Source organism: Cydia splendana, chromosome 5 (assembly GCF_910591565.1).
Source record: "Cydia splendana chromosome 5, ilCydSple1.2, whole genome shotgun sequence".
NCBI classification, from domain to species: Eukaryota; Metazoa; Arthropoda; class Insecta; order Lepidoptera; family Tortricidae; genus Cydia; species Cydia splendana.
Window position 1 is genome coordinate 17,842,289 of NC_085964.1, and position 72,089 is coordinate 17,914,377.

Genomic DNA, 72,089 nt, shown 5'->3' on the forward strand with positions numbered 1-72,089 from the left:
ACATGCTCTCTTTCCTACTAATTTTAATGTGTAGGAGTGAGTTTAATAAGTCGAGACATGTTTGCTTTGCATCTTGAAGGTTTGCACCCAAGGATAGTGACATCAATGCCTAATGTGAATTTATATTAACGACTTTTTTAACATAATTTTTATTCATAACACTACTTCTGCCCGCAAGTTCCTCTACGTGGACGATGATGATGATTGTTAAAAACTGTCCTATGTTCTTCCCCGGATCTCAAATCTCAAATCTCCATAGCCCTCAAAATTGGTTCAGCGGTTTAAGCTTGAAGAGGTAACAGACTGACAGACACAGTTACCTTCGCATTTATTTTACTAGTAATAATATTAGTAGTGATTAAGGTCATGTATTGTTTAGATATATGTTATATTTTCTGCACTTTATTCGTATCGTTAGCTAACTGTTCAACCAGAAATAGATCCAATATCCATTTTTAGCCTGTCGAAAATAACAAGGAATTATTAAGCATACAAATTTACCCAAAACCTTTGTACGTACAAACTATCTAACCCGCGCCGAAATGAAAAAGATTTTTTCACAATAGTCTCCGGAGTCGGACAATAGATGGCGTTTGATCTTGATAGCGATATGGCAACACTGTCACAATGGCGCCGACTGGAGCCGGTAATGGCGCGATTGTACTGTTGGCACAATGCTTTCAGATGTCACCTCGACAATGCGAGCTCGATATCAGCCACTGTGCTCAGCCAAACTGCCGAATCTAATGAAAACATCGATATGTCTCGATAGTAGGGGAGCCAAAATTGCGTTGTGTAAGAGTTTAATTCTTGGTAAAACTTGTTTTCCTTCGTTCCATGCCCTGTTTGATCCTGCCTATAAAACTAACGACCCTGAGATCGAATCCCGTCAAAGGTATTATATTTAATGGAAAGGCGCTCTTATTTAAACTGAAAACTCGAGGCAAGCTTATTATGCCCGTTGTTATGTTATAGGTATAGCCCGCTGATATAGAGAAAACTCCGAAATAATATGTAATATCTTGTATGCCCACCACAATGTCATTTTGTGTTTTTTTTTTAATAAATATTTGCCCATACAGCTATGAAAATACTCACACTATCTGTGAAAATTTCAACAGCCTTTCTTTTTACGGTTCATGAGTTACAGCATGACAGATAAAAGGACAATGGAGGCTTAGCTCCTGTAGCAATCTGGGAATGTAACGGAACATAAGTATTATGCTCTGCGCTCCGCCACTGGTGAAATAAAAAACCGGGCAAGTGCGAGTCGGACTCGCGCACGAAGGGTTCCGTACCATAATGCAAAAAAAAAACGAAAAAAAAAAAGCAAAAAAAAAAAACGGTCACCCATCCAAGTACTGACCACTCCCGACGTTGCTTAACTTTGGTCAAAAATCACGTTTGTTGTATGGGAGCCCCATTTAAATCTTTATTTTATTCTGATTTTAGTATTTGTTGTTATAGCGGCAACAGAAATATATCAACTGTGAAAATTTCAACTGTCTAGCTATCACGGTTCGTGAGATACAGCCTGGTGACAGACAGACGGACGGACGGACGGACGTTTTACCCTTTGGGTACGGAACCCTAAAAAGTCATATTCAACAACGTAAACGTCAAATCATTTTATCAATACCTACATAGCGACTTAAGTTTATTATCAATACAGTAAATGAGTCTAACAGGCCTATTCGGATTTCGAGATAATCACAAGATCTTGAGACGATTTAGAGATCAACTAGATCTACATTAGATATCGACTAGATGTGACTTGGATATCTAAGTCATAACTTGTCGAAATCGTTCAAGAGGACCTCCAGAATCGCGGAAACGTCCAATTTTACATATCTATCTTACAAATAGGTGTCTTTAAATTATCCGTATCGTAACTTGTTGAAGTCTAGTAGAAATCTAATTCATTTTCCGAATTGAGCATTAAAGATTATGTAAACTAAAGTCAAACAAAACAAGGCGCAAATTCCCCAGCTCTGTAGAAAACTATAAATGCAAATGACTCATCATTCATTTGTTAGAAGCTGAATAATAAGCGATTGATGAAATCGTCCGACTGCCTGTGACAATTCGCACTCAAATACGGCGCAACAACAATAGTCTACACCACCACTATACTTAGACCCCCTCCCCCCTTTTATTTTCAAAGAGCGCGGGCGTTAAAGGAGTTTTCAGAAGAGTTCTAAAAGCTCTTTCAAGGTTGGTCGCGTATAACCAACTATTCAGTGCTGTGCTATTCAGCTCGTGATGGATCACAATTTCAGTCAACGTTGTATGAAAACAAATGATGTAGTCATATAATGGTGCATGAGAGGACACAGTTGCTATATTATTTGTCTTTGACACAATAGAGTAGTCTGGGTGCTGCTCATTTCACCTTTGTAAGAACATAAGTTCAGGTATTGTGTGAGTAACAAAAAGCATATAATTATAATACATAGAAAAATGGTTTAACAACCAAGAAAAGTCTGCAGCGATTTTGATAGCCCACGCAGTGCAAGTGTTATTTTAAACGCCAAACTTCTATGAAATGATGACGTATAAATAACACTTTCACTGCGTGGGCTATCAAAATCGCTGCAGACTTTTCTTGGTCTAACTCTACCTATATCTATTATCTACTATAGTTATAGCCCACGTAAGACCAAGGGCAATTTTTGCGTTTTTTAATTTGGATCTTTGTGTTATTTCTATAAAGTTTAAAACTCGAAATAATACTTTTCGACCGGCCAACCCCATTGATCAACTCGTGCTACTCGTAGTGGATACTTCTGTTATTATGAAAACTTCAATTAAGTAGGTATCTTCAATAGACACTGACTCATCTCCAGACATAGAAGTATTTGTGGCAAATTAAAGTGATTGACAAAATAAAATATCGACATGTCTGTTATCGATGTTACCTTAATGTTATACTCAGATACATACATGCCTTCACATAAATACTTTCACTTCACAGTCATTTAATAAAAATTATTTGATTTAATTTTAATGTACTTACTACACTCAGCGTCAAAAAAATCGCACATCTTAACTTTTTTCTTTCAAGCGATTTTAAACCTTATTTTATATAAGGCAAGATAAGACTATGGGGCCTTATTTGAAAGGTTATGAAACCGTCTATTGGAAAATGTCCTAAAATGGACGATCTATCTCACACAAAAAAGAAAATTTTCAGGAAAAACGAATCAACGTGTGTTTAGGTTAAAATTGCAAGGAATAAAAACACTATAAAATCAACAGATACAGAAAAAATAAACTTAAAATTAAACTTAAAACCTAGTGCTGCCTCCTCTTGCCCTCCGAGTAGCTTCCATGCGATCAGTCATGACTGTCATGAGTGCCAAGATGCGTTTTTGAGTAAAGTTGTTCCACTCCTCAATAGTGGCGTCTTGAAGCCTGTCGAGAGTGGCAGGAGCAGGATCATGCGACCGCACCCGCCGTTTTAGCTGATCCTAGTGATGTTCGATTGGTTTCAGGTCAGGGCTCCTTGCTGCCCACTCCATTACGGTGATCCCAACCTCCCACAGTTAGTCTCACTCGAACAACGCAGTGTGACAGCGGGCGTTGTCATGCATAAACTGGAAGTTGGGTCCAACAAAACCATCATATGGGATCACATGCTCCTCCAAGTACTCCGTTATGTAACGCCGACCAGTCAGGGATCCCTGGCTGTGACCACCTTCAGTGCGGGAAATGCACAGGAGATCAGTTTACTCGTCGATCGAAATGCCGCCCCAGAACATGCGAGTTCCGTCCCCTTAGCAGACGGTTTCTTCAGTGCAGACTTACGTGAATTGCTCTCCCTACCTCCTATACACCCCCCTGCACCTGTCGTTGGTGTAAAGGGACGTACCCTCGTCTCGTTGGAAAAGATGACATTCCTCTATTGTTTAAACGTCCAAACTTCGTGCAGTCGGCAAAATTGCCTCCTGGCTATTCGATGCTCTGGCTTTAATTGGGGGCCTGTAGCAGCTCTACGGGGCAACATCCTCTTCTCTTTCAGCTTTCTTCCAATCGTAGAGATGCTTACTGCTATTCTTTGAGCTGCTTGAAGCTGCTGCTTCAGCTCAACAGCCTCGGAGAAACGGTTCTGCAAAGAGTTCGATACAATGTACCGGTTGTCTCTAGCGGAAGAGCAGTGTTGTCTTCCAGGTCCACGCCTCCTGATGTAACCACCAGTCGCCTGGAACCCCAGCAAGACTCGATGCACTAGGAAACCGCTTATGTTAAATCTTTCAGCAACTTCATACTGCCATAGTCTTGTTTGCAGCAGTGCCACCTCTTGAGCTGCTCCTTCTGGCCTGGTATCCATGTCCAAGGGTTTTTCTTGCTGTAACGGTTCATTAGTTAGTGACCTCAGTGACCTCTGGAGAGCGAATGACCCATAACTAACCTTTATTACCCTCCATTTTATACCCGTCCAGGATTGCACAACAACGGACAGATTAAAATTGGATCTCGCCCCTTTTTTAAACAAAACGCCGATCTTCGCCGACTGTTGTTTTTATGGACAATGACGGTTTATCTTTTTAAAGTTCATTAATTGCGCTTTCAAATGATACCAATATTGACAGGGTACAATGCATTAGATAAGAGCTATATTTGCTTGAAACGAATTTTTGGCGAGGTGCGATTTTTTTGACGCCGAGTGTAGATTTAATAATAAATCGTATTTGGCTTAGATCCCCACGTCACAGGCTAAGCCTAGTGTGGGGATCACTGTACTTCACCTATGTAACATCCAAACTATGAAATAAATATGTTTTGAATTTTTTTGAATTAGATATTTATTACATTTTATAAGAAGATAGCTACCGCGAAATACACAACACGTTCGATATCTTCTTCTCTTTTGATATAGGTATTGGTAGTTTTCTATTATTTTGGTACTGTATACTACAGTTTACGTTTTAATTTTTAAGTAAGTACTAAATATATGTAATAAAGAAATAATGTACAGTCAGCAGCAGAAGTTGCTAAGCGGGTCAGGTGTTCAAAATGATCTTGACGCGACTTTATTGTTAAGAGAATAAGAGCGTGTCAAGGTAATTTTGAACACCTCACCCGCTTAGCAACTATTGCTGCTGACTGTTCCGATTTGTAATTGATTTGCATTATTGAAATTTCTTTGTAACTTACCTACAGCAAGTAGAAGTTACATACCTGTTTTAAATATTAATCAACCTAAGACTTATCGATAACAGATTTATCGAAGTTTCATTTTCTCAAAAACTCGTGTTTCCGACAAAAACTTCTATGTCTGCTCATCTCCAAAACGCCCTCAAGTTACCGCCAAGTTCATGCAACAGTAATGTAGTCTAATGAGACCGCGACACAATGACTACTAATTCCCGATCCATGTTACGCCATTGTTCCCTTGTTGACAGATTTTCCTATTCTCCACCGAACAATGCTTATGTAATAATTTAATATTATATGTATTTACATAGATTCGCTTAGGCTATTATTAGTACTCAATTAGAAACGGCGGTAGACGAGTGGTTAGGGCGTGGGAGTCCAAACCTGTGGTCGGTTACAATCCTGGAGAGAGTGAATCTTCCTTCCTTCCTATAGTTTTTTTTTTGTGATATACGCCTACGTGCTTATGTGCTAATTGTTATGTTATGAGTCCGTGACATAATCTCAGATAGGTACCCGACACCACATACCACACACACACAATATCACATAGGTACATATATATGTATTCCTGGTACCCCGCGATACAGGCGAAGCCTAGTGCGGAGACCTCTGCCTCACTCTGTAATTTGTATTTTTGGAAATAAAGATTTATTTATTATTTATTATTATTATATCTTTCGAACTCTGTTATCTCCCAGTATTGGGCCATCAAGTCGTCGCCGTCACTATCATATTTGTTACCCCAGCACTTTATTAGGAAATCAACAAAACTGGGAATCCGAGCTAAGTTACAACCATAAAAACGCCCAAATACAATTTAAAATGCTTCTTGCTTGGATGTCTCATCTGTATCAGAATCCGTTGTCGTGACCGCTCGTAATTTTGGTATTACCTACCTATCTTGCAAATAATGATTACATTGATTTGATTACCTACCAACATAAAGGATGACACACGCTATAACGGCCCGGGCCCGGGCCGGGGCGTCCGACACCTCAGTTTTCTATTGAAAGCGTCACGTAATCACCGTCACCATGACAGAAACAGAAGTGTTGGGCACCCCGGCCCGGGCCCGGAGCGTCCTAACGTGAGCCTTCCTTAAGGCTTACCAATCAATTATTGTTTTACACTACCCATGTGCTAATTGTCACAACACATCTGACATAGTCGAGCCTACCCGTATCAGTAGCATTATTATGCCACATATCTATCGAACCCTTATCTCGCCATTGGGTCATCCAATCGTCCTGTCGACACGGTCATTATTGTTTCCCCAACACATTAATCATCCACGCCACATAGCTCAAGCGCTGTTACCTTTTAGATTTGTCTGATTTATTGATACGTAAATGATACGTAATGTTTTAATTGGATTGAAATGAACGCCAAGTTTAAACTTATTGACTTTTTGTATACCTACCTACTGGACTAACATATTTTTTTTACAAAAAACTAGAAACTGAAACTTTTTGGTAAGATTTAACTTTCATTAATCAACATACCTAGACTCAGGCCACGCAAACTTGGCAGTAACAATGCATGTTACTTATCCAATAGGCTCCATCCATACTTGCCGTAGCACTTGCATGACAATTTAGCGTGGTACGACTCTATTTTAAGAATAATTGTACGTTAATTGGTTGGTATTTACTTTGTAGTGTAAAGAAAAATTAATAATGTAACCTGCAATATTATAAAAGATTCCGACGAATTGAGAAACTCTTAGATATGCGAAATCAAAAGAATCATAAATTCTAGCCTACAAACTATTGTCGTTTTTGAATCCAGTTCGAATCAGTACTTAGGTATAGTATAATCTGTCGGTTTCTTACCTCATTCTTTAAGTGACACCACCCAAAATCATAATGAGGCAAAACCATATCTTAGAAAAGAAAAAGCTACATTAAGCTCAAGTACCTAGTAACACAATACCCACATCGTAACAGAGTTATGATTTCATCCCCGCATTGTATTAGAAACTCTACCTTTTCTATTGTCAAGAAGGAAAATGTAACAAAAATGTGTAACAGGATACGTCCCTTGTTTGTCCCCTAAAATGTGTCCAACGCAAATTGAGTGTTTGCTGTGCACTTCATTTTGAAAGCTTCACCCTCGGTAGTGCAGTCAGTGGCCTCTCTTACATGGTACTGACTACTGGTATTGTCTTGGAATAAAAGACAAATGAAGCTGATGTTGGGCTATACATATACCGAGGCACATGTGACGTTTCTTCAAACGAAAACGTCACGTTTGACACTGACACATCTAATCCATATCTTTTCTAGATCTATTAATTGACGTATCTTAAAGTTCTAATCGGGTAGTGTAACTAGTAGCGTGTTCTAACAGCATCGTCAGCATCGCACTAAACTGACTATGGTTTATATTAATTTGTCGCATTAAGGTTTACAAATGACCCGATAACTGTGTGTAACTGTATATATGGTAATTTTGAATTAAAATCTATTTATACTGATATAAACTTTTACAATTCTTATACATCGGAGAAGACAGTCTTCTCCGACACCAAGGGGACAATGCCGTCCTCGAAACGTCGGAGGTAAATCTTAAAACATAATTATACGCGATTAAGTTCCGTTTTATAATTTAATAAAATCAATTTAGGTATGTTTCTAAATTGTCTGCGTTTATACCTTAGTTCTTTTTTTTGTTTTTACAGTTTCAGTACCTGCATATCTAAGCAAATTCACTACTGCCTTAGATAGCTGATTTACTTAAAATATGCACACACATCACACAAGTGATCTGCGGATTTAAATGTGCATGTATCGGCTAAAAACTGCATACTTACAACTCCAAACATTTTGACAACCAACCGCAGTTAGTTTTAAGCATTCAATTCAAAATAATCCTCTCCTAATAGTAACGTAGAACTTTATTCTTATTCAAAGGCGGTCTAGCCGTAGTTTCCTAATGTGTAATGGTTTCGGCATGACAATGGAGGACTGCAATCCTGCCGCTCGAGCGCGCGCATTCACTGGTCACCTCGGCTCGTGCGGGCCCTTTATGTCGGGCAACTTTGTGCCCTCTTTGTGCCCTCTTTGTGCCCTCTTTGTGCCCTCTTTGTGCGCTGATACGGAGTTAAAAATAGCGTGTGGGTGATGGAAATTTCGACGTCTTTGACGCGGAAGTTGAAGATACGTTTATAAGATTCAGAATAAAAGTTAGAGATTTTCTTAATACAGTTTGTTTATTGGTACCTACATTTAATATTGTTATCGGAAATACGAAAAGCAAATTAAATGGGACGGTAAAAAATGCAAAACTGTTGTGAATATCAAAATTTAAAGATTTTACATTGAATACACAGTCAGGTACCTAAGTGTCGCCGTCTACATCGATTTGCGATCTCAAAAAAAACAAGTGTCTTGACCCTGGTTTAGATCTGTTGGTTCATAGGTATTTGGTCTAAGATAGATTTTTCAATTGTTAACTGTGATTTGAAATTAAAAATGATCAAACCCTCAAGCTTACCCTCTATAGCTCAAACTTTTGAATACCTTTTTAATATACATTATGATTTTATGAAAAGCATTCAGCATCCGCAGCACTACGAGTATGTTTATCCTTTAATCCTTTGTGATCGAATAAACAGCGTCAAGCGATAACTTTTCCATCCGTGGTGTTATGAATAGAGACCGCATGCGTCGCTCCATAGAATACCGTACACGAGTCCGCGGCAAAGTTCTTTTGTCACGATTATCGGGGAAAATCCGATCCAGGGAAGTGTGGCGGGCTTTCAACAGAGGCAAACTGCATTATGAGGTATCTGTACTATTCACTATTGTAGCCGTGCCGTAATCTAGCCTGCGTGGAACGGAACGACCAACTTCAATGCGCGTCTAGCAAGACGCGCTCGTTATGAATTGATTGAATCTGAGTTTGTAGCGTATTGAAAACAAAAGCGCTGTAACAATATTCAGCGGAGCTATGTAACGAAGAAACGATATAAATAGTCACGCGGGATGAATGGATGAAAAGCGAACAATGGGAAACATATTCGCGGACGCTTCGTTAAGTACGCGGCGATAATAGACAAGTTCGCAACTTCATTCTCCAGATTATAGCGATCCATTGAAAATATCCATAAAAGTCGAACATTACCCGAAACAATGGAGGGAGGGCTAGGGTATTAGGTGCTTGCGCTGCTATTGAGCAACTTTTGTTCCATTGTATTGTCCACCAGGCCTCCCTCCCAGGGCTAGTACAAAGACATAGACCGAAATTCATCAGCAACCCGATTGTTTGCTACATAAAGGATGGCATTGTCGACAAATAAGACATCGCAACACAATGTAGATGTCATTATTAGAACAGTAGCTCTATCATATCAGTGCATGATAATGGCCGACTTGATAATGGCCGGATTAATTACATTATATTGATGTTCGCGGTAATTAGATGGATGTGGGTGTTGACGCGATAATTCGGTTGTTTACACCAACTATATAGCTGCTTTGTTCAGTTCAGGATGGCATGTTACTAGTCAAGCACATAATGTATACAATATGTTTAATTACGGTGAAGGCGTATAGTTAGGTATAGAGATAGTATGTACATAGTACGATTTGATATTACATGATTGAAATAATTTAAGAGTTACATTTTAAGTGAGAGTCAGGATGGCGGGTGTACCTAGATAAAAATAAACAAAAAGCATACCATATTTTAGTACCTAATTTGTACTATTTGGTACCTCCTTTAAAAAAATTAGTACCTCACGGTATTAAAAGTTATCACCAAAAAACATTACACCCGCCATTCTGACAGTCAGAATTGCGGGTGTATTTTATTACGCAATGATCCCGCGATTATTGATAAATTCTATAAAAGCCAAATTTTAGTACCTTTTTAGTACTTTCATATTCATTTATAAATTGAGCCACATTATTTGTGGTTTCCGAGTTTTACTCATTTTACACTTTACATTGCTATTACAATTTTACAGGCGCTTCGATATTTCACCGTATCGATTTCGTTTTTAAGAAAAAACGCTACGCTACAACTATTGTTATTACGCCAGGATTTAGTACCTTTTACGATTAATTTGTTACCTTTTCACGTTTAATCTGTTAAGTTCAATTAACTATGAAAATTACTTCTTACAAATGGCCAGGCGCGATGTCAAAGAATTCTTCCTATGAAAAAATTCCGCGTACCGTGTACCTATACCTACTCTTAAGTAAGTATATCGTGATTACTGATTAATCAAATAAAACCCGCAAATGATGTCTGTTTGTCGGTATATTAGTGTGATGAATATTGTACTTCTTTGTGGGATCCCGTTGATTTTGCTAAGAAGACATACGATTGAAATACATACCTTTTAGAAATACAAGCAATTATTTCATTTAACTATTACATGATGTTTTTCTATCGTCTTGGTACAGTTTTTCTTCTGACAAGGTCGCTGTGTCTGAGTATGAATATGGCACGGAAAGCGACCCCACAATATTACGCAAAACTCTGCGTAGAGGGCGTCACTAGCACCAACACAGGGCCTACCGCGAAACACGAAAATCAAAAGTTCGGTTTCTGCCTCTCTATCACTCTTGCATATTCGATCGATAGAGAGGCAGATAACGAAGTTTCGATTTTTGCGTTTCGCGGTTAAGCCACTTGTACACAAACCGCCTTGAGTATCAATGTCTAGCCTAGTTCGGACTACATAGTCGAGTGGCGAGTTGCGAGTATTACGTGTCTGAACACCAACAATTTAGTCGAGTAGATTAGTCAGTAAATTAGTCGAATGGATCCATTTTGTTCTAATTTTTCTGGCGAGTGAGCCTCCCCGTGGCCTCACTCCACCACTCTTACTAGTCTTCTCGACTAAATTTTTGGTGTTCAGACACGTTTAGTAACTAAAATACTCACTGTATGTATGTTGGTTTTTCGGGGATACTTAGGGGGGGGGGGATTTAAGGTCAATGAGGGCATTTCCGTCATAGTTTAAGTTCACTTTGGCCGGTCATAACTATAATGATATTAACTTTTTAATAAACCTTATCACTGTAATAGATTAAGCATTTATTTAACCTATGAGATATAGACGACCAGTCTGGCCTAGTGGGTAGTGACCCTGCCTGCGAAGCCGATGGTCCTGGGTTCGAATCCCAGTAAGGGCATTTATTTGTGTGATGAACACTAATATTTGTTCCTGAGTCATGGGTGTTTTCTATGTATATAAGTATGTATTTATCTATATAAGTATGTATATCGTCGCCTAGCACCCATAGTACAAGCTTTGCTTAGTTTGGGGCTAGGTTGATCTGTGTAAGATGTCCCCAATATTAATTATTTATATATTTTATTTATTTATATAAAGGTACTCATATTAAACTCCTAGTACTGCTGGTTATTTAAATATGTTTTTTTTTAAAGACATGTCAGTTGACGGATTTTCCCTAGGGTTTGGGGCATTTCTGTCAACCAACGATTTTTCTTGTATCGTGACGTATTACAAACATGTAGGTACTTACGTCAAGTGAACATAAATACCACTATACCCTTAATCGAAACTAAACCTTAGTGAACACAATTTAAGGTTAAATTTAGATTTTATTCCCAAATATATTCTTGGGGCAAATCCGTCCTATTTTTAAATTAAACCTTTAAAAAAAGTTTAAAAATAAAATGTACTTTGTCCGCTCGATAGTTTTGTAAACACAAATTTTAACCACCCATGGTTTCTCACCAAGAGATTATAATGTAAAATGGATAAAAAGACCGATAAACATGCATATCGAACAATAATAAACATACTCAGGGCTGATTTAGACTGCGCGCGAACTCGCATGCATTTTAGTTACATTGCGGACTGTTGGTTACGTCCAATTCAACCGACCGATCAAAAACCGCAGTGTAATGAAACTCGCATGCGAGTTCTCGCATCGTCTAAAATTCTAAATAAGCCATTATTAAGGCCTAACTTACATCGTCTCATCCCAACTTCACAAAACAGAGCAGCACACTTAGCTCGATATCAAGTTCGGAGCGCACCTGAACTTTAATAGCGTTATTTTTTTTCATTTACTGGCGACTGAGCGCTGTTTCTGACTACTGTTGTGATCTGTTTTTGACTACTGGTATTAAATATGCTCTCTGCTTTAGCGATCGAGTCAGCAAGTGTATACTGTTGTTAGAATAGTCGCAAATGTTGTTGGACGGATTTACTCCTCTGACGGATTTGGCCACATTGACCTTAATAGTTTTGGTTTCACATTTTTCCTTCAAACATAAATTTATTTTTCAGTTTGAAAAAGAAATGTTTTGTAATGTTCAATTCGAGCTTTCAAATGATATCCTACTCGACCTAGTAACTATAGACTTGTAAATTTTGCCCCCTCTTTATATTGGGCATTTTCCATAATTATTAAAAATTCATAAACAAATAATCATTCCAAATTTTAAATCGATAGCTTCCGTAGTTCTCGATATATTTAGCGATGTGACATACGGACGGACAGACGGACAGAGTCGCACCATGAGGGTTCCTTTTGTACTTTTTTGGTACGGAACCCTAAAAAGGACATCAACGGGACGAGAAGTCATATACCGACAAACAGACATAATTTGCGGGTTTTATTTCATTAATCACCATATACTTAAAAGTAGGTATTAGGTACACAATTACAAGCACAATGAAGAGCAGAATTTTTTCATATGAAGAATTCTATGACATGGCGCCTGGCCATTTGTAAGACGTAATTTTCATAGTTAATTGAACTTAACAGATTAATCGTGAAAAGGTAACAAATTAAACGTAAAAGGTACTAAATCCTGGCGTAATAACAATAGTTGTAGCGTAGCGTTTTTTCTTAAAAACGAAATCGATACGGTGGAAAATTACAGCGCCTGCAAAATTGTAATAGCAATGTAAAGTGTAAAATGAGTAAAACTCGGAAACCACAAATAATGTGGCTCAATTTATAAATGAATATGAAAGTACTAAAAAGGTACTAAAATTTGGCTTTTATAGAATTTATCAATAATCGCGGGATCATTGCGTAATAAAATACACCCGCCATTCTGACTGTCAGAATGGCGGGTGTAATGTTTTTTGGTAATAACTTTTAATACCGTGAGGTACTAATTTTTTTAAAGGAGGTACCAAATAGTACAAATTAGGTACTAAAATATGGTATGCTTTTTGTTTATTTTTATTTAGGTACACCCGCGATCCTGACTCTCACCATTTTAACAGGTTATAAAACGTAAGATTGATAAATATTGTTGGGATAAAAAAATGTGCTATCATGAGTAATGACATTACTTTAAAGAATTGACATTAGTAGTGATAGTGTAATTATTGAAATGAAGGAATGACGGCAAGTAATGAAGTTAGTTTAAATATCTTGCTGCAGTATTTAATATTGATGAAATTACGAATGACACATCCCTGACACATTAAAACATCCCTGGTTCATCAGTCGGGTCCAAAGACCTGAAATGGCGGCATAACGATGTGGTAAAGTAATTCCCTATTACAATGGGGTACTTTTCTTATTTTGACACTTAGCTGAATTGCCGCTGCCACTCACTTGCGGTTACAAGACTTACAAGTGGATGTAAACAATGCACTTGTTTGTAAATGTTTTGTTGCAGGCTTGTTAAAGTCTTAGGGAATTTACATTACATTATTGTGATGTGGTTGTAGGTACAACTATTCCTCTGTTATTGCATCCTGCCAACCAGGAGACAACCATAGCGTATACATATTAGTAAAATTATCAATGCTTTTCTATAATAAGCACAACTTCCCCGCAACCAATTCTGATCTCTCGAATTAAATCCTGTAAATTTAAACCGTTTAGGTAATAATAACTCGGCACTTGGAATATCTCAACATGATTTGAAAAGGTACAGGTACTAAACCCATCACTCAGGATACGAAAACCGTCTGATCAACTCATTACGCTCCTAAAGGATGACTCACGTTAGACCGGGCCGTGTCCGGGCCGGGCTTCCGGCGCATCGTTTTCTATAGGGGCCCACTGATCAACAGTCCGCCGGACGGTATCGGCCTGTCAGTTGTTCGGAACTGTCAAAATTTTGTTCTAACTGACAGGCCGATACCGTCCGGCGGACTGTTAATCAGTGGGCCCCTATATGGAAAGCATCTCGTAATCGCCTGTCATGTCATAGAAAAGTAAGCGCCGGAAGCTCCGGCCCGGACACGGCCCGGTCTAACGTGAGTCATCCTAATTTAGGCGGACCTGCTGGATGGGGTGTTATTTTTATGATTATGTATTTTTTATAGGTAAGTTTACTTTTATTTTCATGTAGTTTACATTTGTCTAGCTTAACTATGATACTATCATAAAAAATAATTTACACATTGTAAAATAATCACTATCCCCGCACAAAGATCAAAAAGCAAAAGTAAAGCGATGTTAATCTAGTGAGTCGATAACAGTGAACCCCGCGGGCATGCCTAATCTACATCGCGTGCCATTCAGAACTATTGTGCCCGAGCTATTGTCTAACCCGATCGATGGAAAAGACACTGGCCCATTTCCAGAAAGAAACACTGTGTCGATCTTGGACCTTGGAAGTTTGCTGTTTGACTTTCTAAGTCTTGAATATTTTAAAACTTTTGCTTAAGTACCATTATGTATTATTTATTACGAAAATGCGTATGCCCCTCCCGAGATCCTGCGTACAATTTATTATACACATTCCACAATTTATTCTGATCTTTTATTGAGTACCAAAGGGTTCCTTTACAAAAGAAATTAACTGCTTCTAGGTCTTAGAAGGGTATTATTATTTCTATAGTTTCTTTTTCAATTATTAATGTTTCAATAATAAAACATAAGAAGTGGCACATGGCTATTCGTTTTCTTTACGGTATGTAGGTACCTAAAATATTTTACTTTGAATTTTAAGATTTTATGGTTTTGTATTTTGTTGTATAATCGCTAATAAATTGTAAACATGTGTTGTGTACAGTCACCTGCAATAATATGTTACACAACGAAGGCCGCAAAAATATATGACACGATTTTATTTGTAGAGCCATAAGAGCGTGTCACATATTTTTGCGACCTTCAAAGAGTAACATATTTTTGCAGGTGACTGTACAATACCTAAAGTGATTACTACTAGTGGGTACTAAATTTACGTGTGTACCTACAAAAAATCCTAAAACTATTTTACGCAAATTGCTATAAGTACGAAAGTAAAACAATGTGGAAACCCTATATTTTAGACGGAGGAATATAATTAAATATGTACTTAATCTAATTACATATTTTTTAAGCACTTCAACAACAAATATGTCAATACTGTGCTACAGATATCACTTATGTTGTTAATACTACTAAAATGACAATGGCTAATCCTTATTATGTAGGCCTTTGATTAATTCAAATCAGTAGTGGTTCCCGCTGGCACTTTTAATTCAGCTATTATTCATAGCAATATTAAGTTAATGTGATTTCTCATACAGCGGGGCACCCGGTAGGGATTGTGTTGACACTGCATTGTGGCATTGTGTGCAGATGTTTTATTAGTTTTATAACTGAACTATGCTCTTTTTTACTATTATGTAGTTAAGCATAATTCAGCAAACCACCAATTACAAGTTTGACATGTATCAATGTTTAATTGAGTAGCAGAAATTAATAGATTGCCATTAAAATTTCTACATTTGACGGAAACTTTGGTAAGTTGCACGAAAGTAACACGACATGGTTGTCGTGTGCCATCCATCCCCTCATGGTTATTTGGTTATACTTAACATTATCATTACTTTAATGGCGTAAGAATTACAGAACAAACGAATGTTGACTTACTTAGTATAGCTTAGACTTAGGTCCAAGGCATACTACATTTGAAATTATTTATTTCTTTCCGATACATAGAAAAACCGGGCAAGTGCGAGTCGGACTCGCGCACGAAGGGTTCCGTACCATAATGCAAAAAAAAAAACAAAAAAAAAGCAAAAAAAAAACGGTCACCCATCCAAATACTGACCACTCCCGACGTTGCTTAACTTTGGTCAAAAATCACGTTTGTTGTATGGGAGCCCCATTTAAATCTTTATTTTATTCTGTTTTTAGTATTTGTTGTTATAGCGGCAACAGAAATACATCATCTGTGAAAATTTCAACTGTCTAGCTATCACGGTTCGTGAGATACAGCCTGGTGACAGACGGACGGACGGACGGACAGCGAAGTCTTAGTAATAGGGTCCCGTTTTACCCTTTGGGTACGGAACCCTAAAAATGGTGTTCCAGAATTTTACGGGCGTGCGCGGAGTGGAAGCCTAAACGCCTTTCGATAATTTTTGAAATGTAAGGATACCGAGCGGATGCTGCCCTTATCCGTGTCATGGGATGCACGTAGTGCAAAGAAATCACCCGCTAGGGTGTAAGGACTAGTGAAAGTTGATGCATCTAAATTATATTATAGGCTAAAATGTATAATATTTGGTGAAAGAGATGAACTAAATACTGGGCTATGGGATAAAAAACCAAACGCCTGCCTAATATGTAAATTATTAAGATAAGGAGATAACAACATTTTTAAGTGCGCAATACTTACACGTGTTTGATTAGAAAGTTTGTTTGTTCAGGTATAGGTAAATACTTGTAAAAACATTCTAGGAACGCAACAAAAAGTTCTTTTCAGTTCAGTTGTTTAAGAGAAGACTGCGAAGTTCTTGTTGTTAAAGTTAATAAAAAGCAGTAATATGTATTCATCGGCCATTGGAAACAAGTAGCGACTACCTAGCGAAGTCCGATAAACTCAAAAATTTCGTTTATCAAAAAACAGACGATCATTCTTTCGAAAGTTCTGTTTTGTTGCCATCCAGAGCAAAAGTTGAAAGGAATCAACGGCTTTGTGGGAATTAATGGGTTGAGAAAAGATTGTCTTTAATCCAAAAAACATAAGAAAATACAAACAAGTTATGTATTTTTATGTTTTCGTCCACGTGAATTCATTTTGATGCAAATTTCTATAGGACAGTGATGATACAAAAACTCGTCGAAAACGCATTCCATTCACTGTAAGTACATATTTTATTACAAACCAGCCCAAACTCGATGAGTTTGTGTTTCGAAGGCCATGTTCCGTCTCCATCATAAGACAGCTCGATGGTATCTTAATGCAATACAGAGTATTTAAATAATTTTAAATACTTACTAAATAAATAAAAAATATTTTTTTTAAATTGTAAACAATGTACTTTCCATATTGCTATCTCTATTGCACGCGCATAAATATCAATATTCGCACAGTGACATTTGACAACCGGTATCATGGGTGAAGGAGAGAAGAAAGACAGCATAAGGAAGTATTTTCTTCGGGATTCAACAACAATTCATCCCAAAAGCTCAAGGTCAGATGGCAGTCGCTTTCGTAAATACTGGTGCCTACGCCAATGTCGCCAATTCTTGAAATCAGTTGCCAAGCGAACCCCAGGCTCCCATGGCATCAATAAGCCGAAACGACGCTAGGAAGAACTAGAAGAAGTTTATGATTATAATGAATTAAAATGTAGGTACCTACCTCAGATTTTTCAGATTTGAAAATGGAGTAATATAAGTAAGTATTACTAAAAAGTATACTGTATTAAAAATTCTTGCGATTTATCGTTGCGTCGTACGTAACCCAGCATCACCATCTCGGCCGTACAAAGCGAATGAGGGCGACACTCAAAGGAGAGAAATGGGTTACACTTGTAATTTAATGCCGATTAGAATAAATGCGTTTCAAGGGGTAGGTATGTATAAAACGCTCTGTTTTGTATTCCTGCTTGAACACATTACCCATGACATTTTGCTGTTTCAAGATGAGAATTAGCTCAATTGGCTGTACCTACAGCCAGTCCCGTCTTTACCATAAGGGCACACGGGGCCCGTGCCTAGGGACAGACAGTAACAGTATATTTAATTACCCATAATAAATAGAAGATCATAGTAGAAAAATGTTAGTTTAATTAGCTTCCAAAAGGCCCCCAAATTCTTATGTGCCCAGGGGCCCCTGCAAGGACAGTAACAGTATATTTAATTACCCATAATAAATAGAAGATCATAGTAGAAAAATGTTAGTGTAATTAGCTTCCAAAAGGCCCCCAAATTCTTATGTGCCCAGGGGCCCCTGCATAGTTTAAGACGGCCCCGTGTAAAGCTAAGGTTTTTGATTTCTACACCATTTCGTACTTTGACACAGTGACAATCAATATGAAAGTCGCAAGTAGATACTGTAACAATTTAAGAAATCACTTGAAATGGTACCTCATCATCATCATCATATCAGCCAGAGGACGTCCACTGCTGGACATAGGCCTCCCCCAAAGAGTGCCACAATGACCGGTCTTGCGCCACCCGCATCCAGCGGAGTCCGCTGGAAATGGTACCTACAGAAATAATATTCCTAGAATATTGTCAACGTTCTGTGCACAGCGATACTATTTTTTTATGAGGAAGTATTTAAGCTCAAGCTTTATATAACTCTTAAGGATGACTACGCTAGACTGGACCGTGCCCGGGCCGAGGCGTCCGACATGTCACTTTCTATGACCGCTGATCACGTGGTGTTTTTCATAGAAAAAGAGGCGCCGGAAGCTCCAGCCCGGCCCCGGCCCGGTCTAGCGTGAGTCATCCTTTATCCTAGGTAAATATTAATTGTATCAAGAAACTGAAGTAGGTACAATATAATTACCTATACATACTTAATCACATTTAGCGAAGTACATTTGATACATCGGTACAGAGAGATAGGTACATGGCTATCATGAACACTGAAGAAGTTAAGTGACTAGGTAGGTACTTAGGTAGTTACATTAATAGACCAAAGTAGGTACCGTAAAACGGGGTGAGTAGGTTTCGCGGGGAGAGGTGGGTTATGAATGGGGAGAGAAGGTTTGAGAGGGGGGTGAGAAGGGATTTTAAGGCTACTGCTACAAAAATAATGTATTCCAATTTAAAATGGAGCTATAGTAATACGCATAATTAAAAAAAACGATCCAACAATCTTCCAAAATCACCTTTCTATGAAAAACCCTCTCAACCCAAATACGAGGCACTACGGGGTGAGGTGGGTTTTCCTCTTTATCGTCAAAGTTATGAAATGGAACTACCCAAAATAAAATAAAAACTAAAATACAAACGTCCGAACCACTTATTATATACACCATTCAGTTTTCAAATGTAAAAATAAAATTTTATCGAGGTTTGAAAGTCAAATTTCACCCAACTCACCCCATTTTACGGTAATCATAATTACAAAGGGATTGTACTTTCACAACTCACTGACTATATTTAATACAAATAAAAGTAATAGAATACGTAACCTAAATTATGTTATTAAACGTACTTTGTTTATGTTATGAAGTGTAGGAAAACAAACGAATTGCCTAACTTTATTTTAGTTATACCTACACCTAATGTCAACGACTCCGCGCGATAACCGTAACCATAGGTCCCTTGGGGGTCATCCATTAATTACGTCACACGAATTTCAAGGTTTTTTTAACCGCTGACGCTAATGACCCCTTGCCTGCCATCAACTAAATATAACAACAAAAGTTTGAATATTAAGAAAACTTGAAACTGTAAATTATTTCTCGGCATCTGTTATAACTGCAAAGCACACACGTCCCATTTCCCCACTGAACAGAAAATGCACCTCGAATCACGTCAGACACTTACAAAGGCTGTACAGAATCAAAAACGAACAATCGGGGCCCTGATGAATTTCGGTTTATGTTCCTCGAGTCTTTGTGGCCGTACTTTCAGCGACACAATAGGGACAAAAGTTATTCAACGACAATGCGAGCACCAAATACCGATCGCCCAACCCCCGGATAGTGATGTAACGTTGCCTATGTTGCCGGTTCAAGAAAAATGTTGTCGGCAATAAAAGTTGACTTAAAGGTAACATTCCATTTCTGATCGCAGCTGCACTACTGCTCCGACACGTCGATGTTATTGTCAATTTCCATAGTAAAATGAATGACAAGACAATGAATGACAGTAACGTCGCAACAGTAGTGCAGCTGTCGTTGGAAATGGACTGTCACCTTTAATCGTATTGCATTTGAACGACTGTGATGCCCGCGTAGAGTTTAGAGTACGCTGTCATGTCATGTTAGTCTTCTCGCTAGCAGCAGACTCTTCTAATTGTGCAAATTCGATGAATTCGCACTTCATTGCTTTACTATTGGAAAATCGTGAAAATTTAAATCAATGTGCGCAAAATTACTGGATTCCCTAAAAAAATCCTTTGATTTTAGCTAAAAACGAACAATCATTGCAAGTTGAGCAATACTTCCAAGCATCGTCGGGAATATTACAAGGTTAGGAAGCCCCTCACTACCCGACCATTGTTTACTTTAATACAGTACTTTTATATTATCGATGGCACATTATCGCAGAATTGAGTCACTGAGCTGAAAATGTTGCTTTATTGTTCAGTTTTTAATGAATTTGTTAGTTAAGTGCTTGCAACACTGAGAACTATTTGTTTATCTGAGTTATATTGCATGAAAGTCTAGGATCTCGTCTTGTTTTGGTATGTCCAAGACAAAATATTCGAGCTCAAATCAAATAGGTATTCAAAATATTTAGATAAAACAAATTTGGTTTATTCGTGGTGTATGCGAAAGCTGTTGTACATTCAAATCTGATTTTATTGCAAAAAAAAGATTTGTTTCAAAATTCAAAGATTTGTTTATTGGCGAAAATATTAAACTTTTCATAAAATACCATAAGTATTATTAACATCATAAATATTCGAGTATGAAAAATTAAGGGGTGATCCATAAATATTCGGCGTAGTGGCCTCTACGCCGTAGCAATCGTAGCAACTTTGCCATATTTCAGAACACGATTTGCATCGTTCAGTGTTACGAAGCTTAACCACGTGGTATAAAATACTGAAGAATTATGCATCAAAATTTCAGATAAAATACACTACATTCGAAAGGTCGTCAAAATATCGTATTACATTTATTAAATAAAACTTCATTTTCCACAGTTGTTTTTCAACTGCAAGAAGTGCATACATTTTTGTACCCTGAATACTCTGTCTTTGGTTACAGAGTGCATACATTATTTTTTTAAATCGTTATTTTTATATCAATTATTCTAAGCCCCACCTTTTTTAGGGACAGCTTTTTTTAGTCAGACAGCTGTATAGTCCGGTCCAACACATATTATAAGTATCGCTAAACTACAGTAAAAAAAACCTATTTAATATTTCAACACAGCGATATCACTACCTAGTGCTCAAAAATGTGACCTCAAACATAGAAAACGCATCAAAAGCCACGAGACAAACGGTTAAATAGAATTTGGTCGTTACTCCGCATGGAAGCATCGGATACAAAAAGAATAAGCCTTTCAGCAAGGCTGTGGAGGAATGAATGGGCGAGTGAGGCGGCTCAATGCGGGAATGCCGTGGCGACGGAACGTACCTAACGTTTTTACTGTTTTGATTTTTTCAAGTTAAAAATCAAATTAAATAACCACAACCACCTCAAATGGCAACAAGGAATGAGTATTCATTTATTATGCTCAAAGGGCTCAAAGTTGTATGATTCTTGTCAGAGTAATATTAGAATCACCCGATTAAACAAGAAAAAATCACAGCCTACAGACCTTTGCTACAAACTGACTTACCATTGCCACCACATTGCCACCAAAAAGGCGTATAATAATTAAAAAGTGTTTTCGATGACGTAAAATTTAAGAATAAAGTATTCTGCGGCTATTTTTTTTTATTTCCGCCAAAATGGTGGGACAGACAGCTCCATAGTTAGACCCGATCTATGTTCTAATCTAAAGTGGACAGTGGGCACAATGCTTAGAGTTTTGGTAAATACTCGTGGAGCTATTTCAAACCAAGATGTTTATAAATTTTATGAATGAAAAAAAAAGTTTTAATGCAGGGTGTATTATTTTCTGTAAACATGAAAGTAAGCGAGGAACGTTTTAAGTTGGAGTTTCTTAAAAATTAGAACAAAAGCCAGTCTCAAGTTCTAAAATTAAAAATGCAACGTTTCCACATAACAACTGCGACAATGCGGCAGCACTATTACATTTCCAAATAAGCATGACTAATGAGTTCTTAACAAGCCAAGAGGTTCATTTTAGTGCCTGACTCGGGGCAAAACAAAAGTGTTTCACTGTCGGTTTCATGAACAGCTCTAGTGTGCCCCCACAAAGCTCGGAACGTCATTTAAATGCACACGTTTCATTGGTTCTGAATGCTTCTTAGCGGGGGAGTAGAAAAGAACGGGCCAATTACGACGCTTTTGTGACGATGCGACCTCTTTAGGTCTCGAGTGTAACTTTATGCATGGATCATGATTTCGTTCGGCTTCCGAATATGAAAAACCTCTTTTATGTTTGTGGTGGATTAGAATATTTTTATAAGAAATCAACTGAGTCGCTTAACTTACAAAAATAAACAGATGCCTTGATCTATAGAAGTCTGTGCGGAAAGAGAAGAGTCTTGGAATGTAGCCCAATACATTCCACGACTCCTCTATACGGCAGGGGGTGTTTTTATACGTACGAGTGTATCGTTGTAAACATGTTAATAGACTGATGATTATAAAAATAAACGAGCATAAGCGATAGTTTTCAATAATAACCTTAAAAACGATCCCAAAATCCAAATAAATACATAACATTGTAAAATATGACTACCTATGATCCACTGCCGGCTTCTCTCTTTATACAAAAGGAAGATTTTTAAGTAGGTAGGTAAGTACCCATATTGAAGAAAAAATATAGTTTTCCAACCATGTCCTATCATACCGCCTTACGCCCTAAATTTATTTAAACACCATACCTATTCACTACATAAACCTTGACTACCCAGTCGAATCTCCTTATCCACAGTACTGTACTGACCACTCACTTAAAATGTATAAGATATTTGAAATCTTAAGAAACGCCCGCTGGAGGCGCCCGGCCGCAAAGCCTTTGCAGCTACCGTTCCACTTTTCCGCTTTTTCGCTTCCTTCTTTTATATTGAAATAACTGGACTGAAAGCAACTCCGATGCCTTCGGTCTCAATGTTGCTCCTTAAAAATGCAAATGTTAAGAAAAGGTAACTTCTCACTACATATCTAGTCCTATTTTGTAATATTAGGGGAAGTGATGTAGAAACAATAAAAAAATAGGGAGGGAATCACATAAAGACTTCATGTGCATGCAGGCTTCATCTTTCAGTAGATAAACTGCAAGAGTATTACCTTCACAGGTAAGGCCACTGTTTGCGAAAGTCGACAACGTGGGTAACAATAAATGCCTGGATATGCCGCCTTTACTTGGACTTTGGGAGGCATGCTCTATATGGCAATCAATCGAATAGGAAAAGTCGGAACCTATTATATAGGCACCGAAACAGCAGCTAAATTCGGAATATACGCTAAGATGGCACAGAGAGAGATGATGTTAGAATAAGACTTAAAGCTACAACAAACGGGCTCCAAAAGAACCGGTCAAATGGTAAACAGTGTAAATACTTGCGACCAGGCCAAGCCCTTCAATTCTGGCTTTCAATAATAAGTTTATTGGATCTTTAATGAGCCCATGTGTATAAGGATGTCAAAAATTCACTTATTTTAGGTTGTCGTTGAAGTAAAACCATCAGTAAAAGAGTTCCCTCGCATCCATGGAAGAAGAAAGTGTAGGCAGTCACAGCTGCAGCTGGGAGACATTATTGTTGTGTCAGACTTATGATGATAATAATATTTGCAGACAACTTACAACGTCGACAAGAAATTTTACAGGATTCCTAATCGCGAACGAGCGCCATCGACGGCCGATCAAAATGCATTTACGTTCGTTAGCGCCGTCAATGGCGGTCCGCGCTATAAATCCCATATTGAGCGGACACAACAAAGCGCGTTTTGTCTTGCAAATGAAAACGCGCACATTTCGCGGTATTGTGCGGCTGTTTCGGCGTCCGCCATTATTAACGGCGAACATGAAAGACAAAAGGTTCGTCTGCAGCACTGAGGCTGGCCTAGATAGCGGATTATTGTGCTAACACAATGGGAGCGTTAATTTTGCGACTACATAATTTTGTTGTTTGCAACTTTATCACGTGTCTATCGATGCGATTGGCTTTTGTTTTCCGTTTTATTGCCAGCGCGCCGGTACGAGCTTTCTGTTCAGCGCTTTTGTGTGTAATACCTGGTACTCAGGTATTAGCATTTAACTTTTGAATTAAGCTTACAATACCAGGCTTCATTTTCTATAGACATAAATAGATTTAACTATTATTTAAAGTAAATTAACTAGTACTCCATTTGCCATAATGGGATACAAACATGCTTATGAAAACGGGGCGCCGCGAGAAACAACACAACTTAATTTAAACATGAAGTCTAATTGGATACTTAGATAAAATCTGGGTATACCCCGAATTTATCCCAATTTATCGAGTTTTACCCAAAAATTATTAGCGACGAAGCTATAATATAATATAAATAAATAAAATAAACTCAAGATCAATACTCGTTTCAATAAGAATAAGTAAAAAAAGGAATTTTTATTCCGGTATATTTTATGCAATTATGGTTTGTCTAAGCTAAACCCGACAAAAGCAACTAAAAACTAAACTATTTTGTGTTTTATGACATTGGTGAGGTAAAATCTAATAAAACATTTACAAAAAAATAAACAACACAAACTTACCAACAACGTGCCATAAACAAATCAGTCCGAGCATTCCAAAATTTCCAATAAGGCACAGAACACAACACACAAAAGTCCACACACAAACCACAGACAATAAATACTGGCACACAACAATCACTGAATCCGAAAAACAATTGGCGGGAAAACGACGCGACGAAAAAGTTCAGTTGGGCCCAGATTGCGCGCAAACAGCCAGTTTCCTAGGGAGGTGAATACCGACTGTGACCGGCCACGGCCGGCTAGAGCGTACTCGCATGCCGCGCAACACCCTCGCGCACCACACTTGTCACCCTTTACCCTCAATGCACTTCCCTTTTGACATTGCAGGATGCCTTTAGTCTATTGACATGGTAATTACCGCTTTATGATTTTGATTACGATATTCGGCGTTGAATAAATTTGCTTAAGCAATAACGCAAAACGGACTCGTGTTGATGATTTTGTTTTGTAACAAACCTATGTAGAGAACCTTCATGTTTCAGAGATACCTACGTAAGTAGAATGACTTCTTTTTAAAACACGTCGCCTACTTAGAAACATTCTTGTAAGAATAACAAAAGCCTTACCTTGTAACATGAATCATAACAGACTCGAATAAGAACCAACGCTACAAATAAGATAGGTGCCTCATCAAAGGAAGAAGCCAGAGACAGGAGGAGTATACAATGCTGAAACGTTGGGTAATATGTCCGATGACAATGGTGCGAACGAGGCACAAAGCCGCGAGGCGTATTGTGTGAACCCACACAATACAGAATACACCTCGCATATGCAACCGACCAATTTAACGCTCTCCCCACGAAAATAAAAGCCAAGCGACTATCACCTTTAACACCACGTCGTTAAACTTACCAACTTAAAAGTAAAACGCAAAACTAACGCAGTTGACAAACACCCTGTGTATTGTGTGTCAAAATAACTGATACGTGCTTAAGTATAAACGAAAATTGTAGTTTTCTGTATGAATCGACCTTTTTATTGTTGCTGTGCCCTCGATGAAAATTTTATGTTTTCCTTTGTTATATTTATAAAAGAACAAATCTTGGAATATCTTTGTAACACTTTGTGTTGGTTTTCTATATATTAACTTGGCTTCAGAGAGACAAATACTTACTTATTTTGCACTCAATACTCTCAATAGGTATTTCATATTATAAATCATATAGGTAAAAAAAATCTCCCACGGCTAGATTGGTTCACGCTACGCCACTGATTTTGGTAGATGCACAAATCAACTAGTTCACACCTCACACCTCGGAGTTTACAGACGCCCATGGATACAGACAACTTACATACATAAGTAAAATAATTAAAGGCTTCTAAAAAGTACCATCTTAGAATTAGATTTATTGGGGATTTTAATTCCCATTTGCCGCCTATTCTCACTGACAGAATCTACCAACTTGGTTGAACCAAGTACGATAAATAAGAAATTTTGCATATGTACGTACCTACCTACTATCTATACGTCATTGACCCAATGGCTGAGTAAGGTGCTCATCTGCACATTTAAGATTAACAAACCTTTCCAATGGTATGTCGGTATTGGTGCCAGGGCCAGTGGCCATACAAATCTGCCCATAATCTGCCCAATTTGTTGTGGTTTTGAACCCGTTTTTATACGACCTGGAAGTTTGCTCACGAGGCTGATTGGTGGATGTGAAATGAAGTGAGATTCGTGCGTGAGATGCGCGTATGCCTCCCCAGATATATCGACGCGCATTCGGCAAAATCAGATAGGAAAACGCTTTATATCCGCGCAATAAGAGCGAATAAGACTTCCCCCACATCTATTATGTCGACGCAGAATCCGCAAAATCCGATATGAAGAAGTTTTATGTTTGCCTGCACATAAGAGCGAAAAAATCGTCGTTCGGCTCGACTCGCATCGGCCGGCGCCTGCCGACGCGTCGACGGCTTTTTCGCTCTTATTGCGCGGACATAAAGCTTTTTCCTATCGGCCTTTGCCGAATGCGCGTCGATATATCTGGGGAGACCCTAAGTCGTCGACGGGTCGACAGGCAGGCAGGCAGGCGCCGGCCGATGTGAGCCGAGCCGAACGACGACTTTTTCGCTGTTATTGCGCAAACATAAAGCTTTTTCCTGACGGATTTTGCCGATTCCGCGTCGACATATGTGGTTGTGGGGGAACACTAATGGTACGACAGGGGCGATGCAGACTCTGTATGGAGGCAGAGGAGACGCCCTTGCACATCCTCACAGAGTGCCCTTGCCTAATAATGCGTACTCGTGACTTAATCCTGGGCGGACACATATTGCTCCCGGAGGAGTTAAAGTCTCTCGAGATCAAAAAGATCCTGCAGCTGTTTGAAGTTGCAGGTTTGGATCGAGAGTTATAGTAGGTGGCGATCACAATAGATCAGCGATGGTCGCAGTGATACATAGGCTTTGGAGCCTTATATAGCCCCTAACACGAGGAAGAAGAAGAAGAAGAATGGTACGAGAAATGGTCTAGGTCGTATCAAAACCAATTTAAAACCATAACAAATTGTTAAATTAGAATCGACATCTTGGTAGGTAGAGTCTGGCTAGCCAAAAATTGTTGACAGATATTTCGTTGTTGTATCACTAATTGTCTATGATTTAAAAGAAAAGCTAAAAGTCAGTTGTCAATTTATGTCATTCATTCAAATTGTTTGCGGTTTATAAGGGGTTTATTTTAAATAAGATTAATAATGTCTATACTGAGTGAGGTTCGCAAACTATTATTTAAGCTCTTAAATTATTACGACAATGTGCGAAGTCGACGTGTAGCGATGTATAACGAAAAACTGCAATGTTTACAACTCCTAAACAAATGTAAACAAATTAGGAGGTTGGTGCTCTATTAATATTTTGATACTTAGCATTTGGCATATTTGGCATAGTACTTATGTATTTTTTTAGTGATGGATTAATATTACGGTATTATCGAGCTAGGTCTTATTTAAACTACATTTCAATTTTCGCCTTGTTACAATGGTATATAGTGTTAACATATGTGTTTATCGTTGACTGTACTTTACATAGTGGTAGAAATTATGTGAGCTGACTTTGAATGCACGTCAACGTATATTTAACTTATATCCTCAGGTACCTTACGTGTGCATAGAAAATCAAAAATATTTTCTAGTATCAAAACTATAATTCCTACTACACAAAGTGTGACCAGCCCAAGATTTTTTGAATTTCCCGCCAAACATTTGTGTAATATTTCAGTAGCCAGACTCTAAATTCGACAGATGGCTTTTGTTTGTTTCCGCCGGTACTAAAAAAAATACTTCACTAGTATCACGACTTGATTCAGTAATTATTGTGTAAAGGCTAATTTGTGCACGAAATACTTTCTTAGGTAAACGGGGCGCGTGACCTACTCTGTTTTGCCTTTCATTTATTTATAGGTAATCAGAAAGCGGATAAAAATCGAATCTATTTTTTTCGGGACCCTATTACTAAGACTCCGCTGTCTGTCTGTCCGTCTATCTGTCACCAGGCTGTATCTCATGAACCGTGATAGCTAGGCAGTTGAAATTTTCACAGATGATGTATGTATTTCTGTTGCCTCTATAACTGCAACAAATACTAAAAACAGAATAAAATAAATATTTAAGTGGGGCTCCCATACAACAGACGTGTTTTTTGCCGTTATTTGCGTAATGGTACGGAACCCTCCGTGCGGGAGTCCGACTCGCACTTGGCCGGTTTTTTTTATGATATCGAGACAAACGAGCAGGCGAATCGCCTGATGGTATGCGATTAGCGTCACCCATGGACACCCCGAGGGGTTGTAAGACTTGTAAGTGCGTTGCCAGCCTTAAAGATGGGAATACTGCAGGCGACAGCTCATTCCAGAGTTTAGCTGGGCGAAGCAGGAGGTTTCTAGAAAAACGCAGTAAACGCACAGTTGATGACTGCCAGTGCCAGTAAGTAGGTAAGTAGTCAAATAGAAGTTTAGGTACCTACTTCATGATTCATGATTACCTTACCTTAAAGTTACAATTTAAGCACATCGCTGTTAATCATAAGTAGGTAGCCTATAGACCGCTAAAATGGAAATAAATAAGTTTCGAAGGAATAAAATAAGGCTGGCGAACCGCATTGTAAAGGAGTCGTCATTCCTAAAGCTTGCCGAACAAAAGCTAAATCCTAACGGTGCGGTATATGGTAGTCCACCGCGTGATGCAGAAAGCCTATCACGAACATCAAAAATCGGTGGAACCGGTGGTGGCCGAGTGTATCTGACGTCCGACTTTCAATCCGGAGGTCGCGGGTTCAAATCCTAGCTCGTACCAATGAGTTTATCGGAACTTATGTACGGAATATCATTTTAAATTTTCCACTAGCTTTTCGTGACCTGCATACATCCGCGAAGTAATTCAAAGGTGTATGTGAAGTCCCCAACCCGCATTGGGCCAGCGTGGGGACTAGCCTCGTATATTCTCGTGCTTGAGAAAACGCCTGTGCCCCTGCCCAGCAGTGGGATGTATATAGGCTAAATTATTATACATATTATTAGCCTCCCTAGTGCTTTTCATATTCGATAGAATCGAGTTTTCCTATGTTGATTAACTTATTGGTACCTAATAACGATATCCCACGATATTGAAAAATCAGAGACGGAATACCATGTCACCGTGGTTGGTCCCAACTTGTAACGGCATCCATTTGGAAGGCTCGTCAGTGGCCTGCTTAAGAGAGACAGATAACGAAATTTCAATTATGGCAGTGTGGGCAGCAGCCCCTTTAAAGTGGTTTACACGCTCGTACTCGCGCAAGCAATGGCAGTAGACGCCGGGTCCGCTTCTAGTCCAAACAGTATTCCCATTGTGTCAGCCATTACCTAGCCCTCTTTTCTTTTGTATTCGCCTCTTCTATTGAAGTGAGACCTTCCCAATGACGCTTTATGGCGGCTTTGAAGTATGCAAGATACCCGTATGAAGTATATCGTACTTTTAGAAATATTACGTTGTGAAGGGCCTAGTTTGATGTCGTAAGTAGGAGTTTTGTAACAAGCTATCAATAAATAAATCTATAGTCAAATCTAAATGTGCTCACTGTAAATGTCAATAGAGTCAGACCAAGAAAAGTCTGCAGCGGATTTGATAGCCCACGTAGTGCAAGTGTTATTTTAAATGTCAAACTTCTATGAAATTATGACGTATAAATAACATTTGCATTGCGTGGGCTATCAAATCCGCTGCAGACTTTTCTTGGTCCGACTCTAGCAACACTATTTAATTTAACAATTTGTTGTCATGAAATAAATTAAAAAAAATAACATTTTGTTTTTTATATGGTTTTGACACGACCTTGACGATCGTCTTGATGCCTTGAGATTAGGGCTTGCAATTCGAATATTCGAATATTCGAATTTGTCGAATATTCGGCCTGTTTTGATATTCGAATATTCGGCCGCTCAGGTTTCGAATATTCGAATATTTTTTATTACTATAAAAAATCTATTTAATCCGCTGCAGTTACAGTTTCTGTGTGTTTTCCGGGTATTTACAGTGAATGAGTAATGGTAGGTACCCAAATACGAAGGAAATAATATTTTTACTGTATTCCTCTCGATAGACTTCGTGAATACAGTGAAACCTAACTCAATTTGAAAGAAAACGAAATCAAAAAGTATGTTATTTTTACGGTGCATAAGTTTTAAGTTAAAGGGTCATTCTGTTTATTAAGACTAAATCTTGCCCGCACTTATCGCAATTCTCAAATTTGATCATACCAAACCTGCCCAAGTGCCCAACTAGGTAATCTAACTATGCACCTTTAGCTGACAAATAATCCAGTAGTCAACTAACTTTTTCCCTTAAATATTCCAATATTATATAATTAAGCCGACCATTAATTAAGGCCTCTGAGTGACTACAAGTTAATTTAAATCAGAAAATAATTACCTACTAAAAAAAAATTCTTACATACCTAGGTTTGGTTTAGATGATTAAAGTTATATTATTTCACTCAACGGCGCATTTATAAAAGTTTTATCTAGAAATATTGAATACGTCTTATTTTGGCGTTTTACTTGTTTTTATAAATGTGGGCATCTCATAGTATGATGATAAAATCTAGTCAATTAAGTGGATTTCTGCAAAATAACATTAGTTTTAGCAATATGTGAAATAAGCTTTTGAATAAAACGATAATAAACCGATTTCTCGTTCTTTTTCTTATTTTTTATAATATTCGAATAATTGTTCGAATATTCGAATATGTCGTCAGAAAAAGTCGAATATTCGAATACCTGAAAGTTTCGAATATTTGCAAGCCCTACTTGAGATGCCGCGCATCTCACGCACGACCTTCATTTCATTTCACATGTATCAATCAGCGAAGTGATCTTCAAGGTTGTATCAAAATAAGATCAAAACCGTTAGAAATCGGGCTATGAAAATTAAATTGATACCAATTACCATACGTATTTTAAGTAGGAACCAGGCCAATTTGAACGTACACTGACATCAGATAAATTTAACGAATTGGCCCGTAAAGCATTTACTGCAAATTCGCTACGAGCGCGGCATCATCGTAGCCCGTAGCATTGATTACCCGGTGTGTAGCGCTGCAAATAAGTATCAATGGTGAAGAATAGTACATTGTGCAACATGGGGCGTAAGTTGAATATTGCAAACGAGAGTAAGTTAAATCGCGACGGCTTGCTGGAGCGATTTATAGACTCGAGTTTGCAATATTATTACGCCCCGAGTTACACACAATGTTTTTCATCACACTTGCGATACAAAAATTAAGTATAAAGACAAAAAACTGTTAATTATGGCACTAGAAACTTCATAACTCCCTAGGGAGAACGCTTTTTCTATAACTCCCGCTAAACCTGCGTGCAATTCCACATTTACTGAGTGTGATGAAAAGTACATTAAACACACTAGGCATCGAAGGCGAAGGCACAGACCCATCCGGCAGTCAGCCACAATTGAACTCTTGTAAAAATATTATAACGGCTATTAAATTAATCGAATTAAATATTTTTAAACATAAACAAAAATATCTAATTATAAAAGTCAGTATTTTAAAAGTAAAAATAGTAAAACTCATTTATACCTACCTACTTGGTTCGTATGATTTAGTCCCTAGGGAGTTATAGCTTTTTTTACAATCCCGCCCCCGCACGATACACCTGCATGAAATATGATTCTTTTCGAGCAAGTGTGATGAAAAGGCAATTTGCAGACTATCTACAAGCGCTTCAATTTTCTAACCCTTTAATTCGCAATGTTAAGTATGCTTAACATTAGAATCAAAAAAATATTGCAACGTAATTTTCACTTAAACTCAGTACTTTTTTTAATAAAATGATAGTTTAAAACCTAACGCATCTTCGACGAGTGAGATTATTGCCCAGGCGCACGTATTTTGACAGTTAATGGCAAAATGGTGCCACGACAGCAATTGACCTCAGGACGCAAGTTAATTAAAAAATATTTATACCTATAATGTCGATTGAAATACTATTACAATGTGTTCTTGAGGGTGTGGGCTTTGTGTTTTTATGTTTTTATAACACAATAGAAGCCTAACTAACACAGGACTGGGTTACCATTATGCGTGTTGAGAATGCTCAACATTGCGAGATTCGTAGAAATATACTTAGTGTAACGCATGTTGAGCATTCTTAACACTGCGACGCTATGAATAAAGTACATTCTTGTTAGGCTGTTAAGTAATTTTAACAGTGCGAAGATAAGGTTAATATAAGGGACGATGCAACATCCACGACTTGATGAATTCAAAGATGGTGGACCGCCAAGATGACCGTTTTGCAGCGAGCTCTTCCCATCCCAACGTGCAGGATCGATATCACACACGTTTAGGTGACGCTTGAGCATGTCCGCCGTGCTTCCGCTTGCCCTCTGCTAATTCTGAGTAGAATATAGCTTTAGGCAGGCGGCGATCGTCCATCCGAAGAACATGCCCACACCACCTGAGCTGACGCTGCATCAATAGTGCCTCCATGCCGTACATCCCGGAACGACGCAGAACCTCAGAGTTTGGAATACGGTCCTGCCATTTAATTCTGAGTACCTAAACATTAGACATCTTAGGTGGTGCGTGTCTAGTCTTTTGATATCTGGCTTGTACAGGTATCGTGTCTCTGCGCCATACAGGACTGGGATTATTACGGCCTTATAGATGCTTATCTTAGTCTCAAACTTGATATCATGGGAGCGGCTTTGGCGATGCGAGATGGTATTTCTGAAGCCAGGGTGTTGTCATGTCGTATAGGGATCCCAAGATATTTAAAATAAGACTTCATCTAGTGGTCCCATCTAGATTCAGTGGTTTTGAATCAGATTCAATTCCACAGGGTGGTTGTTGAGGATTTGTGTCTTAGAAATACTTATTACCAGCCCGAATTGTTGGCAAGAGCGGTTTAATGCATCAACGTAGCTTTGGAGATGCGCCATACTGCCAGACATAAGGCATACGTCGTCAGCGTAGAGTATCTCTAATATGGAGACTCGTCGCACTTTAGACTTCGCCCTGAACCTTTAAGACACCTTTCTCAGGCCCCTCACATTTAGTTGTCTCCACTGAGAAGCATGTATATGGCAAATAGTGTGGGTGCCATGACACATCCCTGCTTCACTCCGCTTGTAACCTGGATCTCCTCAGAGAGTTCGTTTTCATGTTGAACCTGCGCTTTCATACCATCGTGGAATTGGCGAATGAGCTTTACGAACTTCTTTGGATATCCAGATTTTATAGATAAAAGTACCTAAATAATGTCTGGTTGTTGTATCGGCGACAAGCAGGAGCTACTGACAAGACTATGCTACTGAATAAATTAAGACTACAACACAACTAGCAATGGAGCTGCTAAAAAGAAACTAGAAAAGTGCGAGGCGGACTCGCCCACCGAGGGTTCCGTACTTTTTAGTATTTGTTGTTACAGCGGCAACAGAAATACATCATCTGCGAAATTTTCAACTGTGTAGCTGTAGCTACCACGGTTCATGACTTTCATGAGATACAGCCTGGTGACAGACTGTGGTGGAGTCTTAGTAATAGGGTTCCGTTTTTACCCTTTGGGTATGGAAACCTAAAAACAGGGCTGGGCCCTGTTTTTTTTAGAAGCTTCAAGTTCCAAGACCTCCACATCTTGTAGTTCAGTATATAAAATCAGTGTACACCTTGAACGTATTGCAAAATAGGATATACGAACATATTCAAAATTGATATTATGTCTCGCCTAGTAGCAAAAACAAATGGTTTCTACTCTTTTCATGACGCTCAATAGAAACTTTTTATTAAAAACTATAAATTTTTTATTTCTTCATTATCCTTCCTTCATAATCCTTATTATTAGGGCGAGCGAAGCGAGCCCTATCACTATTCGACAATCTATGCATTCTTGTGGTACACTTTACGGAAAAACCATCGCACTGTTAGGTTTGAGATTTAACATAGTAATTTATATTCATGTCTAGATGTGTTATCAAGCATAAAAATATCATTATATAAACATAAAAAATAAATAAAAGGGTAAATAATGTGTATTACTACTAACGCCATCTGTTGGACTAATGTTAGTTATTTCTTTTTCTAACAGATGGCGTTAGTAGTGACAAGGTTAAAGGTTGTTCCGTTAAAATGCGCTGGGTTTTTGCAGCTCAATATAATTGGGTATTTGACTACCTATACTAGTCAAATTAGTTTCTTTTTTCGAACTGTCAAAACGATTTGCTGCTATGGAATTTACATGAAACACTAGCATGTGACGTCACAAGCAAATTACCTACTCTTTATAGTTGTTATCGGGTTTTAAAATAGAAATTGTGACTAAAAATAACTGCTATCTACCTTTCTCTATTAATCTTCTGGTGCTTTATTTCTTGCATGGTGTAAAATAATTTATCTTAAGTATTACAGTCAAATACCCTATTAGTAGGTAATCATAATTAATTAGAGGTCATCCATTAATTACGTCACACGAATTTCTAGGTTTTTTGACCCCTCCCCCCCCTTGTCACATTTGGTCACATTTGGCAAACCCCTCCCCCCTAGTGTGACGTCACATTTTTTCTACGAAATCGCCAAATCGAATTAAGTAAGTACCTAAGTATTATTAATAATTTAAATATTAGTAATTTTATAACCCAAAACTGCTTAGGAAAGAAAATTAAAAGAATAAAAACGATTATCGTTTTAAAAACTTGTTATTTAAATGTACAGCGAATAAAATAATTAAAAAAAAATTTCGGTTACTGATGAAGTTAAAGTGACGTCACAAAGTTTGTGTCTCCCCCCTCCCCCATGTCACAATATGTCACATTTTCTTGACCCCCTCCCTCCCCCTAAACGTGTGACGTAATTAATGGATGACCCCTTATGGGTGAAATTTAATACGTGACTATATATTTTTTGATTGAATCGATAATCGTTTTTACTACTATAGCGGTTAAAATCACACGTGATTGATTTCGAAATTGCGACAGTAATGCAGTTGGCAGTAATATCGCAGTCGGCAGCAGTATTGCAGCGCGATATTACTGTCTTACTGTTTCAAATGCCAAAATCGATTTCGCTGCCAGGGTTTTTGACATTCGAGGCAATAATGTAGTCGGCAGTAATATTGCAGTCAGCAGCAGTATTGTAGCGCGCAGATGTCGAAATCGATATTGCTCCAAGATTTTTGATATTTGCGGTAGTAATGCAGTCGGCAGTTATATTGCTGTTGGCAACAGTATTGCAGCGCGATAGTACTGCCTTATATAATGTTTCAAATGCCAAAATTGATGTCGCTGCCAGGGTTTTTGACATTTGCGGTAGTAATGCAGTCGGCAGCAGTATTGCAGCGCGATATTACTGTCTTACTGTTTCAAATGCCAAAATCGATTTCGCTGCCAGGGTTTTTGACATTCGAGGCAATAATATAGTCGGCAGTAATATTGCAGTCAGCAGCAGTATTGTAGCGCGCAAATGTCGAAATCAATATCGCTGCCAGGATTTTTGATATTTGCGGTAGTAATGCAGTCGGCAGTAATATCGCTGTTGACAGCAGTATTGCAGGGCGATAGTACTGCCTTACTGTTTCAAATGCCAAAATCGATGTCGCTGCCAGGGTTTTTGACATTTGCGGTAGTAATGCAGTCGGCAGTAATGTCGCAGTCGGCAGCAGTATTGCAGCGCGATATTACTGCCTTACTGTTTCAAAAGACAAAATCAATGTCACTGCCAGGGTTTATGACATTTGCGACAGTAATGTAGTCTGCAGTAATATTGCAGTCGGTAGCAGTATTGCAGCGCGCAAATGACAGGCGCTGCCAGGATTTTTGATATTTGGGGTAGTAATGCAGTCGGCAGTAATATCGCTGTTGGCAGCAGTATTGCAGGGCGATAGTACTGCCTTACTGTTTCAAATGCCAAAATCGATGTCGCTGCCAGGGTTTTTGACATTTGCGGTAGTAATGCAGTCTGCAGTAATATTGCAATCGGCAGCAGTATTGCAGCGCGACATTACTACCTTACTGTTGCAAATGTCAAAATTGATGTCGCTGCCAGTATTATTGACATTTGCAGTAATATAGTCGGCACTAATATCGCAGTCGGCAGCAGTATTGCAGCGCGATATTACTGCCTTATCGTTTCAAATGTCAAAATCGATGTCGCTTTCCACTCTGGACGACCGGCTAAAGCAAGACAGAGGCAGAGGGCCCTTTTTATCCACCCTTCTATCGGGTGGCAGAACTTCCCACTTCCCAGGAGCCGTGGGAACGTTTCTTCCCAACAGCTCTCCACAAGCTGCCCTGCGTTGACTGATTGTACTGGTCCATCAGCACGCGATGGGGTTGTCACATCGCTACGCCCATATTCATGTCTACCGGTCAAGAAGCTATAGGTGCTCCGGACATTTGTAAGGCTTGCTCGGAGTTAAACTATTAAATATAAGTACCTATTGATATAATATAATACAAACACTCTTGATATAATATAATACAAAATGATTTGGGGTATTAATTATTTATAGAAGCCCTTATATCATATCATATCATTTTTAGAGTTCCGTACCTCAAAAGGAAAAATACGGAACCATTATAGGATCACTTTTGTTGTCCGTCCGTCTGTCTACTAAGACCTTTTATCTCGGGAACGCATGGATGTATCGAGTTGAAATTAAAAGCATAACTTAGGTCCTAAAAGCTGTGAAAAATTTAAACTTCTAAGAGTTGTAAGTGATCGGAAAAAAAGATACGGCCGTTTATGCCGCAAAAAAATTATATTTCGAAACTCTCAAAGGAATCAAAATGTACTTACCTATAAAGGGGCCCACTGACGGACTTCGCCGGACGATATCAGCCGATCAGTAAAACGCAAAATTTGACAGCTCCGCGAACAACTGACAGGTTGATATCGTCCGGCGAACTGGTAATTCTGTGGGCCCCCTTAAGTATGGTAATTCCCGTTGATCTATAATTTCTAGAACTATGAAATTTGGCAAGTAATATCGTCACTACAAGTACTGGGAAAATATTTGAAAACTATTTTTTTTTGTAAATAAATTAATAAATACGTTAAATTTGTACGGGACCCTCGGCGGGCGAGTCCGACTCGCACTTGTCCGGTTTTTTGAGATGAATCTCTTATTAAAAACTACCTTAGTAATTATAACTATATATTAGGTAGAAAAATTCCGCGAGCCCTTACAAAGCTCTGCTTTTTGCTAGTAATTTATCTATTTTATGGTTTGACACGAATAGAATTCAGCTTCTTGAATTGGGATTCATGAGTTAGGTACGTGTGTCGCCTAAACTGTATATCTTAAGGCCCCAGTACACAATGTGCCATCGCCGGCCACTCCAAGGGACGCAGCCATGCGGTAGAATGAGATAGCAATATCACTTGCTCCCTCTAATGCATAAATGCGTCCCTTGGAGATATTTACTCCGAGCTTGGAGTGGCCGACGATGGCCCATTGTGTACTGGGGGCCTTTATGCTTATGAGTTAACTAAGGTTAGACCAAGAAAAGTCTGCAGTGATTTTGATAGCCCACGCAGTGCAAGTGTTATTTATACGTCATAATTTCATAGAAGTTGACGTTTAAAATAACACATGCACTGCTTGGGCTATCAAAATCGCTGCAGACTTTTCTCGGTCTAACCTTAGTGATTTCAGGACCACCAACATTATAAAATAAACCAAAGTTAAAAATCGCCAGTAGGTGACGCTGTTGATATAATTCCGTATCTATGGTTTATGCTCCAACTGTCGAGGCAATTTTCATAGTCTGTGGTAGCCATTCCAAAAAAATGTCCGTGCGGTGTGCTTGTGTTCGCATTTTGTGGAATTATTAAATGTTATTAAAAACTTTGTGTTATTGTATATATAACCAAATTATCAGAGGTAAAATAGCTTAGTTTTGTTTTAATGTGTAGTGATATCGCAGGATATTCACATCCTCTAACTTTGCATTGAAATCAACATGGCGGCGACCTACTCTCACTTTTCATTTGTATAAAATTTCGTAATTTAGTATTTAGTACAGAAAGTACAACCTTATACTTTGTTTCAGTGTTTTGATATGGACGGGAAACTGGATGCGTCTCTCGTGACGCAATCCATAAATTACCATGGACAGCAACTCCAGAAAACGTGGGAGGCAGAACGAGGAGAGGATGATTTGTCTAAAATCGGCATTGGAGCCCTGGACTTTGCGGTGTACCAGTCCAGGCATAAACACCTAACCTTCCAAGACCGTGGAAAACGATTGAAACTTCATCAGTTTATTGCAAAAGAGGCAAATGCATTGTTTGATACATCAGTTCAGGAGGAAACGCCTTCCTCATCCAGCCTTGGGACTGACGCTACCGCACCGGAAGACAGTAAGCACGAACAAGTTTTTAAAAATCAATATGGTTACTAAGCAACAGGTTGGCTTTGCTTTCCACAAATGAGTATAATGATGCTATTCAAGGTTGTTTACTTGAAATTATCAATTATTCATTGCCCCTGTGCTGCATAACTCCACTTATCTATTTTTGCTGTAACTTGAACATCATAATATTCAAGTCGTTTTTGTTTCAGATCTATATGCATTGATGCCACCATTTGAAACTTTTTTGAACGTAGATAAATCTGCAAGACTAAGGCATTTTTTTGAAGTAAGTATTAAAAAAATACATTTGTAAGTACATTTTTCATTACACCTGGCCTCTATGCAAATTCTTCTACTGATAATGTGGTAATAAAGAGACACATTCTATATGACTTATGCCAATAACTATTTTTAGAGTTAACTGGACACTTCACAAGAATATTTACAATATACTTAAACAAACTAAATTTAGAATCCATCTAAGCTAACTTTTGAATAGAACAAAGTGAGAGTGTGTCATTATAAACAACATATCGTTAGGTGACAAGCAAAATTCACTAATTACTAAAAAAAATTTAAACAAAAGTCAACCTTCTTTTAGTACTAATATGGTTCACTATGGCTATGAACTTGTGGTGGTACTTAGTGACTTTTGCTTGTCACCCGACGATATTTAAACTTGACATTGCCACACTTTGTCATTCCAAATGGCATGCATAGTTAACTTGGTCTGACTCTAAACATTTTTGGTTAAATCTTAAGGTGAGGCTGGTGTAAAAGTTCCAACCTAACCAAAAGTGGACCTAGGAATACACACTCATCACATATTATATTCCAGAATGTGAAGACAGGAGAATTGGTGATAGGAGCTGTGATCAACAGGACAGCCTCCGGGATGATGCTGAAGGTGCTTTGCACCGCCGGACCTACATCCCGATATGTGGCTGATATCAATGTGAAGGTATTGCACAATGTTATGCAAGTGAAACTCAGATAAACTAGTAATCATACTTGATAAACACAAACAAATTGTCAAGTCATCATTGTTATATGCATTGGAATGATATCAAATATAGCACCACAATAATGAAACCTGGAGGCCATTTGAACATACCATTTGATGATACATTGATATTAAACAATGTAAATTACTTATCATTTGCGCATACATTTAGCTTGTACTTGTTCATACATGTATTGGCGCGAGCGTGACGCACGGGCGATCAATTTTTGAATTGGCCTCCTGATTACCTGATACAATATAATTTATATAATAAATAAATAAAAAATAAAAATAGTCTTTAATACTGAAGTTTTGTAACATTTAATACACTATCTAGTTAAAAAAATATACCTTATCATTATACAATTATATACAGGGTGGAAAGGCACGACGATCCTTCCCGGAAGTATTAGGTCGTTTAAGTGATACAGAGACGATTGGTAATGGTAAGAATCGTTATTTGAGTAAAAAATTAAAAATAGCAAATTTACTACTTTTTAACTGTGGTGACAACCCTATAGCATGTGCACATCACGGCTATAGATTAAAGATCTCTGTCGGGAAAACTCGGGACTTTACACTTTTTTCCGATTGTTGACAGAATCGCAATGATGTATGAATAACGCATAAATGTCAAATAAATCAAATGAATGCAAAAATATTTCAAACAATTGTATTACTTTCTTAGATAATTAATTTTTGCCAATATTTAACACTATCTTCTCTTCACATACGGTGTTCAAATGTACCTCCGTGTCTTACAAAGCCGCCGCAGCCCGTGCCCGAGTATGTCGATGCACATGCGATAGTGTATGCTCTTCGTCATTTTTCCTCCGCAGATTGTCCTCCGCAGAAAGCACCAATTAGCCTTTGTCTCATTTCGTCCGCAGTTTCACATTCCGTTTGGTACACCATATCTTTTACACAGCCCCACAAATTTAAATAGCCACGAGAATGGAACAACGGCATTTTTATTTGAAGAATATGACATTAAATAAGTAAAGTTCAATGAAAATTTAATTTCAAACATCAGACGTCTTGTCTATTTCCTACCACGCAAGAAGGTTTGTTAGTTTGGTATTGAAGAAGTATTTATTCTTAGTATTTCATTTTTGCAAGTTCATTTGGTGTAATTTTTTATTATTTTAGATAGTTTCCAATTATTCGAAAATAATTTTGTGAAACGTGTTAAGAAACTAAAACCTTTTTATCAGTCAAGGAAACCAGAGATATTTATAAGACGATTGCGTACTTTTGAGTGGTTGTCAATGTCACCATTTGAACAGTCGTTGTAAACAATGTTGTGGTTAGTATTATTAATATTAAGGAATAACATAACTACTTCATTCAAGTATTGAACAAGTGGAACCACTAAGAAAGCGAAAATCCTGCAACGATTCTTACCGTGTTGTAAGCAGACTAAAAATGGTTAGATGGCAACAAATTAGCATAATTTCCTGTCGTATACTGATTGTTTACAAGTAAGTTCATTGACCCTGTCACCTGTTAGGGTTAGAACAAAGTAGTTTTTTGCATGGATGTTTAAAAGGCCATAATTTAGAAACGGTTGCCCATATGAACATAGTTTCTATGGAGAAAATATAGAGCTTAGGCTAAACTATCTCCCATTTCCGGAAAGGATCGTCGTGCCTTTCCACCCTGTATATTACTATTTTCTAGTTTCCGTCAACAACTTCAGCTTATCCTCCAACATAGGCCTCTTCCAAGTCCTTCCAGTTACCGCGGTCTCTTGCTTTCCTGGGCCAGTCCACTCCGCCTATCCTTATAAAGTCATCTGACCAAGAGTAGGCCTTCCTCTCTTCCTTTTGTGCCCCCTTGGGTACCACTCTATAAGACTGATGATGATTTATACAATATGGAATATTTTCTTATAACTTATAAGGCACCTTTTACAATAGGTATTTAATTGCATGATAAACACTCATTGTTGTATGCCCTGGCATTGACCTTAGTGGTCATTTCATATTCATAAGGCAATATTTTTATTTACCAGGCATTTTTACCTGTGGGAAATATCATACCAGCTGTGGACAAGAAAAATGTTTCAAGAAACTACCTGATGAATGACACTGTCTGCTGCGAAGTCATTGAAGTGATCCCAGACACTGACAAAATGGTCTGCGGGATGAAGGGAGTCACCCGGGGCCCCGACGACCCCCCGCCTAAGCCCCCTCTGGGACTCCTCAGCACAGACGACTTCCCATTGGTCTACAAGTATGTACCGCACACCACTAGAGAGTTACGATTAATCACTGTGTGCCTACACCTATTTTACAGGTCTGAATTTGTCAACACTTTTTGTATTGTATCTGTGTATTTTTATTTTGTGAAGATCTTGAAAACAGTGGTATTTATTTTGTCAGTAATGTTTGTACCTGCTTTGGATGTGAAGATTTGAGGAATTCTTGACGAGGATTTGCCATGACGATGGAATAAAACTGGAAGAATGATAATGAAACACATCATCTGGTGACAGGCCACTTTAATATGCCTTGATGGGAAGTTCTACCTTCTTAGATGCTTCAACGACCTGCAGTTTTCAGCTTTATACACAAAATTCACACTGCATGTAGGTATTTTTAGCATAACATCGGAAGGAGCAAATTCGTTGGGTATATGTTAATGTGTTCACCGGATTCTGATCACTTGCAGAATGAATTGATTACACATATCACCAAACTTGTGAAAATGATTTCATGACATTTTTTTATGCTTGACGAAAAGAAAGAAAAACCATTGGAGAATACAAACTATAAAACAATACCAAGAAAGAGAAAGAAAGAAATATAATGAGGAACTGAAACCATTAGTGTTGAAATCATTTACACATTATTTTAATATATGGAAAAGGTCAGTAAAATGCTTCAGGGTTACTTCATTCTGATGTCTCTAAAGGGAAATTGTGTTTTCTGTATTAAAGCTAATATTTAATATTCCAGCCATATTCAAACCATAATGATTGGACTTTTAATATCAGCATTTATCGGATGTTGGCGTTGTTTATTTGTAATACTGGACTAGCTACCGACATTAGTCAATTTTGCTGATGAGGCTCCCAAGGATATTGTTTGACAAGACAGCACCAACCATGAGCTCCGTGGAGCCCAAGGTTTCCCAAGCTGTGCACCAGCTCCCTCCATTATTTTAGGGTGTTCTTTTCTAGGTGTAGCGAGGACCCCCAAGACGCTTGTACACTAGACCGCCGCATAAGTTGTGACTGTCGATGAGTTCGGTAATATTAATGTCATATTGTGAGGCCGCTATCACCTAATCTATGATGTTCTTTGTGTCAACGAAATATAAGCCAATACCAGTAAAATATCAATTTTTTGAACAGCTCCATTGGAACAGGTGAGGATAACGTACGTGTGACATTACCAAAAATTTCAAATAACAGCAATTAGGATTTCATTGCTTGAAAATCTTTTTTGCAATATGAAGATGTACAGTTAAATTGAATAACTTCTTTTAACAAACCGACATTACATGCTTTTTATGGGAAAGTCTGATGACTAATAAAACTTTTTCTCAATAGGAAAACTGTGGACATGAAGGGAGAAAGTTACGAAGCTATTTTGGAGAAGAGCCCAGGGTTCAATAACCCCAACTGCATCCAATATCTGTCTGAACTTCTTGGAATCTCCAACATGCACTGCACCAACTTTGTGTCATTAAGGTAAATATTCACTTTTACACATTTTAGATAAACTTTTTTTATTTTACTTGTACTTGTCGAGTTGTTGTCTGGGTTTAACTTTCTGTCTTAACGTGTGATGATCGCTAACCGAGCGTTAAATAATGTTACATTTTATCCCCAGGGGAGGATTTTCGCCAGCGGAATATGCGGATGAACTTCGTCAGGCCCAAGCCAGCAAGTGGGCATTCCGTTCAGTAGCCGAAGGTATCGAACATTTCAAGGCAGGACGTCACTCGGAAGCTTTCCAATGTCTCAACAAAGCCCTAAGCATTGACCCAAGAAATGTAGAAGGATTAGTCGCGAGAGGCGCTCTATACGCCAACAGTGGAACTTTCAAGAAAGCAATAGAAGATTTTGAGACATCTTTGAAATTGAATCCAAATCACGCGAACGCTAGGAAGTATTTGGGAGAGACACTGGTTGCGCTCGGTCGCAGCTATGAGGATGAGAATAAAATCACGGAAGCTCAAAAGGCATACGAGGATTGTTTAGCCATCATACCGTTTCATGAAGAAGCTCAGAACTCTTTGGATTTCCTTAAGAGCAAGACATCTACGACTAAGCCGCTGATTGAACCGGCAGAGTTGTTATTGCCCGGTTTGACTGGAGCGAAATCGTTTGAGATGAAGGAAACTATTAAGCAGCTTCTGAATCTGACTGAGAAGAAGGAAAAGAAAAAGAAGAAGAAGCGAGGCAAGGGTAAGAAGAAGCGGTCAAGCAGCTCGTCGTCGTCGTCCAGCGACTCATCCAGTTCCAGCTCGTCTTCAGAATCTTCCTCTTCATCCTCGGACACTAGTGGTAAGAAAGTTAATACTTGATATTGAATAAAGCAACGCATAAGATCAGGTAGCCTTCAGAGTAATATGTACATATGTATACCTAGTCTGGCAATCCAATTTTGTCAATAGCAGTAGAATAAAACTAACTAGACTTATCCCGTTTTTGAGATAATATATGTGTAAGAACAAGGCAGTATGATTCTCACTACATATTTTCCAATGACTTGTAACCATAGTTATAAAATTTAAATAGTCCACATTAGAATTTGAGGGCATCTTACAAGGAAGGGTACCCAACTGTCCGGCTCCGATCTGATTTATTTTTATATATGTTATAGAGTAGTATAAAAATACGTGTCCGTTATTTTAGACTACTCTATAACATAATCGGAGCCGGACAGTTGGGTACCCTTCCTTGTTACAATTACTAACTTGTTCTTACTACAACCTTTTTATGCACACGTAATATTTCTGGACATCTAAAAGATCAATAGGTCAGTTTCACAACGTTTTTTTCATGATTTTTGTATTAATTGTCTTTATAATTTAGATTCTGAAGGTCCCAACCGCAAGAAGAAGCGCCGTGCGCAGTCCAACAACAAGCGTCAACGTTCCCTCTCACCGCTGAGCAAGCGCATGGCCATGCTCGGCGAGACGGACGCCACGCGCACTCACAACTCGCAGTTCAACCATCCGTACGGCTACCAGCCGCCACCGCCACCCGTGGAAGAGGCTAACGCACCGGCCAGGTCGCAGGCGGATATAGATTATGAGTTAAAGGTGAGTTTTATGTACTGTATGAGGACGGACGCCATGCGCACGCACAATTCGCAGTTCAACCATCCGTACGGCTACCAGCCGCCACCGCCACCCGTGGAAGAGGCTAACGCTCCGGCCAGGTCCCAGGCCGATATAGATTACGAGTTAAAGGTGAGTTTTATGTACTGTATAATGGCTTAGCTTTATGAGGACGGACGCCACGTGCACTCACAAGTCTCACAACTCGCAGTTCAACCATCCGTACGGCTACCAGCCGCCACCGCCACCCGTGGAAGAGGATAACGCACCGGCCAGGTCGCAGGCGGATATAGATTATGAGTTAAAGGTGAGTTTTATTTGTAGACTTGTCTTTCTACCATGGTTATGTAAAGACAAACGCGCACACAACTCGCAGTTCAACCATCCACACGGCTACCAGCCACCACCGCCACCCGTGGAAGAGGCAAATACACCGGCCAGGTAGCAGGTGGATATATAGCCGGTCAAGCAAGTAGAAACAGGCGAAATTCGAATTTTCTACGGGACGATAATACTGCGCATACATTTTTTAAATTTGCCGCTCTTTCTACTGACGGAAATGGCTTGACAGAGTATAGATTTTGAATTGAAGGGGAGTTTTATGTTGTGTAGGTTTTCTACCATAGTTGTGTAAACAGAGTCGCCCAAACAACTCTCACTTCACCCATCAGTGTGGTTGCCAGATTACGCTTCGTTCCATTCAAGTGTATGCTCATCTTAGCTTTCAACTGTCTAAAATTTAGACTTTAATGTGGGTACCACCGTATCGCATAATTAAGACTTTAAATTATGCGATTTGTAGGTACCTACATTCAAGTCACAATTAAAACCATAGCAAAACTCCTATCAAATGATTGTTGGACAGATTAGTGTGTCCAATGCAACCAACTCGTCGCCAGTTGGTATAGATTACTAGTCAATAAATTAAATTGGCTTGCATTTTTAGTGCCATTTGACTAATTATTTCTCCAATACACTGCATTTGTTCTGTTGCTAATACTGCTAATAGGAGCAGGGTCATGGCAAAGATCATCAAATTAAAGTACCACCGAAAGTATCGCCATGGGTAACACAACATGTTTTAGATTTTGTATGTAACCATGGGCAACTTTGTATGGAGCCTGGTCAAAAAACCAACAGAAATGAGAGTTAGGTCATTAGATAGGTATTTTTATGTACTTCATTTCGTTCTATGGTCACCAAGCGGAATATCGTTGCAGAACTGAAATATTGATATTTTAGCCAAAAAGTCGTCACCATTATTAGTTTATTACCTAGGCAATAGAGTCCAAATAAGTAAATTAATTGCTGTAGGGTAGATATTCGCGCACTGCCGGGCGAGCGCGACGAATGGTTTGCCGCGCTCGCCCGGTGGACTCTATTGCCTAGCTAACGACGCATAGTCCTTTAATGGTGGTATCTAACCAGGTGCGGAAGTTCCTCGAGATGACGAAAGAGGACTCTGACTACGAGGACAAAGTCCGCAACTTCTTAGAAGAGACGGCTCAGTACAAACGCAATAGGAAAATGCAGGAGCTTGGTCAGCAGCAGCAACCGAGCGGCGACCACGAGAAGAAGAAGAAAAAGAAGAAAGACAAGTAAGTTCAACACTCTACTTCAAAATATCACCACAACCTATACCAGGGGTCTCCAAACCCCGGCCCGCGACGCGTCCCAATCCGGCCCGCCGACACCCAAAGCGAGTGCCCACTGTCCGGCCCTCGGGAGCCAAGCTCTAGGGGTTCAGCATTCATTGAGAGTGGAACTGTTTCTAACAGCAGCAACCAGACACCCTACCCCGGCGCAAAAACCGACGATGGCCCGCGCGAAAGTTTCTGAGGCGCAATATGGCCCTCGGGTAAAAAAGTTTGGAGACCCCTGGTCTATACACTTACAGTCGTTCAACAAGGGGTGACGGGGCTAGAGACGGTAAAAGTAAACTTTTTATATTTCTTGGAATCTGTCGATTAATATCGAAAAGTGTTGTATGTACAAACTAAAGTAGACATAATTTTCTACAAAAAAGGTTATATACGTTTTTGTCCTAAAACTAACTGTATTTGACTTATGACTTATGAGCTTGTACCAAGTTGTGATACTGCACAATTTTTTTTTATTATCATTCATAAGTAATCTTTATTTTCATCTTTCTAATGTATATTAAAAGCGTTTTAAAACATTTCCGGAAGCCAGGGAATGATTTTACACGATTTTCATAAATGTACTGATATGTTAAAATCGAACTTCACCTCATAGCAACCTTTTCGTACTTAGTTTGAACATACATTTTATGTAACATTATAAAAAAATACTTAAATTAATCTTATTTATAGTCACATACCATTAAACATATCAAATTTAGAAGAAAAACGAAAATACCCGCGTATTTACCCGCGGGTAGGTAAATATCGGGTATTTACCGGGTAAATACCCGCTCTCGGGTATTTATCCGGGTAGTTACCCATCTCTAGACGGGGCGGAGGAGGGTGTCGCGCGCTCCCGAGCTGCATACATCGCTGTCATTGCATTGTCAAAGGCCGTCGGACCACTGTTACTTTTTACACTGTGATATCACGCTTGGTCTGGTCACAGGAGGCGGGTCTTAGGTTTTCGTCACGTAGTTAATATCCTCTAGGGCGCTTTTCCGAGGTTTATTCAAATATGGCGCGCAGCGTTTAGGCTTTTGAAACTCACAGGTGCAACCAATGACGCAAATTATTTTTTATTTTAATTTTGTCTTTGCAAACAAATATTATATTAGTAATATGTTTGAATAATATACGTTACAAAATTTAGAAAAATGGGAAATGTTCCCTTATTAGAGAATTCTAATTACGTTAAATATCTTGGCACGCTTTTACTCTTGCTAAGATTACACCGCGCCACAGAATAAATAATAGTACTAGGCACAGAAGACTCTAACAAAACGCGTCTGTTACGATCAGGACAGGTATGGCCGCTAGTTGGCGACAGTGCCACGCGCGGCTTATGGCTAGCCACCAAAATTGGTGTGGAACGGATGTACTTTTAGCTACCTGTAGCAAAGCGACGAAATCGCGGAGTGAGCCACTCCCGACCGCGCACATGTAAGCATAACCGTAACATTTTGTCCATGTCTCATACATATCAGTTTTCTAGTATCAATTGTATATATTTTATTTGCAGAAAAAAGAAGAAAGAATCAAAACGTAAACGCAAGGAGCAAGAGCGAGAGGAAAAGCGGAAATCGAAGCTTGCTCGATCTGCCGCCAACAACGATTACAACTTGCGAGATTTGGACAACATCGGCGACAAAAAACTTAGGGACGCTATTAGGTAAGACAAACAAACAGATGATCATTTCGCTTGTTAACGCAAATTAATTAATACAATGTTACAAGAGTGGATCAACTATTTCTTGTTGTTATTCTGTTCTGTCAGCCAGGGGACCAAAGTAATACGTTCTTCTGGCACGCTTAGCGCCACTTGCAGCAGTCCACTAGCCCGGGGTTAACCGGTTAAACTCAAGGTTACCAGTACAATTTGACGCTGGGTTAACGGTTTAACCGCTTAACCCCGGGTTAGTGGGATGGTGCAAGTGGCGCTTAGCAGTTAACTCATTATTGCAAGGGCTTGTAACTTAGAGGATATAACCAACGGAGACGCCATGTCTAAAATCTTCGGTACAAAATAGTCTGCCGATTTTTGCGGGGGAGGGGCACGTCAAATGTATAGGTACGTCATGTCAGATAAACGTCAGTCCATACATATGGTTGACATATGGTTGACCATTGGCCGCCTTTTTTCGACAGAGGGGAACGCCTGTTAATGGCGGCTCCATTGTTAATTACTCCGAGGCTTGTAACTACCTCAAGAATGGATATTTGTTTAATTTGAATAGGTATCATAACATCGGAGTTTTAAAAAGTGGTACCCGTGGCAACGCGTGAGAAGAAAAAGTTGATTCACCCAAAATTCAATAGCTGTGCGATTTAGTTATAAATATTGCCGTTATGCATGTTACAGAAAAGAATTGAAAGGGAAATCGAAGAGGGACCTCAGTTCAGATGGCGAATATGATAGAAAACACAGTGATAAAAGGTATACTTCGCCATCTAAGTTTACTCTTTCCCTTAGTAATCTATAACTACTGGTCTGGTGCTGGGAGTAGTCTTAAAATAAAACAGTATCTTAAACCACGATCGCTTCAGGTCGCTTATGCTCTGGTTTCCTAGTATAGTGGTGCCGTCATATAGCGGCCGTCTCCATACAAATACTACGACATCCATATTTAGCCGTTTCATTTAGACGTTCTCAATCAATATGCTTGTACCTTTATACGAATAACCAGTCAGAGCGTCCTTATTGCAAGCGAAAATATATACCTTTGGATTGTGAACGTCACATATAAGTTTTTTTTTTCTTTTTGATATTTTTACACAAATTGACTAAGCCCCACGGTAAGCTCAAGAAGGCTTGTGTTGTGGGTACTCAGACAACGATATATATAATATATAAATACTTAAATACATAGAAAACAACCATGACTCAGGAACAAATATCTGTATCATCATACAAATAAATGCCCTTACCAGGATTCGAACCCGGGACCATCGGCTTCATAGGCAGGGTCACTTACCCACTAGGCCAGACTGGTCGTCAAAGATGACTGCTCATTTGCGCTCTTATTTTTCCATGTAGTGTTTATTGTAAGAACAACTGTTCATTTCAGTTGAATAACTGCTTATAGTCTGTACCCATGTAAATTACAAATGGTGTATTAGTATATAGCAGTGTAGTATGTTATGTATGGTGACCGCGAGTCTTTGTAAACGTTACCATAGATAGTCCAATATTTCAGATCAAACTTTAACAAACAAAACCCTAACATTTATTATCGTGTAGGATACTCGACGAGATGCACGGCCTAGAAGAGCTGGAGTCGAAACTGAGCGCGTACCACGTGATGGTGGAAAACGCGAGCAAGCGCGAGCGGGGCTCTGTGAGCCCGCTCGACCAGGCGCCACCCCCACCGCTGGAGAAGCCCAAGTGGAAAATGTCCATGAGCGCCGTTAAAGACCCGTTAGTATCGCTTGAATAATAGTAGTTTTCACATCACCTAATCGGAAAAGGGCTTTTTCTTCCCCGCTAGGAGGGATCAAAGTGGCACTTTTCTTCCCTGCTAGGAGGGATCAAAGTTGTACTCTCTGTTCTAGAACACGATTTTTTCTTTCTTGCATACTATTTTTTTCCTTCCGGCTTCCGTACCAAAAGGGTAAAACGGACCCTATCTGTCTAGCTATCACGGTTCGTGATAGCTAGACAGATGATGTATTTCTGTTGCCGCTATAACAACAAATACTAAAAAGTACGGAACCCTCGGTGGGCGAGTCCGACTCGCACTTGTCCGGTTTTTCGAATAGGTGATGTGAAAAAAGCATTTGCGTTGAACCCGTATTGGTAAAATAATACATTTATGTTCTAGCATCACTAAAAACCTTCCATGGTCTGTTAACAACTCAATCCTTTATTTCTTGCTCACAATTTCACGAGAAACTGTTGAGAAATACCACTTGTAGAAAACATCCAGACAAGAGGACTTAGGATTGCATTTTTGTCCAAACTAAATCGGACTTTCACTAGGTCCATTAAATCATCTACTTTTGCTTTTATATCCTCTTTATTCTAACTTGTTTTACAGTAGAGTTCAGAAGAAAGAAAAGTCATCCAGCAAGGGATATAAGGAGCATTATGCATTTGAAGACAGTTCCGATGATTCACAAGACCCGCCTAAGGTAAGAACAGTTTCACCCAAGCTCTCCTCAGCCCAAATATGTAGTCATTTTGGATGAACAAGATTCACATAGGTACATAGTGTTTCAATGGGAATATGGCACAACTTTTTCAAGGCAAGTTCTTGAAGATTGTTAACAATTTGTAATGTTACAGCCCCCGACGAGTGGCGACAAGAACGTGTCCGTGCGTCGCGCTATGGCTATGAAGGAGCCGCCGCCACTGCCGTCCTCGAATAACAAGAACCGTGAGCCCGACCCGCCTGGCACCGAGCAGCATCCTCCAGTAACTATACCCTTAAACCCTCATTCAATAAATTCGACATTTGATAAATGTGAAACCAATCGCAGTTTGGTATGACAGCAGCGCCGCAAGACCAGCCTCAACGGGTTTTATTACAGTGGACGCCCGTCGATATATGTAGATTTCGCCGAGATTAAAGTCACAAGTGCTTGTCACTTAGGTTCTCTAAAACATGCCCCGATAGTAGAGTCCGCCATGGTTCCGCGTGGAATTGAATCCGATCCACTTAACATCCGAAACGACATCTCTGAATGGAATCACTAACATAACATTGTAAATTGAGGAAAGAAAGACAGTACCGTCTTTACCATAAAGGCACATGGGGCCCGTGCCCCATCCTCAGGGTGCCCCGAAGGACATACAGTAACAGTATATTTGATTACCCATAATAAATAGAATATCATATTAGAAAAATGTTAGTTTAATTTGCTTTCTTTACTTTCCAAAAGGGCCCCAAATTCTTATGTGCCCGGCCCCAGCATAGTTTAACACATTCACAGCCCCCGACGCACATGTGCGTCCACCGTCATACAAGTTTATTCCTAGGCCACGCCCCCTGGCAGTGAATGCGTTAAGACGGCCCTGAACAAAGAACTGTATAATCTTAAACTTACATTTTCTTGGGACTCTGTTTATAAAAGGGACGTTTATTGCAGGTCCGCAAAGGCAACATAGTCCTGGACAAGTTCGGGTCGTTCCGGCTGGCGCAGGAGGGCGAGACGCCGGTGTCGGTGGGCGGGCAGCGGCCGGAGCAGTTCGTGACGCGCATCAAGCCGCCCACGCCGGGCGCCGGCCGCCGGCCGCGCAGCCCGCCGTCGCCGCGGCGCCGCTCCTCCACCTCCGACGACGGCAGGGACCAGAAAAGGTCGCGCAGCAGGTGTGCCCCAGGCCTCCCGCCATTACCCGCCGTCTCTGGTGTTCGCGGTTCACATTCGTTCTCATATGGGGATGTCTTACAAACTTCTAACGAGCGGTTGAATAGTTTTAATAATCTGACATTGTTAGAAATGGACAAAATTCAACAAAGAGTTGCAAAATTTTATGAACGAGGGGGTGAACCTGTAAACCTATGCGTTCTACTGTAAACGTCGGCAATATTCGAGTCCCCCGGACGCGATATCACGTCCAGAATAGTAATCTAGTCGCCCGGACGCGATATCACGTCCAAAATGATAATCTAAGTTCAATTTGAAATTCAAGATCTCGAGGTCTCTTTTTGGCTGACAGTTTTAGACTCCTGTGATTCTAAAGGCAGCCGCGTACGGATAAAATTTCGTGAAACAGTACTGCTACTTGCAGAAACGGGGGGTTTAGACATGTAAATAATCTCATAATACATAATTGTGTTGTACTAGATACAAGCATACAGCATTATAAAAATGTATTCATTATAAAAAGAACTGTTACCATTTAGCACCAAATAGAACGAATAAGAACCGCCGGACCAATGCGTAAGGGATGTGCGGGTTCTTGGATTCGGCTGAGAATTTCAATTATTCCTCATGATAGATGACAGTGTGATTTCAGTACTAAGATCATTAGTTGTTACTTATATTGCACACTTTATCAGTATTAATAGTTAACCACTTGCACACCATTAAGTATGCAATAAATTGTACAATATATAATATGTTTATTATGGCGGTTGTGGCACTGATGCAGGTTTCTAGATGTGATGGTGTAATTATTCAATATTCACATTTGAGACTTGTAATTTTATGACGATCATAAACGTCACTACATAATTTTAAGTCACGCACACGTATTGATAGGTTTTTGTTGGATATCTTCCCTTAGTTTACACGTTTTCATTTTCTTTCTGTCTACACGTACAGCTATGAATGCATTAAATCATAAAGTAGCGTCTTTTGAGCGTATGCGTCTAGTCAGCGCGATGGTAAACGGTGTCCCTGCGCAGCCGCGGCAAGGTTGCGTCGAGCAGCAGCAATAGGGTCGACTAGCCGCCAGGTGTGTAACGCGTCCCTGGTCTCCCTCAGGTCGCGGCCGCGCAAGTACCGGTCCCGCTCGGGCTCGCGGTCCCGCTCGGCGTCGTCGGGCAGCGGCTCGGCGGGCTCGCGGCGCCGGCGCTCCGGCTCGCCGCGCTCGCGCTCGCGCTCCGACGCCTCGCGCTCCTACTACTCGCGCAGCCGGTCCCGCAGCCGCTCCGGATCGAGGGATGGAAGGTTTGTGCAATATTTTGATATTTTTACTATTATTGTCTCTCTAATAGTGTTGTCAAAGTCTATAAAACAACGTCGCCATTGTTAGTAGCTCGGTACTACTTACAGGGTTAGCGTGTCTTATTTGAAATCTGTAATTTTTTGTGTGTAAAACATCAAAGGAGTCGGTCCACTGTTACTTTTTACACTGTAGTATTGTCCCGGCATTTTGCCCCGACTTAATTGGGGAGTCTGGGTTCGGTACCTAATGTCAAGAATTAATCAAAGCACTAGTTTATAATAAAAGCGACTGGCATCTGGCATTCCAACTGAGAACAGAAACTATGCCTTCCTGGGGTTAGTCCAATTTTCTCACAATGTTTTCTTTTAACAACATGATATGTTGATATACATACTTTATAACAAATCAGGGCAGCTTCATCGGATTTGGCACAATATGGCAAAACAAAGTTTTGGGATTTTTGCATACAATATAGTTTCACAATAGATAATAATTTACTATGGAATCTATTTGATCTGTTAAGATTCCGTCGCTTCAACCGTCGCGGCAACTGGCGCGGCCGCGGCGGCTTCGAGCGCGGCACGTACTACCGGCCGCGCTTCCACACCTTCAACGGCGCGGGACGCGGACGCGGCCGCGGCGGCAACGACTTCCGCCGCGACGACCAGCGCCGCTTCCAGCAAGACTGGCGCGACAACCGCAGTCGGGGAGGCAGGCCCTTCAGGCCTCGTCGTGGGCAAGGAGGACGGGGGAGACCTTTCAGGTAATGCGATCGGCTCAACAATAACTCTTAATTCATAAATAACAACTTTAACGTCAGCCAGAAGTATACTATACTACCAACTGCGCTTCCACACGTTAAATGAATGATATAAGAAGTGGTAGCGTTGGCGTCATTCCACGCCAATTATAGAGCCGCAAGAAGGTACTTAGGAATACGTTGTATTCATCCATAAAATATAACAATATTATTATGTTATAATTTTAGCATTTTCATTAATTAGCAGGAATAGTGTTCAGATTGAAGCCCTTCATTGTTTTCTAATGTTCATCAGCATCACATTCGCGAATGGTTATGCAAATTTTTGTAACATTAATATATATACAAGATGTGTCGGTTTTTCGACGCATATCAAGGGACGCGAACCTCGAACCATTGCATAGTTTTTACACATTCGAGTAACCATACATAAACACTCAAAATACATTCCCGAATCCACTCGCACAAATTACCAATCTTTGTACGAAGCTCAGTGGGTCGAGTAATAATAACAATCATAGATTAAAATCTTAACTTTTTTACAGGGGCGGGTTCCGAGACTTCCGCGACCGCCGCGGCGGACGGTACTCGCGTTCGCGCAGCCCCGACAGGACGCGCCGCTCGCGCTCCTACAGTCCCGAACGGCGCGACAAGGATAGAGACAGGTCAGTTCACGATTATTGATCATCTATCTCGATACTTTGAATGAAGAGGAGTGTTGACATCATGTCAAAGTTGCCTACTCAAAATATTCTGTAGGAACTTTACACGTACACCCAGCCGCAAAAGTGCATAGTCACTTCATGAATGAATTTCGTTCATAATTAGACAGATTTTGGCAATTTGGCAGCTCGCTGTACAGTAAGGACATTATGAGATAGCCTTCTGATCTGACTGAACATGAGCAGCAGTTGACATACAAGTAAAATAAGTGGAAGCATTCCTTTTGTTTGTGTCCTAACTGTCGTAAGGGTGGCATCCCACATTTTGTCGCACATTTTGCTTAATGAGAGGGTGACGAAATGACATTGGACCGATGAAATACCACCCTAGGACGCAAATAATTAAACCATGAGTAAATACCCTGTAAGGTGTTGTGCCTAAGAATAATGTGTTCCTAATTTGCAGCTACTCTCGCTACTCTGAACGCGACAGCCACCGCAGCGAGGGCGAGTACGAGGAAGAAAGATACGTGGACCGTAAGGAGTACGACGGCAAATGGGCCGACGGGAACGAACCCGAAAGGAACCACACCGAAGAAAAGCCCGCTGAACCGGCCCCCAAAGAGTAACTCCTATACCACTGTTTTAAAATTTCTAGGCTATACTGTATTGGTTAGGGTGCTGACTTCTTATTCACTCGCATTACCCGTTTTAACACAAAACCTTGAGGTTTAGTTGTAAATATAGTTTTATGAGTACTGTAGGTATTTTCTTTAGTCAGAGAAAATTGGTGTCAAAATTAACTGCATTCAATCAATTGTAGCTTGTCATATTGAAGGCCATTCCATGTTGCATCTTGTCAGATGTGTGTTAATTAAGATGGTACTAAAAATATTAATAAAGAATGAACACTCAAGTTGTTTTATTACTGACTTTTGTAGGCCAACATAAACTGAATCCTTATAAATATTAATTGCAATAATTGTAAATTGAAGGCGCAATTATTTTTTACATAATTTCAATTACTAATTGCAATTGTTAATTAGTAATTTAATTACTTTTTTCCCAACACTGCTCTTAGCATGAATCTAGTATTTTATAACTGGATTAGGCATGAGTGGTGGGGATAAGTGACAGAACGGGATAGTCTTATGTATCTTTCAGTATGAGTAGCAGAGAAAGTGCTATTACTGTTTGTCCTTGTCACAGTCACTTTTTTTTTGTTCCCCACCTTTTAAAAGGGTGGGATTAAGTGGGATACAAACAAGTGCGCATACGTCAACTTCTTGTGAACCATGTGAATAGTGCAAAGATTAAAAGGAAAAATATTGAAATCCGTGTTTTGTGTGAATGTATTTGAACTTAAGAATTCAAAAAGTATGTTTAATTCCTCAATTATGTGTTGTACGAGTGACTGTCGGCAAAAACAGGACAACGTACAACTTTTCACGGGTAAGTACAGTATTTTACACTTTGGTCACATTATCATGCTTAGTAACAACATCCTACAATCTATATCAATCAAAATCTGATTAGAAAAAGCATTTATAGTAAAAATATCTCAGGTAAAAGATCATAACCTCGAAAGTATTTCCTGATAAATTACCCGACCAAATTGTGTACGCATATTGACAGTAAGCAGTCACCCTTTTAATAACGTGTATTCAATTTAGTCGCATTGCTATTATTCGAGGGATACCAGCCCGTGATGCATATAATTACCCCAAAATTGGGGTATTCTGTATTTTAATAACATTTTACATATTAACTGTAAATTATATTTATTTAAATAACTGCTGTACAACTGGAAATATATGAACAAAAAACTTGAACTGTGTTTAAATTATTAACATGTAAATTAAATTAAAGCATTACGGTTATCGCCATCTTTCTAGCGTTTTCGGGGGTTTTGCCACGACTCAGAGAATCTTATTCAAAGATATGGCGCAGGCACTAATTCTTATTTTGCAATAAGAGTAACACATTACAAAATGAATATTTCGTTTATTATCTCCAGATTACGACGACATACAGCCACGCGTAATAAATGGATATCAGCTACCGGAAGGAGAAACTAGTTTTTTTTTTTGCACCGGAACCGGAACTGAAACTTCGGTCGGGTACTACTTTTTAGTGAAGTGAAGTGTAGTGTGTGTTTTTATAGTTGGTCAAGCAGATCTTGTCAGTAGAAAAAGGCGGCAAATTTGAAAAATGTAGGCGCGAAGGGATATCGTGTCATAGAAAATTTGAATTTCGCGCCTTTTTCTACTGACAAGATTTGCTTGACCATCTATAAGTATCATTTGTTGATTGTTATTTATTGATATTAAAACTCAGAACACATTTTATTCTACGTTTTTTTTATTACTAAAAATGGTTAGTTTTGTACCACCTGCGCGAATTATAGATATTTCATTGTTCATACGCCTAAAAAGAACGGCCCATTGACATTTTATTCAACAATTTTAATACGGTCAAACTAGTTAGAGTCACACCCAGAAAAGTCTGCAGAAGATTTGATAGCCCACGCAGTGTAAGTGTTATTTATACGTCATAATTTCATAGAACTTTGACGTTTAAAATGACACTTGCACTGCGTGGGCTATCAAAATCGCTGCAGACTTTTCACGGTCTGACTCTAATTGCCTCCACGGTAATCGCACCAACGTGATATCAAATATTGGGGTAATTTTTACCAATATGGTATCCCCGCGTTTATGACGTCATCTATGTCTATCCCAACCCCCCATATCCACGGGCGCTTTTACAACGCGCGTTAAAAAAGCGTTTGAATGACACAAATGGATACATGTGTATTTATTCACACGACAGCGGTGGCGCTTTTTATCAAGCGTTGTTGAATTTTCGACTTTTTAAGCGCTGGCCGTTAAATCGAATTTAGCGTGCGGACAGATTCAAGCGCTTTTCTAACGCGCGTTGAAAAAGCGTTCGTTAATATGAAGCCTTAGCCCCCATTCGCACGACAGCTTTTTCAACGCGCGTTAAAAAAGCGTTTGAATGACACAAATGGATACGTGTGTATTTATTCACACGACAGCGGTGGCGCTTTTTATCAAGCGTTGTTGGATTTTCGACTTTAAGCCTTGGACGTTAAGTCGAAATTAGAGTGCGGACAGATTCAAGCGCTTTTTTAACGCGCGTTGAAAAAGCTGTCGTGCGAATGGGGGCTTACGGGCGCACGCGGTATACCACGTCTAGAGAATCCATAGATATATGATATACTTAGATGACGCCTCAGCGATCACTGTTGCCACTTTTGTTTAGTGTACGATTAACAATGTAAAGCCCCCTCCAGACTATGTCCGTGAATCGCGGGCGAAGCCGCGAACGCGAGTGTTGCGTCGATTTCGCAGATTGTTCACGCCTTCGCGCCTTGTTCTCCGTTTTTTGTCGGTATTTCGGCCCGCGTCAAAGGAGACGCGGAGCGCGAACTTGCAAGACTCCACATTACACACTATTTTGGCTCTTCTGTGGCAAGATAATTATACGAGTATTATGATTATATTATATTAAGCTGCTATATTTTACGGTTTCACAAGAAAACAAAATGGAAAAACAGCTAAATCACGTATGATGCCATAGATAACTAACAGTTAAACTCGATCAGCTGATGCTATTCCGCCATCTTGCCGCAAACCAAACTGCGAAATCGCCGTGAAGTGTGCGAGTGTGGAGTCATACGTCAACTTCGCGATATGTTCGCTCCGCGACGTCGCGGCGCGATTCACGCACATAGTCTGGAGGGGGCTTAACACCACCTCGCTGTAGCCATGTCGATAAAGTCATATCGATAAACTATCGACATATCTTGCAATTTTAATTTTACTTGAAAGGTTTAACGATACCTAAAATGAACAAAAACGCTTTTATTCTTTATTGTGGTTATCAGATCACAATTTTATCGTCACGCCCCAGCAGGGAACCAAGGGAAAGTTCAGATATTTAATTAAAATACATAAATACCTACTAAAATATGTGTTCCGCAATAATTGAATTATTTTATTATATTCTAATATATTTATTATTCATTAGCATTTCAATTATGTTTATGTTTAACGAAGATTATTGAAGCTTCAATGAATAGCTATTTCGTTCCGGTGTGTAGCGTTTATCGATTTATAACATCATTAAAATCGACTTTTCACATCCCTAAAAGAGCACACATACACGTTTTTACGCACACATACACAGCCTGGATGCACCAAAAAAGGCAACACTTGGATTTGAAGTTCATCTTGTCAACAGTGTGGTTGTCCTTTTTTGACAAATGGCATTTCTAAAAGAGCGAGGAGAGAGAAATGATACTAGTTGCTGCGCCGTCAAAGAGAACAGAAAACGTTGGGGCCTTGAGAGAATCCTACCGTCTATGGCTCTTAGGCATCAAAAGCCCCCTCCAGACTATGCGCGTGAATCGCATTTCGCTATCTGCGAAAATCGACACCACACTCGCGTTCGCGGCTTCGCGCCGCGATTCGCGCACGAGTGTGGAGGGGGCTAAAGAAGACGGCCAGTTTTTTGTTAAATTACACATCGACATTTACCTTTACCAATGGCCCAACGTTTTCTGTTCTCTTTCACGGCGCAGCCACTAGTATAATTTCTCTCTCCTCGCTCTTTTAAAAATGGACTTCATATCAAGTGTTGCCTTTTTTGATGCGCCCAGGCTGTGTATGGGTGCGTAAAAGCGTATATGTGTGCTCTTTTAGGGATGTGAAAAGTCGATTTTAATCATGTTATATATCGATAAACGCTACACAGCGGAACGCAATAGCGATTAATTGAAGCTTCAATATCTTCGTTAAACATAAACATAATTGAAATGCTAATGGATAATGAATATATTATAATATAATATAATAATTCAATTATTGCGAAACACCTATTTTAGTAGGTATTTATGTATTTTAATTAAATATCTGAACTTTCCCTTGGTTCTCTGCTGGGGCGTGACTATAAAATTGTGATCTGATAACCACAATAAAGAATAAAAGCGTTTTTGTTCATTTTAGGTATCGTTAAACCTTTGAAGTAAAATTAAAATTGCAAGAAATGTCGATAGTTCATCGATATGACTTTATCGACATGGCTACAGCAAGGTGGGCCTCATTGTTAATCGTACACTAAACAAAAGTGGCAACAGTGACACTCGCTGAGACGGGATCTCTATATATTAAATCAATGACCTTTACACATTAAAACCTGGCAACACTGCTTTTTGGGTCACTAGCATGAATGTAGTGTATAACTGGATCTGGCATGAAAGGTGGGGGGGAAGTGACCGAACAGAGGGCCTACCGCGAACCACGTTCGACGTGTTGCTCTGTCGCACTTGTAAATTCGTACATAAGTGTGACAGGGAGGCAACACGTCGAACGTAGTTCTCGGTAGGCCCTCAGGATAGTCTTATGTATCTTTCAGTAGGAGTAGCAGCGAAAGAGCTATTATTGTTTGTCCTTGTCACAGTCTCACATTTTATTTGTTCCCCACCGTAAATTTAAGTGAATTCCAGACGAGGTGATCAAATCGATGATTTGATCAGAAATGAAATTGGCGTCAATTTCCAATTTAATCACCAATTTTAGATTTATGGTGATATTAGAGCCCTCTAAATTGAAAAAATGCCCCAAAACGAAAATACTAGCGTCACAAATTGGTATTCTTGCGTCCACACTCCATTTTATCGATAATATCGGTCATAATCGGCGATTGAATTCGGCGAGCCAAAATGGCGCTTGCGTCCGCACGGCCTGATTCGATCGGACAATTTAATCAGGTTGGCGAATAATTGACTCGTCTGGACACGCCTTTAGTATGGATTACGGTGGGCAACAAATAAATTCGACCAATCATATACTTGGTCAAGCAGATCTTGTCAGTAGAAAAAGGCGGCAAATTTGAAAAATGTAGGTGCGAAGGGATATCGTCCCATAGAAAATTTGAATTTCGCGCCTTTTTTTACTGACAAGATTTGCTTGACCAGCTATAGTGTCGCATTGCGTATGTTTTGTCTCCCTCACGGAGACACGCGTATAAATACCATTTCTGTAGGATCCTACCTTCTATGGTCACTAGTCACTACTGTCAGAGTCAGACCGACAGTCGACACCTCTGTCAGACAGAACAGAACATGGACAAAACTCAAGAGTATACTTCGGCTTGGATGGATAGAGTTTAAAAAATAATTGAAGAAATACGTTAATAATAATTTATTAGTTTGTTTATTATTCTCATATTTCGATTCTTGACCTGAACTATTAGTTTTTGATTCAGTGCAATTGCTAAATAAGTACTTAAGTCGTTTATAGCCATGGGAAAGGGAAAGGCAATAAGTAACGAGGTGCGTAATGTGTTATACAAAGTTTTGACCTACTTTGAAATGGAGAAAAGAAACAAAAATATTTTATTACCATTAGATCGAGCCTTTGAACGCACCGCTATAGCTACAGGCGTGCCGAAGCGCACAATAAGAAGAATAAAACAAGAAGCAATCAGAATCAAAGCAGCTCCATTAGTTGATGGATCTTCAAACACGGACACAATTGATTTCACAACAATAACTCGAAAAAGAAAAATGCCCAAAAAGAGATTAGATATAGATGATACTATGATAGAAGGCATAAGAAAAATCATACACAGATTTCAAACCGAGAGTAAAGAAGTGTTAACATTAAAAAAAATCTTATTTGCTGCCAAGAATGAGTACAATTTTCCAGGAAAAATCAACACATTGCGTAGAGTTTTGAAAGAGGAACTGGGGTGCAAGTTCAAAAAATGTGACAAAGGTCGCTGGGAACTCATAATAGGAAAGGCACAGCATGTGCAAGTTGGCAGTACACCATCAGATGTTGAACACGTAATAATACCTGTAAAGCTAGAGTTACTTGATATAGATTTAAATTAATGTACCTAATTATATGTGACGTTCCACGGGAAAAGGTACCTTATGAGGGTTTCTAGTTTCGGAGATATGAAATGTTTTGTAAAGAGGTGAAAAAATGCTCAATTTTTTTTTATTGTGTGATCTGAAACCTTAATGCGTAACGTTTGTTTACCTGTTTTTATTTTTGTTATAAGTTAGTTATAAGCCTAGTAATGTCGTCTCAGAGTTTAGTAGAAAAGGTACCTTATGGAAAAAAGATTGAAAATTCCCAAAAAAACTAGTCAATACGGGAAAAGAAGTTTGGTAGAGAACTGTATTAGCATTCTGCAAAACTAATTTGATAATTTCAGTTCTGGTTGGGGCGCCTCGCAAATATTACAACCGTACATAGACCGACATTACAAATCCAAGTAGCCTGCTGTTATACCAAAGTTACTCTCGTCAAGTCTTTCTTAACTAGAATAATCTTCATTTGGTTTGGTCGCATGCAGTAAATCAGCCATTGGTTGGTGCTGAAAAATGCCAATATCCGACGCATTACCTTATGGAATATCTGAGGTCATTGAACCTCAATGCCGCTTATCTTCAATAGCAACCGAAATATATTATTGATAGGAAATAGACGATTTATACCATCTTAACCCCAAAATATTATTAGTTTATCCTAACTGTTCCATCATCATCATGCCTCATCATGTAACTTAATCACAAGGTACCTTTTCATTACATACAAATTATTGGTCTTTTTTAAGATTATTATGACGAAGAACTAATTAAATTTGGGGCAGTTTAATGTAAATTAATATTTTCTATTCATAAAAGATAAACTGTAATATGATTGATATTTTGTAGTGATGTATTATTAGATTTATTTCCATAAGGTACCTTTTCGTAAATGTATGGAGCAAATACTGTTATTGTTATGTAAGTTTAAAGTGGCATAAGGGGTTTAATATAGTATTTAGTTGCGGTTTTAGGATTTATTTCATTTGAATGACAGAATTTCTTTCATATGTGCTCAGAAAAATTGATTGTGTGTCACATTAAAAGTAAAAATATTCAATTTTGTGATTTTATATGAAAAAGTCAGAAAATACATTTTCACCTCTAAATCGGTATTGTTTTTTGCTTAAACTGTCTGTCAGTGTCGTTTTCTAATAGATAAAATTTAAATCTTGAGAGCTCATTGCAATCAATCGTGAAAATTAAATAAAACTTTATTTTCAAGAGATTGGTTAGTATACACATAAATCAGTCGATATCAAAAGTTTCTATTTGCATTACAGAACAAGTCGCAATATTTTTTTAATCTCAGATATATAAGGTATTATTATTTGTAGTCAACTATGTAACTTACTTCAGGAACATAGTTTTTTAGGCGGCTAAACTTAAAACTTCTCTATCGTAAAGTTGCTCATTTCACAACATTATTTTCAAAAAATCATATCTCTGTAACTACGCAACCTAGAAGGTTGATCTTTTGTGTTATCGATAGCTTATTTATTGTAGATTACTGGGGTATGCATAACTCCATACCCGCCATAAGGTACCTTTGACCGTGGGACGTCACATATTTAGATTAGGTTATTCTTGAAAAAATAAATTATGAGTCAGTAACATTATGTTGCATTTAATTTCTTCAATTAAGATTTACATCCCAGACAAATTTAAAAGGATAACATTCATAAGTATTAGAATGTCATGCTCATGAATGTCCTATTGTCTGTTATATGAAAAGAAATAGCCTTGAAAGCATGATGGTTACTTGGAAAGTGTAAAGTTAGCAAACTGTGTGTTACTTGCAAAGTTAGGATTCTTTTACTCATAGTCATCTGTTACTAGTTGAGCTGCTGCTGAAGTTATCAGAACATTATTGGGAAATAGCCCTAATAGTGAAAAAATAAATAGAGCATATCCATCCTTACAAATATATTATTATTCATGTACTTGTTCATTGCAATAAAACATTTTATGTAGATAACAACTTATTTATGTGGTCTTTCTCTTCTTCTTTCCCTTGCTCTTAGTGGGTTTGTCAACATTCCAGTACCAGAGCAGTTGGAGTACCAGGGCAGCATTCGCCGCAGTAGACACACAGTATGTTAGTATGATTATGGAGTCCCCAGTCTCTTGAATGGATGTGAATATTCTGGCGACGGAGCCACCAAACAGAAGAAACACGGTAACAGCTGATAGCTGGCCTGTGCTGCCGTTTTTGTAGTTAGTGATTACTTGAATTGACTGAAAATAGAAATAAAAGGTTAGGTATAGGTGGCTGATGATGAAGTTATCCCAATAGTTGGCAAGTTATTGTAATTTATCACAGAATAAATAATAGTACTAGGTACAGAAGACTCAGTCTCTAACAAAACGCGTCTGTTACGATCAGGACAGATATGGCCGCTAGGTGGCGACAGCGCCACGCGCGGCTTATGGCTAGCCACCAAAATTGGTGTGGTATGGATGTACTTTTAGCTACCTGTTGCAAAGCGACGAAATCGTGGAGTGAGCCACGCCTGATTTTATATAGAAACTTAACTTCCATTTAAAAAAATCTGATTGATTGTTGCTTGCATGATTTGAACTAAACTAACAGACATTGATATGTGTAAGAAGAAGTTTGTTTAAAGCAGATAATGGTAGTTATGTAAAGGCACTAATCATGAAGAATTGATAGAACAAGAATGACCCGCCTGTTTTCCTAACTCTATTGCATGCGCATGATTGTATTACTGACCCCCTTGCAGAGAGTCAATGACTGCCAGTATCATGGGCAGCACAGCAATATCGGGTCAGTGTATGAAATTCTTAACCCCTAGTGTCCTTACTTTAGTTTATCGGATTGCAAAGACATTAAACTCACCTTAGCAATAAGAATAATAGGAACATTAATGGCTTGCATATTCCACAGCATGTCTGTTGGAGTGTAGCCACTGACTAGTACTGATACTAGGCCTGCATATGTTGCAAGGAACATTGTAGCCCCTCCTGTGGAACCTCCATAATGCAATACTAAAGCTGCAATTATTGCAGTTTGAATTGCTAAGAATGTCCCTTCACCCCAGGCACTGAAAAAAAAAATACATTATAGTAATTTCAACTTAGAGAAACTTTTTTTTAAAGAGTAACCCATCAAAAGTTTTGAGAACTATCTGCCTTTATACTATACCTCGTTTTTTTAGCAATAGCAAAGAAGTGAACAATCTTGACATGTCTTTTTATAAAAATGATTTACTTAAACCAAACGAATGTCATAACATAATACAATCTTTTGTTAAATGAATGATTAACAGATTAACATATCTTTATTTATACACAGCATGTTAAATTGCTCTGGCAACCTTTTTCACAACAGGATGCGACACTTACAATTTACATACAGATTAACTGATAAGATAATAACCTACCTAAATGGAAAACTCATAACATAACTGTAAGCAAAGTTAGCAGTGATGGCAAAGAGCTCCAAATACACTCCATAGACATTAATGCCCTTTGCACTTTTACTTCCAAGAATCTTCAAGATTTGCGGCACCTTTACCAGAATGGAACCCGCTATAATTCCAATACCTAATCCTTTGCTCAATGTACTCTTAAAACAGGGAACTGGAAGATAATTATACGTAGAAATTAGTACTTAGCATAATAAATAATTAAAACAACAGACTAATGAGTAACTTTATTGTCGTAAAGCATTTCTCTTAAGTGCCTCCACTAAGCACATTTATCGATTAGGTATTGCTTTTTCAGAGATCATTAAGCTAATTTAAATAAATGCATAAAAGGGCCTCTAAACCCATAAGAGTATAATAACTAAACAGAAAGTTAAAGTAAAGCATGCAATAAAGAATAATTACCATCGAGAAAGTTGTAGTTGTTAAAATATTCATTGTAACAGTATTCCGATAAAACGGAGAGCAGAAGTCCTTTTAAAAACTCCGCCATTTTACTAACATTTAAAATGAAACTTAGCGATCCTATGATCCGGGTGCTATCTGGAATAAAACTATAAATTAGGTAAATCTATCGATTAGATAAAGCGAAATATTCGTTTGCGGTCTCACTTCGTTCACTGCAGAAAGATCAAAGACTGCACCAAAGAGAATATAATCACTACGTTTTAAGAGACGGGACTTCCATACTAGCGATTTGATTAGTCTGTGTGTATGTTTGGTGTTCCAATCATTACCAACCTGTATGACAAAGAACTGTCAAAGAACAATAGTACCAACATAACAGACTTAAATAGTGTAGCATGCCACACGCTTGCGTATTTTATCGATATCGATAAATTGGGGAGGGTTGAAACATGGGCCCCTGTCAACAAATTTCGTACTAGAAATCAGGTTAGAATCGAGTCCTCATTTAAGTCGTATAGCGTGGACGTTTAGTGGACTAATACATGGTTGGACTTAAATGTGAACACGATTTTTATTTGTTAAAATAAAAATATGTAAAAAGATTTTTTTAAATAATTTAAAATACATCCCGACGGTCCGACGGTCCACAGGTAACAGAGGAAAATGTGTGTTCACCTGATCAAATGATTTTTTTTCTATATATAAAATTCTTGAATAATAAAATTAAGTCTTCCTTTACAACTTATTTGCGCCACTGCCTGCATCTGAGAACATTTAATAATTAAAACAGAGACACATACTTTTTCTTATATTTTAGGTTAAAATCTTAAATAATAGAGAACGCAAAACTCTGCGCGCGACTACCACTATCTGTCACAATCTGGGGGTCTACCGCGAAACAAGAAAACCGAAATTTCGTTATCCTCTCTATCACTCTTACATATTCGAACGATAAAAAGGCAGATAACTAAATTTTGATTTTCGCGTTTACCTGTACTTAGGACTTTAGGACCTTGTTAACAAACCGCCTTGATGCATCAATGTCATAATAATTTATTGTCTGTGAAAACTTGTCAAAAAACAGTTTAAGGCAGAGTATGTATAAGTTAGTCTATGAATTTACTGGAGTCGGTAGTACTGCACTCTGGCGGCAGAACATTGCAGTTATATCCCCTATTACTAGATTCCAAAAATATATAATATAATTTCCATTCCATTAATGCACAGATGATAAATAATTTTCCACTAAAAATATTCGGAGAAATAATTATCGTCATGTTGTATACCTGGAAATTCACTCATTTTATTTTATTTACATTGATAAAAAAATATGCAGTCGATATCGATACTTCGTATCGATACTTGTAGTACATCACTAGTTCACAATGAAAGTGGATATGAAATATCTAATTTTCGATGTGTTTATAGCCTGCTACGCCAAAATAAGGCTAAAAGTATCTAAAGCAATACTTACCGGTCTTCATCTAATGGAAATTCCGCCATAAACTTTCTATTTTCGTGAGCGTATCAATTGCCACATATTTCGCACTGAAACAACTTAGTTTTCGGTGGCATTTAAACAAAATCTATTGACTCACTGTATGTTCTTATCACGTTTGACTGTTTTGGAAAATAACGAAGGCTTTTAAAAAAAAAATTGCAAGAAATACGTAAGTAAAACCTACGAACCGCCATGACAAGCAACAAAGCGACGTGGCTGACAGTTGACTTGACAGATAAATGACTATAACATGACTATAATTATTTCTCCGAATATTTTTAGTGGAAAATTATTTATCATCTGTGCATTAATGGAATGGAAATTATATTATATATTTTTGGAATCTAGTAATAGGGGATATAACTGCAATGTTCTGCCGCCAGAGTGCAGTACTACCGACTCCAGTAAATTCATAGACTAACTTATACATACTCTGCCTTAAACTGTTTTTTGACAAGTTTTCACAGACAATAAATTATTATGACATTGATGCATCAAGGCGGTTTGTTAACAAGGTCCTAAAGTCCTAAGTACTGGTAAACGCGAAAATCGAAATTTTGTTATCTGCCTTTTTATCGCTCGAATATGTAAGAGTGATAAGCCCCCTCCAGACTATGCGCGTGAATCGCGGGCGAAGCCGCGAACGTGAGTGTGGAGTCGATTTCGCTGTCTGCGAAAATCGACGCCACACTCGCGTTCGCGGCTTCGCGCCGCGATTCGCGCACGAGTGAGGAGGGGGCTATAGAGAGGATAACGAAATTTCGGTTTTCTTGTTTCGCGGTAGACCCCCAGATTGTGACAGATAGTGGTAGTCGCGCGCAGAGTTTTGCGTTCTCTATTATTTAAGATTTTAACCTAAAATATAAGAAAAAGTATGTGTCTCTGTTTTAATTATTAAATGTTCTCAGATGCAGGCAGTGGCGCAAATAAGTTGTAAAGGAAGACTTAATTTTATTATTCAAGAATTTTATATATAGAAAAAAAATCATTTGATCAGGTGAACACACATTTTCCTCTGTTACCTGTGGACCGTCGGACCGTCGGGATGTATTTTAAATTATTTAAAAAAATCTTTTTACATATTTTTATTTTAACAAATAAAAATCGTGTTCACATTTAAGTCCAACCATGTATTAGTCCACTAAACGTCCACACTATACGACTTAAATGTGGACTCGATTCTAACCTGATTTCTAGTACGAAATTTGTTGACAGGGGCCCATGTTTCAACCCTCCCCAATTTATCGATATCGATAAAATACGCAAGCGTGTGGCATGCTACACTATTTAAGTCTGTTATGTTGGTACTATTGTTCTTTGACAGTTCTTTGTCATACAGGTTGGTAATGATTGGAACACCAAACATACACACAGACTAATCAAATCGCTAGTATGGAAGTCCCGTCTCTTAAAACGTAGTGATTATATTCTCTTTGGTTGCGTCAGCCTGAGGGCCTACCGCGAACCACGTTCGACATGTTGCCTCCCTGTCACACTTACGTACTAATTTACAAGTGCGACACAGAGGCAACACGTCGAACGTGGTTCGCGGTAGGCCCTCTGGACTGCACTACACTACTGTCAGTTCAGTTTGTCATTGTCAAATGTCAATAAGACGTGGCATGACATAGCGTCAAGCGTTTAGTGCACACTATTTGAAACAGTGATTTACACTCTACACTACAAGTACATAATTTTATTTTAGTACGTTAGGAATTTTAACAATTTATCACTGAATTCCAGTCCTGTGATCAAAACAAAGATTAAAATCCGGGCTATAACCGCGAAAATCGAAGTTCGCAAATTGCGGGCACTTTTCTGTCACTCTAATTACGCCTTCATTGGAGTAAAAGAGAAAGATCCCCGCAATTTGCGAATTTCGGTTTTCGCGGTAGCCCCTCAGTGCTGGACTGGATCAATAGGTATCGTTTTAGAAATTTAACTACACAAAACATCATCTAATAGTAGAAGAGCCGGCCGCAAATTTTCTAACCGACTTGATACCACGATGAAATGCACAATGGTTTCCCATAAAAGTGATGCTAAGTCCGAATTCGATAGTCTGCCACGGCGGAACTTGCCGAAAGTACGAAAAAAAAGGCCACTTCCGGTGCGAAAAAAGGGGGCTGATTTAACCCATCTGATACCGAAATAATAGTTATGGCAGCAGTTAGAAATTTACATGTAGGCACAGAAAAGCGAAATCTGCCAGTATTTTTTTTGCCGGAAGTGCTTGGCAGACGCTCTCAAAGGTGGACACCAGGACCCCTAATTTAACCCATCTGATACCACCATGAAACCAATTCCAGTCGGTAGGTATGAACCCTCATGTCAGGAATATATAAGTCTGCCAAGGCTTTTCCTGCCGAAACACCTTGGCAGACGAGATTATGTGAGCAAGGTAACCATCGGTTACCCTACACTAACCCATCTGATACCACCATGAAACCAATTCCAGTCGGTAGGTATAAACCCCCATTTTAGGAATATATAAGTCTGCCATGGTTTTTCCTGCCGAAACACCTTGGCAGACGAGATTATAAGCAAGATAACCATCGGTTACCGTACACTAACCCATCTGATACCACGATGAAACCAATTCCAGTCGGTAGGTATGAACACTCATTTCAGGAATATAGAAGTGTGCCAGGGCTTTTCCTGCCGAAACACCTTGGCAGACGAGATTTTGTTAGCAAGGTGTACATCAGTTACCCTACATCAACCCATCTGATACCACCATGAAACCAATTCCAGTCGGTAGGTATGAACCCCCATTTCAGGAATATATAAGACTGCCAAGGCTTTTCCTGCCGAAAAACCTTGGCAGACGAGATTATAAGCAAGATGACCATCGGTTACCGTACACTAACCCATCTGATACCACCATGAAACCAATTCCAGTCGGCAGGTATGAACCCTCATTTCAGGAATATATAAGTCTGCCAAGGCCTTTCCTGACTGACTGGAATTGGTTTCATGTAACTGATGTACATCTTGCTAACATAATCTCGTCTGCCAAGGTGTTTCGGCAGGAAAAGCCCTGGCAGACTTATATATTCCTGAAATGAGGGTTCATACCTACCGACTGGAATTGGTTTCATCGTGGTATCAGACGGGTTAGTGTACGGTAACCGATGGTCATCTTGCTTATAATCTCGTCTGCCAAGGTGTTTCGGCAGGAAAAACCATGGCAGATTTATATATTCCTAAAATGGGGGTTCATACCTACCGACTGGAATTGGTTTCATGGTGGTATCAGATGGGTTAGTGTAGGGTAACCGATGGTTACCTTGCTCACATAATCTCGTCTGCCAAGGTGTTTCGGCAGGAAAAGCCTTGGCAGACTTATATATTCCTGACATGAGGGTTCATACCTACCGACTGGAATTGGTTTCATGGTGGTATCAGATGGGTTAAATTAGGGGTCCTGGTGGCCACCTTTGAGAGCGTCTGCCAAGCACTTCCGGCAAAAAAAATACTGGCAGACTTCGCTTTTCTGTGTCTACATGTAAATTTCTAACTGCTGCCATAACTATTATTTCGGTATCAGATGGGTTAAATCAGCCCCCTTTTTTCGCACCGGAAGTGGCCTTCTTTTTCGTACTTTCGGCAAGTTCCGCCGTGGCAGACTATCGAATTCGGTCTTAGCATCACTTTTATGGGAAACCATTGTGCATTTCATCGTGGTATCAAGTCGGTTAGAAAATTTGCGGCCCGCTCTTCTACTATAACCTGCAATTGGTACACAAAACTGCATTACAGCTAGCGGGGCGGGGTTAAGAATTTTCACTATTTGGATGGGTTTTCCTCGCGTTTTTGTGGTAAAAAACCCTCGCAAAGCTCAAGATACCACTTTACGAACAACTCGCTACGCTCGTGGTTCAATTTTGGAATCTTTCGGTATCAATGTTAGCACGAGGATTGTGAGAGTCAGGATGGCGGGTGTACCTAGATAAAAATAAACAAAAAGCATACCATATTTTAGTACCTAATTTGTACTATTTGGTACCTCCTTTAAAAAAATTAGTACCTCACGGTATTAAAAGTTATCACCAAAAAACATTACACCCGCCATTCTGACAGTCAGAATGGCGGGTGTATTTTATTACGCAATGATCCCGCGATTATTGATAAATTCTATAAAAGACAAATTTTAGTACCTTTTTAGTACTTTCATATTCATTTATAAATTGAGCCACATTACTTGTGGTTTCCGAGTTTTACTCATTTTACACTTTACATTGCTATTACAATTTTACAGGCGCTTCGATTATTCACCGTATCGATTTCGTTTTTAAGAAAAAACGCTACGCTACAACTATTGTTATTACGCCAGGATTTAGTACCTTTTACGTTTAATTTGTTACCTTTTCACGTTTAATCTGTTAAGTTCAATTAACTATGAAAATTACCTCTTACAAATGGCCAGGCGCGATGTCAAAGAATTCTTCCTATGAAAAAATTCCGCGTACCGTGTACCTATACCTACTCTTAAGTATATCGTGATTACTGATTAATCAAATAAAACCCGCAAATTATGTCTGTTTGTCGGTATATTAGTGTGAAAAATATACTTCTTTGTGGGATCCCGTTGATTTTGCTAAGAAGACATACGATTGAAATACATACCTTTTAGAAATACAAGCAATTATTTCGTTTAACTATTACATGATGTTTTTTTTCTATCGTCTTGGTACAGTTTTTCTTCTGACAAGGTCGCTGTGTCTGAGTATAAATATGGCACGGAAAGCGACCCCACAGGGAATATTACGCAAAACTCTGCGTAGAGGGCGTCACTAGCACCAACACAGGGCCTACCGCGAAACACGAAAATCAAAAGTTCGGTTTCTGCCTCTCTATCACTCTTGCATATTCGATCGATAGAGAGGCAGATAACGAAGTTTCGATTTTTGCGTTTCGCAGTTAAGCCACTTGTACACAAACCGCCTTGAGTATCAATGGTGAGAGTCAGGATCGCGGGTGTACCTAAATAAAAATAAACAAAAAGCATACCATATTTTAGTACCTAATTTGTACTATTTGGTACCTCCTTTAAAAAAATTAGTACCTCACGGTATTAAAAGTTATTACCAAAAAACATTACACCCGCCATTCTGACAGTCAGAATGGCGGGTGTATTTTATTACGCAATGATCCCG

General features: G+C 38.9%; 2 protein-coding genes across 9 annotated transcripts; one reads left to right on the top strand and one right to left on the bottom strand.

Annotated features, from left to right (window-relative positions):
- The first annotated feature begins 38,089 nt into the window (after positions 1-38,089).
- Positions 38,090-55,550, top strand: LOC134790855 (tetratricopeptide repeat protein 14 homolog). 8 transcript variants are annotated; one of them, XM_063761830.1, is made up of 19 exons: positions 38,090-38,220; positions 38,390-38,699; positions 38,902-38,978; positions 39,531-39,653; positions 41,710-41,930; positions 43,252-43,392; positions 43,535-44,211; positions 44,743-44,972; positions 46,419-46,588; positions 48,156-48,305; positions 48,996-49,070; positions 49,875-50,051; positions 50,674-50,764; positions 50,919-51,047; positions 51,722-51,942; positions 53,063-53,248; positions 53,770-54,009; positions 54,552-54,671; positions 55,135-55,550. In XM_063761830.1, exons 2-19 carry the CDS (start codon positions 38,399-38,401, stop codon positions 55,295-55,297), a joined length of 3,492 nt encoding a protein of 1,163 aa, XP_063617900.1. In that variant the 5' UTR covers positions 38,090-38,220; positions 38,390-38,398; the 3' UTR covers positions 55,298-55,550. The 8 variants fall into 8 exon arrangements, with proteins under 8 accessions (XP_063617900.1, XP_063617902.1, XP_063617899.1 ...); XM_063761832.1 differs by having other exon boundaries at positions 50,671-50,764; positions 55,162-55,548; XM_063761829.1 differs by having other exon boundaries at positions 50,671-50,764; positions 55,135-55,547.
- A 7,933-nt stretch (positions 55,551-63,483) lies between these two features.
- LOC134790856 (mannose-P-dolichol utilization defect 1 protein homolog) lies at positions 63,484-65,648 on the bottom strand. Its single transcript, XM_063761837.1, has 4 exons — positions 65,427-65,648; positions 64,977-65,175; positions 64,433-64,637; positions 63,484-63,810 (listed from the first exon to the last, which is right to left on the bottom strand). Exons 1-4 carry the CDS (start codon positions 65,512-65,514, stop codon positions 63,559-63,561), a joined length of 744 nt encoding a protein of 247 aa, XP_063617907.1. The 5' UTR covers positions 65,515-65,648; the 3' UTR covers positions 63,484-63,558.
- Between the last annotated feature and the right edge of the window lie 6,441 nt (positions 65,649-72,089).

What these genes read in the sequence shown, in the direction of transcription:
- LOC134790855 (XM_063761829.1), top strand. Translation starts at nt 38,399, where the DNA reads ATGGACGGGAAACTGGATGCGTCTCTCGTGACGCAATCCATAAATTAC. An exon ending in AGAAAACACAGTGATAAAAG is followed by an intron (nt 49,071 to 49,874) that starts GTATACTTCGCC and finishes ATTATCGTGTAG; the next exon opens with GATACTCGACGAGATGCACG. An exon ending in GCACCGAGCAGCATCCTCCA is followed by an intron (nt 51,048 to 51,721) that starts GTAACTATACCC and finishes CGTTTATTGCAG; the next exon opens with GTCCGCAAAGGCAACATAGT.
- LOC134790856 (XM_063761837.1), bottom strand. Translation starts at nt 65,514, where the DNA reads ATGGCGGAGTTTTTAAAAGGACTTCTGCTCTCCGTTTTATCGGAATAC. An exon ending in CAACTACAACTTTCTCGATG is followed by an intron (nt 65,176 to 65,426) that starts GTAATTATTCTT and finishes ATTATCTTCCAG; the next exon opens with TTCCCTGTTTTAAGAGTACA. An exon ending in GTTATGAGTTTTCCATTTAG is followed by an intron (nt 64,638 to 64,976) that starts GTAGGTTATTAT and finishes TTTTTTTTTCAG; the next exon opens with TGCCTGGGGTGAAGGGACAT.